This window comes from Cibotium barometz, chromosome 32, assembly GCF_041138505.1.
Source record: "Cibotium barometz isolate CiBa-2024 chromosome 32, ASM4113850v1, whole genome shotgun sequence".
In the NCBI taxonomy this organism is placed as follows: Eukaryota; Viridiplantae; Streptophyta; class Polypodiopsida; order Cyatheales; family Cibotiaceae; genus Cibotium; species Cibotium barometz.
Window position 1 is genome coordinate 46,622,198 of NC_141077.1, and position 72,089 is coordinate 46,694,286.

The following is a 72,089-nucleotide window of genomic DNA, read 5'->3' on the forward strand; positions in this document are numbered from 1 at the left end:
TGCGATTAATAAACATATATGTTGGTAGTCTTTGAACCTTAAGACGTGCCATTTGAAGGTCACTTGACACATTTGGGAAATCGAATTGACACGAAAGCTTCCATGTCACTAACATGGCTCCTCTCTACCTTAGACACCCCAACTACAACTTGGATATAAATTTCACAAAAATTCTAGAATTTTAGTTTTTTTTTGGTATTTAAAAAAATTAGACAAAACTTTTCTTGTGAGAAATATTACAAAATCATCTTAAGCATAACGAGGAGTTGGGGTTAAAGTAAACTCAAAGTCATAAGTAGGGTGCTCACTTGGGTGATGTGTATGCTTCATTTAAGGAGCTTCAATAATGACTTATACACAATGGATAAGAGTGTTTTAGGTGTATGTGGTATATAAGGGTGTGTATTTGAGAGTTATTTGAGAGTTTTCCCATAAAAGAGCATATACAAACTCTAAACTTGATGTATATACCATGTTATTTTTCATGAGGCCATAAATGCAAGTGGTGTCCCATAAAATGTTATAAGTCAGGTGGGGACTAATGGCTTCTCTCCAAAAACAGGGAAAGGAGATGCCACTTTACTAGGCTTGTAGGGTAGAGGTGAGGGCACAAGAAGCAGCACTAAATGTGGAAGTTTGGGTGTTTATGCGTCTTATTTGAGCCCCCGATTTTTTTGAGCTAAAAGTTGGAAATTAGCAATGTGTGATGTTGTGGGTGCTTCAAACATGCGGATACATATGTAGTGGAGGCAGAGGCAAAAGGAGACATGCCTTTTGTAGAGGAGGTCACTTAATACAACTAGGTGATCAAATCAGCCGACGTGAAGCCAACATGGCTTCTTACCCTAAACAAATACAAACTTTACAAACGTGTTATGATTCATATGGACTTTACACATTTGCCCAGGAAAAATCAGGGATCATTGTGTCAGTGTAATTATGACTCCTCGTCCATGAGCATGGGCGAGAGAAATTTAGACGTTGAGCGCATAGGCCCTCTACATTTCTGGGTTGACCTACACCAAGCGGTAAAACTGACGTTATGTCGGCTTTCCACCTTTACTTAGGGTCCTCTACACTTCTACATGAACTTCACAACCGACTACCAGAGGTTCCTCAACCCGGCTATTAGGGTGACGTGGGAAAACTATCCAAGGGGTCTTGGTGCCTTGAGGGTATGCTAGCCCGCCTGCGCCAGGAAAGCATACCCTCAAGGCACGAAGACCCCTTGGATAGTTTTCCCACGTCACATTAGGGTTATGGCGGCACCTTAATTTCTTTTTTGGCAGCCGAGGAGCCCGAAATTAAACGAAAATGTTTTTCAATGAGATTTGATAAAATAGGTAAAGCGTAATCATTCCACGCACGACACAGTTGCTTGGGTTAAAACTAAACTCAGGTCAGCATTCAGGTTGATTACTACTTCCCCTTCTCTGCTACGGGCCATGCCTGCGTGCTCTCTGCCGATTTCTTGTCGATGTTGGTGCTTTCTGCAGCGATCTAACGATTTTACTCTTCTTCCGCGGCGTGGCCATGCCAAGTCTACGGGTATGTGGCCCATCTATCTGCCCTTTTGCCTCTGAATTTTGGGCCTTTTTTTTGGCATTTTCTGTACAAGGTTGGACGGTGCCAAGAGTTAGGGTTTTCTTTTTGGCAAGAAGGCAGGCCTTTTGGATTCATCTATGTTTCATGTAGCATTAGCGGTTAGGATTTGAAGGTAGGAGCTTGCCATAGATCAGGGTTTCTGCTTGTGTTTGGCAAAACTTTATGGGAAATCTTGGTTCTGTTTGCGTTTCCTTTCATGTACATCATGCAATGGATTAGATATCCTGTAGGGGTTCAAGGAGTAGGTATTTTTCTGATGCCTCGGTAACTCTCAGTCCCTTTTTTTCCCTATTTGTCGCATGGTCCCGCCTGTGTAAAGTTTTTTTTTTTTTTTTTGATTTGGTTTGGTCTGCGATTTGCTGGGTTTCTGTTGTAGGCCTGTTTTCGAAGAATTACTGTTCGCAGCAGCATCCGACCTAGGCATTGAAGCGCACAGAGGAATGGAGGTTGTCCGTACTGTTCATCTTAGCAGTTTATATGTCTGTAATCAACTTTCTCTTTTTCTAACATTGCATAGAAAAACATTTTTTTTCCATGTTTTTCAATCAAGGTGTACCTTTTGTTCAATTTGATACTTGATGTTGTACGTTCAGTCTACTAGATGATGCATGTGGTTCTGAATCATTAAAGAGGAGAAACTTCCTTTGGTGGTGGTCTTTTTTTTCATGTGGCCACAGGCTCAGCAGGAAAGCAAGCCACGAGGTTCAAAAGGTGTCAGCTTATCATCGGCTACACCGGTTCGGAGACGAAGCATTAGGCACCTAGTAGAGCCTCCCCAGAAGCAGTCAGCTATGGTTTTTGATCCATGCGATCCATACTCATCTGCAATGGACAACATACCTTTGAAAGACTTGTTCCCCAACATAAAGGTTCGGAAGCGGTCACAGGGGAGAAAAGTTGAAGCTTCCGACATGCCATCTCCTAGAAACATGGAAAGTGAAGATTCTGTCAGAAGCAAATTAAGAGATTCTTTGGCTGCAGCACTGAAAACAGTTGACAGTGCAGAGTGGGATCAGGATCGGGGACAGGACTTAAAGCCAGAAAACCAGATGGGGGATCAATCTGATGGCATTCCGAGTTCCACAGAAACAGAGGATAAAATGGCAAAAGAGGTAGTGGCAGTGGGTTTGGAGCATGTAGTACCAGAAGGCAATGTAGAGCCTGATTGGAAAGAGAATTTGGACAAGCTTGATTCAATGCAAGATGAAAGCAGCTTTTTAAAAGAAGGAAATTTGGACTCAACAGAAATGGAAGTGGCATCTTTTAAGAGAATGAAGGTAGAGGCAGAGAGGATTGAAAGGGAGGATGCTAACAATCGGAACCAAGCATCTGATTTAGCTGAGAGAGTGGCCATTGACATCGAATCAGAGCTGTATAGGCACTTCGGTGGTGTTAATAGGAAGTATAAGGAGAAGGCTCGCTCTTTGCTTTTTAATTTGAAAGACCGCTCCAACCCAGAGCTTCGGTCTCGAGTTCTTGTCGGGGAGATCACTCCTGAGAATCTATGTAGCATGAATGCAGAACAATTGGCCTCGAAAGAATTATCACAATGGAGAATGGCCAAAGCTGAGGAGTTTGCTCATATGGTCGTCCTTACAGATGCAGATGCAGAGCAGCCAAGGCTGGTAAAGAAGACTCATAAAGGTGAAATCGAAGTCAAAGTTGAAAAAGATGATGTTCTTACTGAAGTGGTTACTGCTGGTTCACAGCAGAGATTTGCGCTAGCAACCAAACAGGAACCAGAGGAGACTGGTGCAAGTGTTGTGCCAGGTCCTTTGAGCATCAATCAGGATCCTGATGATGTTGTGGTTGAAAGGGATTCAGAGGTTCTGGAATTTTCCCCCATCAGAGAATTGAATTCTACAGTTGGGATCTTGGTTGCTGCGGATCAGGTTCATGATAAGTGGATGCAGGACACAGGTGAGGAGTCAGGTGAAGCTGAGATGGAATCTGCTTCACAAGAGGAAGGGGATGCTAGTCTTCCTGCAATCATGTCCCTTGATGAGTTCTTAGGCTCCAAGAAAGGAAAAGAGCCAAAATTAGCTATGAAAGCTGATGAGCTAGAACTAAAATTGGGCCGAAATGAGATCAAGACTGAATCAATTCTCTCTCAAATCAACACCGTGAATAGCCCCTCTCTGATGAGCTTAAAGGACAGGGTGCCTCAGAAAGCTGTTGAGAGTCTGAATCGCAAGACTGCAGTGTCTGGGAGCACCAAAAACGGAAGTATGTCTCAGAAGGAAAGAAAGAAGGAACATAGGGTTAATGAAAAGCTTTGGGAAGGCAGTTTTCAACTGTCAGGGTGTCAAATTTCACCAGTGCTTGCTCTTTACAAAAGGTTATTTTTTAACAATCCCTTGCTCTTAGAATCTAGGAAGGCAGCCCAAACTTTTTGAGTCTAGGCATACTTTAAGCAACTCATTTCTTGGTGCTTTCCCTGTTTGAGAGCATGTTTGTCTTTTATTTCTGTCTGTATGTGCTGAATCTTTTTGACATCTTTGTTTAAGTTGTATACAGATGGATGATTTTACGTTTCGGGGGGTGAACGATGGAATTATGTATTCTTACTTCTCCTTTAGCTGAATGAGTGCACCTTTGCTATGGTTGGGCTGACCCCTTGCCTGGCTATCCATGAATTGCATGCATGTTGCATCAATCAATAATTAGGAAATCATTTGCACCTTTTGTATTTTCAGGTGGTCCAAAGGGGACTGAAGTACCCTTTTCAACTCATGGCACGGTTAATGTAGGAAACTGTCATCTTGCAAGTAGTAAACTACTGCACAGGGTTAAAGACATCTTACAATGTAATTGATGACCTAATTAACACATAACAACTATCAAGCATTCTTATAATAAATCAATTTTCATGTTCTAGGCTTGTTTAGTGAACCACTAAAAATTCATGAAACACGAACTCATTCGAATAAACAATTTACTGGATGGATTTTAGTATAATGCAACAGCATATAGTTCAAGAAGAGTGATTTTACAGTAAAACAACCCCAATTACACATGAGACGTGTGTGTATCATTCAGCACCAGGGAAGAACATCCAGGAAAGTAAAGATCAATTTTCAGAAGAAACCCATTGAAACTGATGATACCAAAAAGAGTGCACCCATTTTTATTGCTTGCATTTAAACACATACAATTCTTAAACACAGCAAGTTATACTATTAGGGCGGACCAGTCAATTTTAGTAGTCAAGAGAAATGGGAAAAGGCTAAGAGGACTAGCAGTTGTCAAGGACAGATGTTTTGTTGAGTTGAAGAATTTTGACCCTTATTGTTGGAATGTCCTAGTTAACGACTCGAGTTGGTGTAAGATGTAACACGCGGAAGCTCTAGGAGTCTTCTTTCAGCCCTAAACACACTTGAGAACCATCTGATGCAAAAACGCAGGTATAGAGAGAGTAGAGAGAGAGAGGTGTGCTGGAAAATTCAGTATATTCTATGGTACAAAAAGGTACCTAAATCTGCAGCCATGGGCTGCCTTACATAAAAGGTGGTAACACCCCAAAATCTGTCCCCTATGGGACCCCTAATGATCCAAACCCCGAGAGGGAGAGAATGAATAAAACAATGAGCACTTGGGCTATTTATAGCCCCTTGAAATCCATGGGGAACTGGCCGACTGCTGGTCGGCCAGTATTAAATGCATAAATGCTATTTAACTCAGCCCCAACTGGATTTACTCTTGGATCTTGATGCGCCTGCTGCCCTTGTCCTCTGGTTCAGCCAACCTCTTCAGTGTGCAGCCGACAGGTCTTTGGCACTGCTGATGTCAGCCGGCAGTCCTTTCTGGCAGCCAGCCGACAGCTTCTTCCATGCCTTGGTCCAAGTCCTGCTGCAGTTTACATTGCCATCAGTGCTCTGTGCTCTATCATCCTGGTTCTACTCTTTATTTGGTTGCCCCTTCTGGATCTAGCCCTGAGAATGTCCATGGCATCTATGATGCACATGACATCCCCCTTTGCTAAACTTGATGATGGGATTCCAACCTGCTCTTGGATGACTGTCATCATCCCAATCCTGTCCCGAAGTCCCTCTGTCATCATCCATCCCTGGCAAACCTTTTTCTCTGAACACCCGGCCTGTTCTCCAAACCACTTTGTCTCTGACGAAGATCTATGCATCGGTTTTCCTCTAGTCCACAATCCATTCTTGCCCTGACTTGGAACACCGTCCTGGTCTTCATTCTTGAGAGATGAGTTTGGCACCCTCACATCACCCTTGGAGGATCAACCTCCCTTGGGGCCGTTACCTGAGAACCTATCTGGCTCACGGAACTGCCATCCCCTCTGGCACTGTGGAACACCACCAACAAACCTCCTGGGAGTTCTTCCCGATTTGTGTTCCTTGCCTTGGGCTTTGAATCCGTGTACTTTCCTGTACTTGGACCTGTACACCATCATCTGGGACTGGTCAGTGTTTAGCTTTGCTGAGCCTGATGCTCTGATACCAATGTAACACGCGGAAGCGTTGGGAGTCTTCTTTCAGCCCTAAACACTCTTGAGAATCATCTGATGCAAAAACGCAGGTATAGATAGAGAGAGAGTAGAGAGGGAGAGGTGCTGGAAAATTCAGTATATTCTATGGTACAAAAAGGTACCTAAATCTGTAGCCATGGGCTGCCTTACATAAAAGGTGTAACACCCCAAAATCAGTCCCCTATGATCCAAACCCCTAGAGGGAGAGAATGAATAAAACAATGAGCACTTGGGCTATTTATAGCCCCTTGAAATCCATGGGGAACTAGCCGACTACTGGTCGGCCAGTATCAAATGCATAAATGCTATTTAACTCAGCCCCGACTAGATTTACTCCTGGATCTTGATGCGCCTGCTGCTGCCCTTGTCCTCTGGTTCAGCCAACCTCTTCAGTGTGCAGCCGACAGGTCTTTGGCACTGCTGATGTGTGCCGACAGTCCTTTCTGGCAGCCAGCCGACAGCTTCTTCCATGCCTTGGTCCAAGTCCTGCTCCAGTTTACACTGCCATCAGTGCTTTGTGCTTTATCATCCTGGTTCTACTCTTTATCTGGTTGCCTCTTCTGGATCTAGCCCTGAGAATGTCCATGGCATCTATGATGCACATGACATAAGAGCATTTTTACAGTTGGTTTGATGCACCATGCCTTTTTGTTCTGTGTCGGAGGAAGGCGTCTTTGGCATGGTCATTCTTTTCGTGGAGACTCTTAGGTGGGGGTATGAACAGTCAAAGCCTTCTTGTTATTTTAAAAATGTAAAGTTTTAAGATTCGTGGGCTGCTCATTGCATGCACAAAATGAAGTGCAGAAGCATATATCAAGCCTATGGTGAAACTGTAACCTATATTGAGCCTTTGGGCCACAGGTTTATTGGCTGAAGAATTGATTAGATGCTGGGGGCAGTCTGAATGCACAGAACTGAGGACATTGCTCTAGGTTAGTTAAGTGAGGCGCCTTGCTGAAGAATTGATTAGATGTTGAAGGCAGAATGACAAAAGGGATGTACATGTAGAACCGAGACAGGATGCTGGAGGGCAATGCTCGCTGTAGGATACTTTAGAGGTGGCAGTAGAAAGCTGGCTGAGCAGAGGGATGCTAGCTTGGTGAAATTCTAACTGCTGGTTGGAGCTGCTGAGCAGTCTTCTTTGTGTCAGCCAGCCTCCTTATTGTCAGCCCCTTTGCCAGTTGGCTGTCTCCTGGCCCTTCTCTTCTCTCTGCCTTTGCCTTTTCCTGCCATGCCATACCACTGCTCCTGCCCCCTTTTTTGGCTCTTTTTCGTGTTTGCATGATCAAGGCTATGGTGTATCCATAGTGTGTGTAGAGAGAGAGAGAGAGAGAGAGAAAGAAAGAAAGAACGTTATATTAACGTCTACGGAAGACCCCAAGGGCCCGTGGGACCAAAAGTAATACAATGGTACCATGGATAGATATACCGAGCCATGGAAAACTAAAAGAAAAAGTAAAATGAAAACATCTGACAGCACATGTGATCAACAGATGATTCTTTGTAGAGTGAGATATGCTGTGATCAGCTAATGACGATACCCGCCTGGGCCAGAACTGATTTGATGGTGGAGTGAATGCATAGTCACAGGGGACGGAGGGGACGGCAGCTTGGAACGCGGGGACGCCGATTCGGGATGGACCAGCAACGGGGACGGACGGGGACGGACGGACGTCCCCCATGGCACGTTTCTCACAAGGGACGGCGACGGGGACGGCACAGGGACGGGGGACGCCGGTGAGGGACGGACCTGTGAGGGGACGGCAGAGAGATGTCTGCCATTTTTGGCCGTTGCGCTTCCCATTTCTAGCCTTTTTTAGCTGTTGGCTCTTTGAGGCTTGTTTGGCCCTCTCTCTCTCTCTTGCCCTTGAGGCTTAAGTTTGAGCCTTGGGCCTTGGGCCTTGGCCCTTGAGGCTTGGCCCTTGCCTCTCTCTCTCTCTCACTTGCCCTTCCCTCTCTCTTGCCTATCTAATATCTATATATAGAACAAGGCTACAAGGCTACAAACATGGAGTTTAGCGTAAACGGCCCTTCGGGCCGGGGGGGCGTGACTCCCCCCCGGACCCCCTGCAGAGAGGGGCTCACGCCCCCCTCCGCACCTTCCCCCAAGTAGGCTGGTGTGAAACTGCGCGCCGCAACGGACTCAAAATTTACAGCCCATATGCAGTAGGTGTATAATAACTCACCGCATATGCATGTAGCCTGGTTGGCAGTGTGCCAACCTTCTCTAGAATCGTCTCATGCTATCTGGCCACAATCGGCCACCATCCGGTGTTTAAACCGGGACTTATCAGGTGACCCGTGCTACTCATAAATGCCTTCTCCTCATATAGGGGGGACTCACAAAGTAGAGTTGGCCGGTGCCTGCGTAGTTACCTGAGGGTGGAAAAACTTAAAAAAAAAAGTATTTTTTGAGTGCCGTTCCCTCCCCCGTCCCCGTTCCCTACTTATGGCCGTCCCCCGTCCCGTCCCCGTCCCCGTCCCCCGTTAACCGTCCCCCGTTCCTTGTGACTATGAGTGAATGCCAGGCCTCTGTGATGGGAGCGTGTAATGTCGGTAGAGAAACTTACGAATCTGTCTCTGTGCGGTGGAGGTACTTGATGCTCTTGGTCGGATACGTCTGGCTCTTAGAATGGATCGAGCTCTCGTGCTAAGAACTTCTCTGGGGCGTGGAGCTAGAGCATAGGTACAGATGGTGGGCTCTGATACAAATAGAACAGCTCAGAAGGCCCAATCATAATCTTCCTCGTTGAGAGAAATATTATCTGTTGTTGTGAATGTTTTGTCTTCTTTTGTTGTGCAAGCTTTTGGTCATCTTCATCTTCTTCTTCTTGGACAAGGTTGGCATGTGTCTTCTTGTTTTTTGGCCATTCTTTTGAAGCATCAATCCTCTGTGTGTTAAGAGTTTGATTGTTTTTCCTTTGCCTTTCCTCTTTGTGAACATGGCATTCTCTAGCTGGAATTTTTCTTGTTCTGTGAGGTGGCGGTCTTTATCTATAAGGATGGCTTACCATTTCATCATATGACATTCTTGAGCCACCCTCGGTACAGTGAGGGTTTTGAAGTATTTTGAAACCCCTTCTATGCTATATAAAAGCACTGCTTTCATATCATCTTCATCAACGTTTGCCTTTAGATTGCATAGTTGTTTAAGGATTGAGCCTAAATTGCTCAAGTGTTTTCCCAGGGTAGTGCTTTCATTCATTTTCAAATTGATTAAAAAAAAAAACACCTTAGAGTTATTAGTTTTGTTACCAAAAAGGTTATCAAGTTTATCCCATACCTCCTTGGCTGATTCGTCAAAGTCCACGTGGTGGATGAGATTGTTTGCAAGATCAAGACCAATGAGGGCGAGAGCTTTGTTATTTTTTTCATGCCAAGCTCAAACTTGTCATCAGCACCTTGATTTTCTGTAGGTTCCTGGAGTGGTAATTGGCCCCTTGTTGTTGGGGTAAAGGCACTATGCCCACCCTTATAGTGTGTACAAGCCCATAAGTTATAGTACATAGTACACTTAGTACTTTTAATGTACTAAGTGCACTATGTGTACTAGTGCAATATACATGTGTGATAGGGGAGTCACACACACACACTTGGTGAGTTGACTTATCCCCACAACTCTCTCTCTCTCTCTCTCTCCCTTGTTTCTCTGTGTATGTCTCCCACATGAACTCTAACCCTAATGAACTCTCCCATTCAACTGGTATCAGAGCTTAGGTAGCTGCCTTGATCCTCTCCCTCTTGGTGCTGATTTTTCTCTACTGGTTTAAAAGCCATTCTGCTGGTCGTACCCTGATTTCTCTGCTGGTCGCCATCCAGACACACGGCAGCAGTGCTGCGTGTGTAGAACTGTTGCTGGCGTTAGACGAGTTGAGTCCTACGAGGCGAAGCGCAAATACACGAACGTGGCGCAGGCTGGCGAGCGCGAACACACAAGGCGTGAGCAAAGCAAAGCGCTACTAGGCGGAGGCGGCGAAGGCAACAACGCGTGTAGCGCAAGCCACTAGGCGGAGGCGGCGAAGGCAGCAACGCGTGTAGCGCAAGCCACTAGGTGGAGGTGGCAACATTGAGTCGGCGGCAGCTGGTAGGCAGGCGAGCGAAGAATAACACCAGAGCACGCTGCCCAACCAAGCAGCGCAGAGGGCTGCCCAGCCATTCGTACCTGCTAGCGCATCTTTGCCTGGCGGTAAAGTAACAGATCAGGTTGCAGGAGAAAGGGTTGTCGGTAGGACTGGCTGAAATCCCTCTTTCGCCCTGTCTCTCACTGTGGGATTGGTGATGGGCAAATGCAGCATTTTGCTGAAAAGCATGCCAAACTAGAAGGATTCAGGTCTTCTTTCCTCTTTCAACACAAAGAAATTCAGCTTGCAAATCTGAGAAAAATCAAAAAATTACCTGAGGTATTTGCTTCAATTTTTTGGAATTTGCATGTCCAATTTGCAATTGAGCAAGTACAATCATCAATTGAGCAGGTCAGGTGCCGAATTGCTCAATTTTTGAGCAAAATTGGCAAAATTGGGTGACATTGGTCACAATCAGGATCAATTTGCAGGAAATTGGATGTCAGAATTTGGGGCTTTTGATGTAATTGTGCAATTAAGCATTCATACATGCTGTATGATGTGAGAAATCGCACATTTGGGCAAAATTGCAGAAAATTGTAGTGCAAATCAAGGGGATTTTGTGCAAATCAAGGGGCTTTGTGCCGATTGGATTGATTTGCATGCAGGCAATCGCATTTGATGCTTTGGGCAATGTGTTGATGCCTGACAAGCACTCAATGTGCCTGTAAATCAAGGGGCTTTCATGTATTGGATGTATATGTGGCCAGGGGGAAGCATTGCGAAGACTTTGGATGCCTCCATGTGCGTCAATGTACCATGTATGATCAGAAATTGATCTTAAAGCAAGGGGCTTTTCAAGGTTTTATGCTTGTTGAGCTTGGCAAAGCAGCAGGCAAGACTTTTATGCCTTGAATCCTCAGAAATCAGCTTGCAGTCAAGGGGCTTTTGCCCAATTTCTGTTCGGGACTGTAAAAGTCTGATTTTCACTCATTTGGACAGCCAGGAGAGCATTTATTGCTATTGTACTTGCTGGTACAGATTTGGTACAGCTTTGTACAAGTTTTGGCATGGCTGCACATTGATTTGAGTGAGCAAAAATCTCAATTTCAGTTGCTGTACTTGGGTACATCATTGGTGAGCACTTGGTATTGTTGTACAGTACTTTGGAAGGGCAACAGAGCACATTTAAGGTGCTGTCCTAAATCTGCAACAACCGGATTTTGGTGATTTCATCACATACAATGGGAGTAGAGTTGCATTTGTGCTTCCGCAGTGGGAGATAAAGCTTGGGAGAATAACTGTGAGCACTTTGTGTGCTTTTGGTGCAGTGTTTGCACATTTTGCAGGGAGTCAGGCATTGACAGGTTGCATATTGCTATGGCAACCACAGGTGAGAGCTCTTCATTGCTTCACATCAAGAAGCTTGAAGGCTCACATAACTATGATATTTGGCAAACCCAGTGCTATAATGTGTTGCTCCAGAAGAAGCAGCATAAGCCTATCAAAGAAAGGGGTGTAATGCCCGCTTCTCTTACTGTTGAAGAGAGTGGGAAGATATGGATGAGCTGGCAAGATCTACTATCATGTTGTTTGTGTCAGACTCTTTTACTTTTCAGCATTCGTGAAGAGAAGACAGCTTGGGGAATGTGGCGGACTTGTATGCCCAGCAAAGTGTCTCAAGCAAAGTGTATTGGTTGAAGAAACTCATAGGTCTTCAGATGAAGGAAGGGGCGTCTGTGACAGCCCATCTAAATGAGTTTAATGGTATTGTCAGCCAGGTCATTAATCAAAAGCTGGCAATGGACGATGAGTTCAAAGCCACTTTTCTCTTATGCACTTTGCCAGAGAGTTGGGACACATTCAGGACAGCCACTAGCAATTCGAATGCTATGCTGTCATATGCAGATGTTGAGGGTGCTCTTCTTCAAGAAGAGATGAACAGGAAAAACAACTCTGTTGGAAAGTCCAATGCAATGAAAGCACGTGGGAGATCCCAGCAAAGGGGTAAAAACCAAGAAAGGGGAAGGAGCAAGTCCCGCTCTAAAAAGGACTTGGAATGCCATTATTGTGGCAAGAAGTGACACATCAAAAAGCAATGCTACAAATGGAAAAATGATCAAAAGGAAAAGGGTCCAGGGAAAAGGCAAAGACAAAGACAAAGATGAAGCCAAAGGGCAAAAGTGGAGTCAAGATTGAAGAAATCAATGTGTCACATGCAGGTGACAGTGAGGATGAGGTTCTATTCACGTCTTCACTTGATGCCCATTCACTTCTTACAGGAGATGGTCATGGTATGCACTCATGGATCATTGATTCATGTCACAGGTTGCAGAGACTTGTTTGCCAGGTATACTGCTGGCAATGAAGGAGTAGTTTATTTGGGTGATAACCATGCATGCAAGATTCTTGGCAGAGGTGATGTGAGGCTCGTGTTTTCAGATGGCTCACAGCTTATGCTCCATGATGTCAGGCATGTGCCTGAGATCAAGAAGAACCTGCTTTCTACTGGACAGCTTGATGATGCTGATTATGTTACCACATTTGGTCGTGGAAAGTGGAAGATTAGTAAGGGCTCACTGGTTGTTGCCAGAGGCTCTAAGGTGGACACTCTTTACTTCATGCATGCAGGTATTTGTCACCATGCTAATGTAAATGCAACCGAGCTGCCGGAAATTTCTATGTGGCATAGCCGGTTGGGACACATGAGTGTCAAGGGAATGGAGCAATTGTCTCGTTTGGGTTACTTGCCTTCTCTAAAGTTTTCAAGTTTTTAGTTTTGTGAGCATTGTATATATGGCAGGCAACTCTAGTGCCCCCACAAGAAAGCTCTTGGACAGAAAGATGCTCAGTTAGAGCTTGTGCATACAGATGTATGTGAGATGCCTCAGCTTTCTTTGGGAGGGGCAAAATATTTTGTGTCTTTTATTGATGATGCCACACGCAAGGTGTGGGTCTATCCTCTTCGTTTGAAGAGTGATACATTCTCAGTGTTTGAGAAGTTTGTTGCTCTTGTTGAGAATCAAACTGGCAAAACACTGAAGGCTTTGCGTTCCGACAATGGTGGAGAATATATGTCCAAACAGTTTCAGGACTTTTGTGATGCTAAAGGCATCAAGAGGGAGCTCTCTACTCCTTATGATCCTCCACCAAACGGGACAGCAGAGAGGATGAACAGGACCATTCAGGAGAAGGTCCGTTCTATGTTGTCACATGCTGCATTACCTCATGGTTTTTGGGCTGAAGCTGTTATGACAGCCGTTCATCTTATAAACAGGTCACCTAACACGAGGCTTGGTGGGAAAGTGCCAGAAGAAGTATGGACAGGGAAGCCTCCGTCATACAAGCACTTGAGAGTGTTTGGTTGCGTTGCGTACGTGCACATACGCAGGGAAATGCGCACCAAACTTGATCCTAAGTCTCACAAATGCATATTCCTAGGATATGGTGACAGAGGTGAAATGGGGTATAGACTTTGGGATCCCGTGAATAGAAAGATTATACGCAGCAATGATGTCATTTTTGATGAAATTGCAGAGGTTCAATATGGACGGGGGGAAGAAGACTAGTACTCCTTTGCCTCCATATGTGAAACTCAGTGCTATGGACAGCCCACAGTCAGATAGTGGCAAGGCTGATATGGCCAAGATTCCGTATGCTTCAGCTTGTGGCAGTCTCATGTATGCCATGGTTGCTACTAGGCCGGACATTGCATTTGCAGTGGGAGTGGTTTCTAGATACATGGCCAACCCTGGCAAGAAGCATTGGGAAGCAGTGAAAGGTGTCATGAGATACCTGAAGGGCACACATGATATGTGCATTTGCTTTGGCAAACAGGATGCATTAGTGCATGGTTACACAGATTCGGATTATGCCGGTCATCCAGATAACCGGAAGTCTACTACCGGTTATGTGTTTACATTCACAGGAGGTGCTGTGTCATGGATATCCAGGATGCAGAAGTGCATAGCCTTATCTACTACTACAGAGGCCGAGTATATTGCAGCCACAGAGGCTTGCAAGGAGGCATTATGGCTATCTCGGTTAGTGGTTGATTTGGGTTATACAGGGGATATTCCATTGTTGCATTGTGACAGTCAGAGTGCCATCCAGTTGGCAAAGAACCCTGTCTTTCATGCAAAGACGAAGCATGTGGATGTGAAGTATCACTTCATCAGAGAGGTGATAGAGAACAAGCAAATTCAGCTTGTTAAGATTCATACGGATGACAACCCGGCTGATCTGTTGACAAAGAGTTTGCCTCCGGAGCGGTTTGCTCATTGCAGACACTTGATGGGCATTGGATGAGGCCAGTTTCAGCCTTGATATGGCCTTGTATATTATCATGTACATGCTGATTTTTCTTTTCCTTCATTTAAGGGCACTTTGCCTTTAAGTGGGAGGTTGTTGGGGTAAAGGCACTATGCCCACCCTTATAGTGTGTACAAGCCCATAAGTTATAGTACATAGTACACTTAGTACTTTTAATGTACTAAGTGCACTATGTGTACTAGTGCAATATACATGTGTGATAGGGGAGTCACACACACACACTTGGTGAGTTGACTTATCCCCACAACTCTCTCTCTCTCTCTCTCCCCCTTGTTTCTCTGTGTATGTCTCCCATATGAACTCTAACCCTAATGAACTCTCCCATTCACTTGTGACCCCTAGTTCGGGACGAGTCAGCCAAGCTTCCACTCCACTGTTCGAGGTCAGGTGTACAAGTCCTGTTCATGGTCATGGTCAAGTGTGCATGTCCCGCACATGGAGCAGTGCTAGTCCGTACTATGAGTCACCCTCCAGAATAATGTAGAGGTGTATTGGCTCTGCCTGGGACACTAGTGTTAGGTTTAGAAGTCTTGTTGCATACATACTCTTGTATGTGGGCAAATAGGCAAAGGGGTAGCCCTATGGGCCACCCCATAAGGCCTTAAGGGCCTTGCCTACAAGGTGGGCAATCCTTATAGGCGAGTTTGAGGCTTATTTTATTGTTGGTAGGAAGTCAAATATAGAAAAGGTGGTGTTAGCCAGCCCTTACATAGAAGGGGAAGCCATCTCTTGGTGGATACATTGGGCCAAGGCAAATTCCAACTTTAGGGTTGTTGCCTACGAATGGGACCAGTTTGCCACGGACCTCAAGAACGGTTTCTACTGCCTCACTATCTTGAGCGGCTCGAGGATGAGCACCAGAGATTATGTGAGAACGCGTAGCGAGTTCTCCAATTTGCCAATAGACTCACACACTTGGCTTTTTAATTTCAAAAATTAGACGAGGATTATGCGAGAACGCGTAGCCAGTTCTCCAATTTGCCAATAGACTCACACACTTGGCTTTACAATTGCAAAAATTAGACGAGGACAAGAGAGGTCAATTCTTGTATGGTTTAGATACGCAAATCCAATGGAATGTGCGGCTGAAGGCATCCGATTAGATCTCACAAAGGTGGTCGAAATCCTAAATCGAGAGATTCCGGAAACTGCTTATGATATTCGTTGCTTGTGGGCATTTGCTAGGCATATTCCACCCACATCGACAAGTTTTCTGACGTCTCAGCAGCTTTCACTGATCTGCTAAGAGGTGTCAAGATTCAGAGGCAATGTATTCACACGACCCCTCGTGGATTACAGTCGATAGAAGATAGATCCCCTTCATGCGTGGCCGACAGCCACATGGTTCTCTCCACAAGCCTCCCCTGTCCATACAAGCAGCACAAGCTCTTGAGTCTGGTCCAAAACTGGTTCTTTTATCCTTGCCCTTCAAGGATTAGCCCTAGGCATGAGCATGCACATGTACATCCCCCTTTGCTAAACTTGATGACAGGATGCCAACTTCTGTTTTTGGATGACCGTCATCATTCCTTTGTCTTTTCCTTGGACTCCCAAACCTGTCATCCTTCCCTTCTTGGCAACCTTATCACTAAAAACCTTGACCGGTCTCCAAATCCACTCCAAATCTGATGAAGACCTTGCATTTGTTCCAACTTGTCCCTTAGCCCTTCATGCCCTGCCTTGAACACGTTCTGTGGTCTTTTGTTCCCACGTATTGAGTATGGCACTCTCACTCCACCCCTAGGAGGATCATCCTCCTTTGCGTAGTTCATGCATTGGCCCACAAGCCCCATAGCATTGTTGGCTTGCCTCTAGAAGCCATGACCCACTGTCGGTCAGCCTCTAGGAGGCATGGGCGTGCTGTCGGCCAGGCCTGCAATGCCTGGGCAGGAAGGCGACCAGCCAAAGGAGGGCTGTAGCTCAGTCGGCCAGCCAAAGGAGGGCTGTAGCTCAGTCGGCCAGCCCTTAAGAGGGCCTTCACAGCAGTTGGCCAGCCCTTGTGGAGCCACACCACAGGCGGCCAGCACTTGGGTGGAGCATTATGAAAAGGCACCTCCTTTTGGTGCATATGAAACAGGTTGTGGAGCATTATCTGCTGGCAGATTCCCTTGTAGCAAACCGGCCAGCATATATTGGTGCCTCTATAAGCGTGGGTTTGACTAGGGATTATACCATCTCATAATTCACATGTGCTGAAGTACTTCAAGGGCCAAGACAGCCAAGGGAAGTCTAAGCAAGGTGAACTTGGAGGTCAAGAGTCAGGTCACTACAGGCTGCAGATTTACAGCCAAGGTGGACCTATAGAACAATCGTTCGTTTTCGTCATTCAATAAAGCAAATACACCAATCCTTGGTGGGGGACCCTTTAGAGAGTATTTGGGACCCAATCGGGTGTACTTTGTCTTTGTTGTTGTTCTTTTCTCTCTCTCTCTCTCTCTCTCTCTCTCCCCCCCCTCTCCCTTCTCTCTTGCACTCTTATTTCTGCTACATTGTGCAATCGTCAAGAACCAAGGTGCTGAATATTCATTATCAAAGTATAATCCTGTCTGTAAAGCTTTCACATGTCACACCTGGTTTTGAACTTAGGAGGCTTTTTTGGCTCTTTTGCTTGTTGAAGTATGTGTTCAAATTCCGTGGGATCCTGCTCTTTAGGCTTTTTTGCCTCTTTTGCTTGTTTAAGTTATAGCTTTAAGAGTCTGTTTTGTTCCATCAGCTCTTGGATGAAATCTTGTTGCTTTGCGGAAGCATTGTTTCTTCTTTGATGGTGTCTTCTTTGCTGCTTTCTTCTTTTGTGGTGTCTTCTTGAAGCTTTCTTCTTCTTCTCTTGACATGGTGGACAGTTGGGTGGTTTTTTCTGACCTTAGTTTTACCATCCACGAGTGGCTCTCACTTTAGATAGCCAAGCTAGGTCTCAATCAAAAACTCTGATACCAATGTGGCATGCATAAGGTATGATCGTGTAACACACAACAAGGCCTTCTTTATACCTCTTATGTTTGAGTGAGTTTAAGCAATCCACTTTAATTCTGGAACATAGCGATAGAGCTGGAGATATAGAAGATGGAGAGTCGACACCAGATGGGGTCCAAACTACCCACTTAGGGCCCCTCCTGCATGCAGGAGTATTTGTGTTTATTACTTTGGAGAACTTCTTTACAATGCAGATGTTATATACCTGGAGCTAATCGTTAGATTAGTGGGTCTAATCCAACAAGGTTAGGGAACCTTGGGAGGGCCCTTGTGGGCAGGCACTGGTGGTATGGGATGCCAGTGCTGACAAGCATGTATCTGTGGAGTGGAACCTTAGCCCGTCGCTTGGGGGTGGTTCGAAGTATTGATCCTATGGTTGGGTGGTGAGCTTGCTTGCACTTGTTTTATTTGGTTTTCTCTAGTCTTGTTTGGAATGTGTTTAGGAGGTCTTGGTTAGACAAGCTTGGGAGGACTCTTACACTTGCTATCAGAGCAACCTAAACGTGGAATTTACAAAGGTTTGCGCGTCTTTCATGGTTTATTTCACGTCGAGATCCCCAAGTTTTCTCCCTGAAGGGCTGCAATTTTTACTCAGCTATCTACCCTTGACATGTACCACCTACGTGTAGGCAAGGGGATGAATTTGATGGCCTGAAACTGTGGCAGAGAGCTGTACAGCCTGTGCACAGTAGTTAGCTTGTTGTGTGGGCAGCAGACGGGTATCATGTGGAAAAAAGCATGACACGCCAGCTTCCTACAGGGTAGCAACAGGGCGAGGATGTGCGGTAGGGAGCCAGGAAGAGTGGGACCAAGGTGACCAGCACAGAGAGCAGTCAGAGCAGCATCTGATGTGCGCAAGTGCATGTGGGTATGAACTGTGCAGGCTGCCAGAACGGGAGAGAAAAGCGAGTTGCTATTTTTGAAGTTTTTTCTAAAAAAGAACTAAAACAGAAAGCATGTGTGCTGTTTTTTTTTTAAAAGAAACTTTCTAAATAAGTCAACTTTAGCCATTTATGGGGTTGCTAGTAGGGGGTGCCTATTTTTTAAATGGAAAAAGCAGTATGTGTTTTTTCTTGAGAAAAGCACTGTGTAGCCTATATAATAAGGCACATCTTAGGAATTAAACCATCAAACAACGCTCTTTTTAACGTTCAGCATAGGGCAAAACAGCAGGGAGCAGATTTCACACGCCACTTCTTGCACACGGAGCTCAAGGAAGGCTTTGGTAAGTGGTTTACGTGATGGTCTCAGATTTTACCTACAGTTTTATGTAGTTTTTTTCCGTCACTTTTCTGAAAATTCAGAATCGACACATATCAATCTTTCTTTCTTTTTCTAGTAACGCTCGCTTTTCTTCTTTCTTCCATCTCTCATATCCATGGCCAACTGGAGCATGGAGCCCCTAAATTTTTTGATTATGAATCTAGATAGGGTTGATGCTATTCCAGGAAAGGAATGGTTTTGCAACCATGATGTTCATGTCAATTGGAAGGGTCATACTTTGTCCTTTTTTATGGAGGGTCTTTCGATTTGTCTCAAGGGTGATTTTGCGGTTCCACCCTCTGCTCTTGTAAATTTAGCAGTACTTCATAATATAATTGGAAATTCAGATTATGAGGTGTTTCAGTGTGTTCTTGATCCCCTGTCATCTAATGTTAATTGTAATTTGAATACTGTTACAGACTTTAGAGGGCGGATTTTGCCGATGTCTTTCTTGTTGAATTGCCTTATGGTTTGCCGCCCAATAGGTGGGTGGATCATCAGATTGATTAGCTTCCAGGGTCTTAGCCTGTGAGTATAGCGGGTTACAAGATGAGCCATCTGGAAGAGGACGAGATTACCTGACAGTTGTCGAAATATCTTAGGATGGGACAGATACATAGGAGTAAATCTCCTTCGGGAGCTCCATTGCTTTTGAAGCACAAGAATGATGGTACTTTTGGCGGATGTGCGTAAATTATAAAAAATTGAATAAAGTTACTATAAAGAATAGATATCCTCTTCCCAGAGCAAATGATTTGATAGATAGGTTGCAAGGAGTTGCTTATTTTACAAAGATTGACCTTCGTATTGGTTATCACCAGATAAGTATATCTGAGATATCCTCTTCCCAGAGCAAATGATTTGATAGATAGGTTTTCGTACACGATTTGGCAATTACGACTTTCTCATGTTACCTTTTGGGCTCACGAATGCTCTTGCTACTTTTCAACAGATGATATGATCTATTTCGAGATTATTTGGGGAAGTTCGTTGTGATATTCTTAGATGATATTTTAGTTTATAGTCGTATCCTAGAGGAACATGTTGAGCATCTTAGGGTAGTCTTGGGTATACTAAGACGTGGTATATATATATATATATATATATATATATATATATATATATATATATATATATATATATATATATATATATACACTAAGACGTGAATGATTGGATTCATCTAGGTATATATATATATATATACTATGACGTGAACGACTGTATGCTAAATGTGAGTAGTTCACATACCTAGAGTACGTAAGTTTGGCACAACTTCATGGACTCATAAGGTAGTATCCATGTGGAATCAATGGATAGCACTTCCATGAAGTCAGAGGAATTTGAGTATGATTGGCTTGGACCTTATTCTCCACTGGTAGATATGTTGGAAGGTGATACAAAAGTGTTGTTGAGGGTCCCATAAGATCACAAGTTAGGAGCACGCTATCCAATCTCGTGTAAGGGTGGATGATGTAAAAACCCAAGTTGATGGGTGCTCCAAGCTTTTACTAGCATATGACCACACGGTTATCCAGTGGTGTCAAGAGGCTATTGCTACGTGGGATTCATGTCGGAATCCACACACTTCTTGGTGGGTTCAAGAGTGGCTTAATAATTATGACTTCACAGACCCTAAGTCGTGATACTTGTATTAGTCGTGATACTTGTATTTTGGGTACTTCTGTACAACTACTAATAAAATTTAAAATTTTAAAGGTCTTGCCGAACTATGATGGAATTTATTGTCTTGCATGTTTCTATGTTAGTAGACATGGATTTTTTAAAGTATGTTGGAAGGATACCAAGATTTACCAGGAGCTGCAAGCTATGGAGGTTGATAAACAAACATAGCTGAAGCTAAAGCATAGACAATGAAAGCTTAAAGAGAGAGTGTGTTAGAATACACTCTAGAGAGAGAGACTTGCATGAGTCAATGATGGGATAGTTGTGTGCAAGACCTTTATAGGCCCAAAGGTTTTTCTCCTGACATCATTGGTTGTCACATCACACACAAATCTCTAGATATTACTTTGACCCCTCTAAGAGGTGGTTTACACAAACACAAACACACACATAAGTGACCCCTTTAAGAGGTGGTTCACATGCACAAGTAAGACCTTGATTCTCGACAAACCAGCCTTGGGTTGCACCAAGAGTGGGGTTTTCCAATGGAAACCCTTGATGGGGCCTTTAAGATGCCTAGCAGGCTTCCTTTGAAGTTAGGGAAGGCAACAAAATAGGCTAAAAATGCAAAAACGGGCTGCAGCTTGAGCGGCTAGCTGAAGAGAAGAAAGAGAAACCCTTGGTGATGAAAGCTTGCTCTGGTTACCAAATGTTGGAATGAAGGTTGCAGCCAAGCACACCCACCCACCCACCCACGCACCCAAAGCAATCGTGAGAGTACAAGGAAAGGCAGAAACTGCTATGTATTGGATGAAGTGCTGAAATACAATATAAGTAAAATAAGGGCAGGTTCACATGCATAAGAGCTCGGGGAAAAAAACCCCTCTTATGGAGGGTAAAAAGTGTGCCTTGGCTAGTCCTATTGGTGTACACCCATCACTACCCATGCATCTGGCAACAACCATGATATGCTATGAATCTGGGAAGGTCTTAATACCAATGCCATGTCTAATCCCTTACAAATAATACCTTGAAACAATTAGGGTTTCTAGAAATTAGGATTTCCAAACAAGGGGGTTTTGATCAATGATTAGCAACACTTCAATGCTTGCTAGATTTGCACCCTCAATTTTAAAAAAATGATAAAGTAACGAGGGTTAATCACACTGATTAAGCAAGGTTTACAAAAAATGGAAAAAGGCCCAAATTGATTTTTTAAAGACTTTCCTGATTGATTTCTTTTGACGATTTGAGTTGTGCAGCTGATGTTGAGTTGCTGAGGAAATGAGTGCAGACACTCCACCTTGTTGCTGGTTGCGTGTGCTGTGGACTACTGCTTTATTAAAGGTCTGCAGAAGAGAGCAGCTCTTATGCAGGACTTCTCTGAGTGTACAGTAGCCCAGTAGCATTGGTGCATATACATACTTGGGTAGCCAAATCGTCATAATCATTTGCATTTTCTCAGCGCTAGTCTCCAGCAGAGCGTTTCTATACTCACAGGCTAGCCAGGAGGTGTTAAGCAGGTCATTGGGGCTGCATGTCCCCGTTTTTACTCTCAGCCCCTCTTGTATAGAGAACTGAGTTGTAATCGTCATTTTCTTGTACATAATACAGATGCGATGCTAGTTTTAGGATGCTTGTGTGTGCTGTGTGATTCCGCTGCCCTCTTCTGTATTTCTCTTGCACATACACATGTGTTCTACACTCCAGAACTAAGGCCAAGCAGTAGCTGGGACTTTAATTGGGAGGCTAGGGAGAGTCTTAAAAAAGCGTAAGGATCTCACTCGAGTTAAGTTCTACTTGGGCAATAGGAAGCTAAAGCAAAGGAGAAGCATAGGCACTTCCTGTTAGAAGTCATCTTCTGTCTATACATATACACCAGGGCCTTTGTTGTGGGTGTGCCCGCCCTTATTAGGTGTTTTCTCATTTTTCCCCTCTCTACGTATTTTTCCCCCATTTTTCCTGTTTTTTCTATGGCTTGGGTGGCTTCCTTGTGTTGGCAGGAGGGCCTTTGTGCTGGCCGACTGTACCTTCAAGAACCTGACCTCATATTTGTTTAGGCTTACTCAGGATAGCTGGCCGACTGAGTGTATTTGCTGGTCAGGCCAGTCGGTTGCCTTTAGCACAGGCCGATTGGGTATTTGGGGCCATATAAAATGGCCCCCATTCCATTTTGTATTATTCTCGGAATCTTCTTGTGTATATAGAGCAGAGTTACACGCCTCTATCTCTCTCTCTCTTGTGCTGTGATTTTTTGCACTGCGTTTTGCTCGTGTTCCCAGATCTGGTCAACATCTTCGCTGCGTATTCTGACATGGTATCAGAGCCTAGGCTCTAGATAGTTCTTGGGATTTGTGTGAGCAAGAGGGGGACTGTTGTGTTGCTGATTGGTGGACTGTTCGGGACTGTTCGGGAAGAGGAGAAGCAAGAGGACGGCGGGCTGATTTGCTGGACAGCCACTTGCAGGTGTTAGTTTTTCTTTGTTCCCACCCACCCACCCACCCTTCTCAGCTTTCGGAGGCAGAATTGCGTTTCCTGTGGTTTCTGCGGCATGCAAAGGATCATGGACTCTTTTACACAAGAGGGGGATTGATTGATGGAGTCCGACTCCACGGTTGGACTGACTCAGTTTGGGGAGGAGATTCGGACACGAGAAGATCTACTTCAGGCCCAGGAGCAATTTTATGTAGCAGTAAGAGGCAGTCATCTTTTGCCTTGTCGAGGAGAGAGGCAAAGTACCGAGCTGCTTGTGATGCTGCTTGTGAGGTGGTGAGGATGCAGAGGTTGCATTGCAAGTTTGGGCTTCCATTGGAGGAACCCATGGTCATCCAAAGGCACTTTGTTCGTGAACAGATCGTTGCTGATGACATCTTGCTAGAGTTCTGTTCGACGGAGGACAGTACGATGGACCTCTTCACGAAGTCGCTATCTCAGGATTTGCTCAGGCGGCACCCCAGCTCCCTGTGGTTGGTTTCACAGCCAGGAGCTGAGAGGGGGTGTTAGAAGTCATCTCCTGTCTATACATATACACCAGGGCCTTTGTTGTGGGTGTGCCCGCCCTTATTAGGTGTTCTCTCATTTTTCCCCACTCTCCGTATTTTTCCCCCATTTTTCCTATTTTTTCTATGGCTTGGGTGGCTTCCCTGTGTTGGCAGGAGGGCCTTTGTGCTGGCCGACTGTACCTTCAAGAACCCGACCTCATATCTGTTCAGGCCGACTCAGGACAGCTGGCCGACTGAGTGTATTTGATGGTCGTGGAGGTTCAGGGCCAGTTGGCTGCCTTTAGCACAGGTCGACTGGGTATTTGGGGCCATATAAAATGGCCCCATGGCCCCATTTCCATTTTGTATTATTCTCAGGATCTTCTTGTGTATATAGAGCAGAGTTACACGCCTCTATCTCTCTCTCTTGTGCTGTGATTTTCTGCACTGCGTTTTGCTCTTGTGTTCCCAGATCTGGTCAACATCTCCGCTGCATATTCTGACACTTCCTTGGATATGAAGCTATAGTAGAGCAAAGCACAGACACAGATTTAGGTAGTAGTTCAGGCACCAAAAGAAAAGCCAATAAAGCGTGAAGCCTAGTGCTAGTGAAAGCATTGTGGAATCGTCCAAGCTCAAACTGAAGCCAGCAAAGGTAAGTTGATTGGACGGCATGGCTACACACTCTCTTTCTAATCATTAATATTGCCTCACACGTCCTTCTAGACTATGTGACACTGAATGTTTCTCCACCATACGGAGGATGAATGTGAAGAGAATTGTACATATGCTTTCTAAGAAGGGAGTGTGAGATCCTCTCCATGAACCAAAATAGAAATTGATTTTTTTGGTTGACTTGACTTGGGAGTTGGAATTATTGCAGTTTTTGCTCAAAGCCTGGCCAGCCCCTTGACCAGAAGATTGGGAAGCAATAAGAGAAGATTGAAAAGGATTTGCAAGGCAAAGGGGTGTGCATGGCGGGAGAAATAGGTGGGGTGTGCAAAGTGGCAAATGAGGGGTGATAAAAACAAAAGGTTTTTTTTTTTGAATTAATTTGCTGAATGAACTTATCTTCTGGGCTCTCATTCAGGCGACCATTCTGCTGGCAGCCTGTATTAGAGAGTATGTGGGCAGCCCACGAATTGAATTTACAGCCCATGGGTATGCACATGTTAGGCAGGCCACACCTTGGGCAGCCTTTCTAAAAATGCCCACCTGTATCACAGCATATGCTAGCCTTACCACAATGGACTTGTCAAAAACTTTGTCCTGCATAATATGTAAGATAACCCATTTTTTATATATATGCATATTCTACCTCAAATATGCATCAGCCAATCCCTCTGTTATGCTCTTCTCTTCAAAAACCTTTGATAAAAAAATAAGCAAACTAAGATATCCCTTTCCAACAGGACTTTTTTTCTGTTGAAAATTTTTAATCAGCAATAAGATTATTTTTTGAAATATTTCTGAAATTGACATTGTCTTAGCATGATTTAGTGGCTCTGATACCACGTGAAGCAAACTCATAAGTGATCATGGTTTTTTTAAACTTGTACCCAAGATGGATTAACGAGCATTAACCTTGAGAAGGCAAATTATAAACTAGTTCAATGGACCTTCTTGGAGGATCTATCTAGCTCTCCACCCATCCATAGGAGCAACCCTGAGCTTGAGGCTAGATCAACACCATGCTTGACTCCTCTCCCAAGCCTTGGCGTCCCATGCCACCAGAGCCCTCAATCCAGGTGTTATGGTCAAGGCAGACCAAGCCCTGGTGAGTGTCCTGATAAGGTCTCCTTTCTATTAGGAATGCCATTACCCAGCCTAATTCTCACTGACAAAGATCTCCATTCTATTAGGAATGCCATTAACGAGTGTAAGGGTCCTGAACTTCAAGGTCTATTTACATAGCCCATTAACAAGTACCTTGAGAACTACTCAATTAGTACGAAGTGTCCCATAATCGAGCAAGTAAACTCATCAGGATTGCTATAATCTAGCTGTCTTTTGAAGACAACATATCTTTTCAAACGAATTTTGGTGAGAAATACATGCACACATCTGATCTCTCGGTGTCAGCTTGACAGGGGATTGTGATAAGAATTCGGGTTAGAGCCTGCAGAAAATGGGCGAGATGTAACATTGGGTACACTTGTCTATCTACTTGCAGCATAATGAGAGAGTGCTGAGCTTTCTTGTGTCATGTACCCGTTGCTGTATTTTGCTTGTCTATCTACTTGCAGCATAATGAGAGAAAGTGCTGAGCTTTCTTGTGCCATACACCTGGTGCTATATGATGATTTTAGTTTTAGAATTTATTGTGATTGATTGCTCTTGGGAAGCAATAATAGACGTCTTGGCATGCTGATTTAGTATGGTGTGAGAACTTGAGTGGACTTCACATGTGGCACTGATGACATGAATAGGAATGTTACGTTGAGGCTTTTTTTTGTTCTATCTTAACATTTGTCATACTCGGCCATTTTTGAGGACTCCTTGTAAGGTGTTTTTTTAAAATATAATGAACTATGTTGTGGCTGTTTTCTTAAACAGTGGAGATGGGGTGGAATTGCAAAGCTGGCCAAAGCTAATTGAGATCAAGGGAAGAGTAAGACTGGATGCTCTTGAAAAGTTCCTTCAAGAACTCCGCCTATCTCGGACTCGTGCAGTTATGGTACGTTGATGTGCTCTGTGGTCTACCAATAGGATATATTTTGTTGAAGGTTTGGCTTTCCATATTTATTGGTGCTTTTGGCAAATTCATAAGCATGCAAAGGTTTGATTAAGCGCTATCTTTAAATTGATAGCAATATAGTTTTTATTACAGAAGTGCAGCATTATTATGTTGTATGTGAATTAAATCCTGTGTTATGAGATCCCCGAATGCTTGAATTTCATGTGAAAGAAATCGGTCCCTTGGGAGGAGAGCATACAGAGCATGTTGCTTACGTAGGTGTAGCTGCATGAGAAGTCTGGTTCTGGCTGCTGAAAGCAATTGTTTGGGGCTTTCAGATCATTGCATGCCGTGTGGACGAAGGACAAACAGATCATGGAGCTTCAGTGAATGCTTTGAAAGAGGTAAGAGAGAGTATGAAGTGTGGCAGTAGCTGTATCATTTGGATGTCGGATTTGACTTTTTATAATCAGAAACTTGTTTTTGGACTACAGGCTTCCAATCAGTACCAGAGAGGTGAGAGAGTAGGCTATGCTGAGCCTGTTCCAGGCTATGAGCTTTACCTCTTTCCAGGGGGTGGCACCTCTTTGAAACTGCTAGTTGAGCATGGGTATCTCAGTATGGATCAAATTTTGGCAGAAGAAGAAGGCATATTAGTAGGTTGTGTGGTGTGCCGCCGGAGCCTAATACCCACAAATGCATCACACAAATCATCCAGTCACTACTTCAATGCAAATAGACATGCTTTGTCAGCACAATTGGATTCACCCACTCGCCCTAATGAAATACAATGGACTGGAAACGTGGTTGCTACATCTAAGACACCTTCTCTCCCTTTGCCTCCTCCTTCCAAAGAGTTTGAAAATCATAGTGATTCAGTGTCTTCTGTAAACTTGCAAAGAGGTGCTTCTGTTTCAAATAATAATGTTGAAGGTGGTGTACTTGCTGCTGCAAATAAGACCATTCCAAATAGCTTGCAACAAACGGCACACAATCCCCCTGAACCTGATTCTATCTTTTCACGGTCCATTCAACCACCCCACGACCCTAGATCAGGCAAGGTCAAGCCTGACTGGTTACAGAAGGATCGGATGGATGAGGATATTGGGGACGACTTGCCCCCTGGATTCGGGCCAAAAGCAATGACTATGGTCAAACATGGTAATGAAGAGGATGATGATGATGACCTTCCTGAATATGATTTTTCTGCTCAGAATTTGTCGCGCAACTTCAATAATGTCAAACCTCCAGAAGTTCACATAGGAGCTCCACCTCCTCAGCCTCAACCCTTTGGCACACAGGTCTCGTTTCCACAGGGCTCAACATTTCCCCCATTGCCACAAGCCCCTCAAGGGTCTGTTGGTGGGCTCTCTTCTCAACTTGAAATGTCTATTCCTTTCGACCAGTTCAATCCTTCTAGGCAGCACACTTCTCAGTTCCCAAGACCGATTATTTCTCATGTACGGGGACCCTTGGAGCAAGTTAGACCTCCTTTACTGTTATCCCCTCAAGTCTCCCAACCAATTCGCTTTCATGCAGTAGGGCCCCGTCCACCTCCAGGCCCGCCTCCGGGCCCACCCCCTTTTAATGTCTTTCCTCCAAGACCCCATCTGTCTGCAGATGGAGCTTTCGCTGCAAGGGTGCCTAGTGCTGCACAAACGCCCATTCCAAATGTGTTGCATGCAGAACAGAAGGATGCATTTGGTGCAAATCTTAATCAACCTTCACAAAATCAGCCCATTTTACCTCGCCTACATTATGGAGATCCTGCGAGACCTGAGAACGTCAGTGGTGTCCAAGATCAAAGAACCAGGGCTGGTATCCCGGTAATGCAAAGCCATCCTCTGCCTGTTTCACATACACTTACGGGTCCCGGGAACAGGAGAGGAACAAACCAAGCAAGCCGTCTGTGGGATGATGATGACATGCCGGAGTGGTGTCCACCAACACTTCCACAGCCAGAAAATCGACAGATTCCTCCTCGTCTCCCTGTGCTACCTATTGTTGAACCTGGTCCAGGTGCACCAGCAAGGGGTATGATTCCTCCACCCATGGGTGGGGGCTGGCAAGGGATGCCACCGCCGCCAATGGTACCACTGCAAGGAGAAGGACGAGGGATTCTACAAGCTCCTCCATCTACAATGCGATATCCGGGTCCATCTAGTGGAGGCATCTTTCCTATAGCAAGACCAGAGCAGTTTCCAGCAAACAGGAGTTGAAGCATTAGGCCAAATGAACCACAGGGTTTTAGGAGTGGCAAATAGAAAAAAGCTTCACTTGAGTTTGTGGAGTTTTATCATCTTGGATTGGATCCTCCAGGGTCTCAGCATGCATCAGACTTGCATTGCTGATTTGTATCTCACCTTTGTTTGTGGCAGCGATTGAAAACAAAGTGTCAAGTAAAGGGCAAGCTCTTGTAATATATTGGCATTAGAAAAGTTAAAAGACAGTTTATCAAGGGAAGGCTTTGAAGCCTGGGAAATTTGTACTGAGTCCCAGGTTGACTTTTGATTTAAGTGGTCTGAGATGCTCAAAATTGTATCAAAACCTTTTGATTTGTGACTTTCTTTTTCTTGAAGCATGTAGGTGAAAATCAGGTATAAGGCCTGCATAGGAGGGAGGGAGGAAGATGCCTTTGCAAGGTCTTTCACAAGAAAACAAGAAGTTAACAGTACTTGAAATGCTGTTGTATTGCTGTCTAAATTATAGTTTTACAGACGGCATTGAATTATAAGTCTCTGTCATTTATTCTCAGTGTTCAAAAGGAACCTAAGTAAAGGATATGGTTAAAGATAGGCCTAAATTGGTGGGCATGTGTGGAAGGTAGCATGCTTGTATGTATCTTATATGGTTAAAGATAGGCTTAAATTGGTGGGCATGTGTGCGTCCCTGCACAACAGGATTGCGCTTCCAGTATTCTAGGAGGGTGCACTCCCATGATTTGATGCCGACTTTTCGCATGTTTCTAGGAGAAGATGCTCCCATTGACATTAGGTGGGGGCCTCATAAGAATGAATCTATCTTGATAGTGGAAAACAAATTTTCACTACTTTTCCAAACATTTCAAGATTTAAAAAATAACGTTTTGATTCTAGTATCAGCCACGCTGCTCGATCAAGCTCGCTTCCAAAAATTTCTAATTTGTTTCAATGTCTTCACTAATCTAGAACAAATTTATCAAGTTATAATTTTTTTAATGTATTAGTTAACCTAGGACAAAATTGAATGTCAATTTTGCAAATCTAATGTGGGCTGACATCACCTTCAATTTAATGTTTTGAGTACATAGGCTGAGGTTACACGAGCTTTTTATTGGAAAGAGTACTCTGCTCAAAACTAATGTACTTAGACAGCTTTTAAGCAGTAATAAGAAGTGTATGGGTACATGTCACTTGTTTTTCTCCTCTTTTTTTTTTGGATAAACATGTATTTGTTTTGGGTATCATATTTCTTGAGAGGAAAGTCCACGTGCCCACATAGGCAGACTGAACATTGCAGATCCTTAAAATGAGAAGAGTGAGAAAAAGCCATGCTCTTGCCAGGTATATATATTACAAAACACAAAATGCTTTGTTTGGGAGTCCTCTAATCATTTAGAGATGTATGCTTGTAAATGCAAGCTTGTTTTGATTGTAGTGTCCATGTGCATTCGGAGACAGGTTGCAAACTTTCTAAGAAGACTTAGTTAAGCTTCCAATAATGTCTACCACGCCAAGAAATAGAAAAGCAAATGGTACAATAGTTCAGATTAGTACACCTTGAGGTTTCTTTAATTCAAGCAAAAGTGGACTTGTGTAAGTTTGAGAACTTATTGTGAATTAGAGTTTGAGCTAGATATCATAATAGAAACACGGTGGTGTAGATATTTCTTGGTAGCACCTCTGTAAAGTAAGCACAGTGTGTATTGTAGTGAGGACTATAAACTATATGCATGCATTTCCTAACAAACAATTGGAGGAATGAGGATACCATGTTTGTGTTTTAATGACAAATAGTGTTATAAACATCTGCATCTGATCATAACCATGTGGAAGGAAAGAATCTATCAATAGCAAAGATATCTACAGAAATCCACTAACCATGAAGTTCTAATTGGGTAGAGAAAAAGAATCAGTTCCATAATACACTAGCAGTATACAAAAGTTAGGGAAATCAATACGGTTTCTCACCACTATTTTGAGCATGCAAAAATAGGTGTCACAAGTGATGAGCCTCCTCAATCTCGCAAGAGTTTTTTTTTCCCATTAACATAAGTGGGGTCTTGCCCCAACCCCTTTTCCTAGTCATGCACAGGAATTTCACCTGGCTACACACCCCCACACACAATCTCGGACTAGAGTTTGAGTCAACTAGTGCTCCTTTTGAGCTTAACACGGCCTTGATTAAAGATTGATTTGTTGTCTACAATTGCCATCTACGAGAGCTCTTTGAGTATGGGTTCTCTTGTCATTTTTCCATTTAGTTTTGCAATTTTACTCCCATTTTGTAATCATGTGTCAAATTACTTCCAAATTTCTTTTCTTATTATAGACAAAGGGCATGTTTGTTCCAATCAAATGATTCCCTCATGCACTAATTATATATCACATGCAAATGTGTTTTTTCTCATCAATTTGCCAGCTAACGATACATGCTCATAATGTAACCATGCCTTAAACTTGTTGTTTGTCTTTTAGAACTGCATCTTTGTACATTGACATGCTCTAGTAGCTCTAATGTTTGTATTCATAACATATTTTTTATGGCCTATACCTTCTGTGTTCTCTTATTTTGATGAATGGGTGTAGCCTAATAAGCTTAACTTATTTAAAATTATTTTACCTTTTTATGATTGGTTTGAACCAAAAATGATGAGCTCAGGTAGCAACTCTTCTTAGGATTTGTAAGCTAAGTAATAATTTTAGGATCTTTATTTTAGTGGTGTCATTTATATAAAGACACCACTGGATTATTAAGACCATTTGAACTGATATATAAGTCTTTGTCATTTATATAAAGACCACTGGATTATCATTTGAGCTGATATAAAAGTCCGTCTTTTATGAAATCTAATTGTAATCCTGCACTCAAGAATTTACTGCACTTTTATAAAATCTAACAGTAATCCTGCACTTTGTCTTTTTATGGGCTTCTTTGAGAAAATCTAACTGTAATCCTACACTCAAGAATTTACTGCACTTCATCAATATGTATAAATTTTCGTGAGCAAACTAGTGGGTCCTTTTTATTCAACTGATTAATTAGCTAGCAAAGGAGATTAATCTCCAAGGTCCACCTTTCCATCTTACAAAGGGACCCCTCTCATCCATTTGCCACTAACTATTGATTTGAACCAAAAAATGATGAGCTTCATACTTCTTCTTTTGATTTGTAAGCTAAGAAATAATTTTAGTATCCTCATTTCAGTGGCGCCATTTTTATAAAGACCATTGCATTATCATTTGAACCGATATAAAAGCCTTTGCCTTTTAAGGTCTTCTTTTATAAAAATATAATTGTAATTGTGCACTTAGAATTTACTTCATGTATCAATTTTCATGCGTAAAGTAATGGATCTTTTTATTCAACCAATTAATATGCAAGGAAAAAAGATTAATCTCTAAGGGTGATGTACCTTAGTCCATCTTTTCATGTTACTTTGACTGGTTGCATGTTGTCATCATGAGCTATACCACTAAGCCTAAGCTACACAACCATACTGTTTACTTTGCATTTTATAAATAAACAAATAAGATATTTTTGCTTCCTATCTTAAATAGCACATGTTCCTTTTTTTTGGGCCCAAAACACAAACAAAGGAAAAGCAAAGTGGGGTTTGTTTGCTATAATGTGTTGCTTTTTCATTCATTAAATTTTTAGCACAGAAAACTTTGTATTACTAAGGTTAATTTTGTAACTTTCTTCTCCTCTAATAAATGAAATAAACCATTAGTGTCTTTCTATAACACATGATGCTTTACTTTTCTCATTTATCTTACGCATGGGGTTTGTATTTGTATAGGTATAGTGCATTTGAACACACATAGACACATGCACGCACACACATGCACGCGCATGCACATGCACATGCACACAAAGTTTTGAATGTTATATCCAATGGGTCACCCTTAATATATTTTGGTTATGGCTCATTTCATTTTTTATCTTACTAGTACTCAACCTGAACATTGCTGCGGTATGTAACAGACATTAAGAAGCGAAACGCAAGAATGGAAGCCGAAATACTAAGGGTCAATCGAAGGGATTGGAAGCCGGAATACAAAGGGTCAATAGAAGGGATTTTTTCCTCTTATTTTTTAGAAATCTAGGATTTCTCTTTTCTCTCCTCTCCTTGTGTTGTCCATGGTTAATATGTGATAGATTATATGATCATTTTCTTTAAGGTGGGTTCATTTATTAGACCTAAAATGTTACATTACTTCAATTCTTAGGTCACCTCATGATTAATTTAAGGCTTGTCTTTGTCCCTTGTCCGCCCTAATAATAAACCTATCTTTAGCACACATATGTGTGGTATGGGATGCCCAGCTAATTGATCAGTAAATCTTAGTTTGTAGTCATGGCAAGGTCTACACGGTGCACCCTCTTAATCTAACATGAAAATATAAAATTTCCATACATACTAAACAATTCATGCTCTTGCATTAATTGACAAGATTAATTACTTAGTTATTATTTAGATGGTGGCCTCACGAGGAGGTTCTCTATAATGTACAACAATCATAAACTATCCATGCACTACTTATACTTAACATCAATTTTCTAATCATAGCTATGGTATTTAATGGCACCTGAATGACGAGCCGCTACTCTATGAGAAATTATAACTCCATCGGTATGAACTGTTTAGACTAGTTTTTGTAAGGCCCTATTTAGCCTTGCTTGAGCAAACCTAACACTCAAAAAGATATGAACTAGACATTAGTGTCTAAATGGTTTGAGATGGATTGGATATGTTAGGTACACTCCTAAATGGTTTGAGATGGATTGGATATGTTAGGTACACTCCTAAATATGCTTCATGCAAGTATAAGTGGATATTCTCATATTTAACTTCACAAAAGGTTAATAGATATCTTTTCTTGACACTATATCCTTGGGTGTTCAAGTGAAGAGCTTACCTTATAAGGCCTTGCTAATTCGTGTGTCATTGGGTCTTGCCTTTGAGTTGCAATGCAACTCCCCGATGTGGGAAAGCTACCGCGTCGATTGCATCGTCACTCTCTTGTCACACCAAAATGCTCCATGCTAAGGTAATGAAGGAAGAGCTCTCTATGCCTAGGTGGAGGTAAGTAGAGATTGCACTTTGTGGTGGTTCTCTCACATAAAAGGTAGGGGAAAAAGAAGCTAATGAGAAGGAGTAACCTACAAGCAATCCTATTTCAGCAAGTAATCATCTAACATGGAAGAATCTAATAGCATACATGCAAGAAAGAATAGAGAAGAGAAGAGCTCACAAGTATTCTATTATAAGGGAATGACTGTGTATTGTTTAGTGTCGAAATTGACTTATATACAATGACTCATTTTCACACTAGGCCAGCCAAACTTAAAAATGACTCAGGCCAATATTACTTAAGTCTATCCTACTATGTATCTAGGGATGATCTCCTCTATAGACCCATGAACCCCTTGTCCTTCCTAATTTTGTTGATTAAGTGCATGGAGAGGAGTCTCTTACTTGGGCATGATCTGCTTTACATATATGCCTACATTCACGTATCTTAAATCCACCAATCTCTCTCCTTGCCACCCTCACATGTAACTCTCCTAATATTCAGTTATGCTTGTTTTCTAGCCATTATATAATATCAATGTTTCTTTCTTGGAATGTAAAAAATACATAATTTAATGATAAATCCATATTTCTGGGATAAACATGCTAGTGGGATCATGTGCTTTTTCTAAAAAAAGCTACTAATTTCTCCTCTTTTGTGATACCTTAGCTCGGGAGCTCGTGGGTTTTAGCTCAGACAATGGTAGGACCCCATGTCACCTAATCAGTGATGTCCTGGTGAAGGTTCTGCTAGGGTGGAGAGGTCTAGTGCCATGAAGTTGGTGTGCACGAGATTAAGTGGTATGGTTCAGGACCAACCCGTAGCTGTATATAGGGCATATTGGTGATTGCTTTAGGTGGCCCTGCTAGCAGCTTGTCGAGGGTGGCATGGAAGGTAGATGCAAAAAGTAGAAGTTTTTCATGTGAGACCTATTGTGAAAATGGCTTAAGCCCTTCAAATTCAAGTAGTTGGTAGAAACACCCCGCACCTTTGATGGGTGGAATGAGCGCCAAGACCACCAATGAATAATTGGCATGAGCTCGGCATGAGTAGATGGTGGCCTAGACCTATTTGGCATGACAATATATTCTGCTCAAATAATATTGTGATGTTTAGAGAGTGGTCATCTTCATGGTAACTACATTGACTTGAGCAAGGTAGCTGGGAGTGTGAAATTGAAATCAAAGCAGAGGTTTCTTGCATTGAAGCTCCTAGAGGTACCTCCTGTAAGGCAGATGGTTCTCGAGGTGATGGATCGTATCATGGGCCAGGCTTGTGCTCGCCATGTGTTGAGATATCAAGCTTAGATATAGATGACACAGTAGGATATGACGGCTCCGCACTTAGCATGGGTTGATATGCCACCAATGGTTTTACAGGCTATGTGACAACCACATTGATTCATTATAATTATGGTATAGTTATAGCACCAACTCATGTAGTCGAGTTCACGCTATGGACCTCCCTTGTATGTTTTAGTAAGAGAGTACTTTCCCTAATAGTATGTACTCTTATTGTGTTATGGTGGTTGTAGAGAAGATAAGAGAATAGAAGAAAATTCATCCATCACTCTTGTGTGCTTGCCTACTCTTTTGTGTATGTGTTTTTTTTGCAAGGAGCTCAAGCTCACCCTCTCCCTCGCATTCTTCTCATGGTATTAGGGTGCCGGTTCATGAAGTGATCTCTAGAGGCAAGAAAAGGAAGCGGTATATAGGTAAAGGTAACTCCATCTCTTTTCCTTTGATTTGGAAGAAAATCTTTGCAGCCAGGTAGCTTTTAGTCAAGAGAGGAGAAGGCAATGGGCATAATAGTAAGGTGCATTACCACATCTTGAGTCACCCTTCTAGCGGTGCAGTAGAGGGGCTTTATATTGTGTAGGAGAGGTCCATAGAGGTGGAACATAGTGTTCTCAAATTTTTGGATTTGAGGCCCTCTTGGGGCTTGTTTTGGCACTACAAGTTTTTCACATAGGCATTTTGTGGAAGTTTCTATTTTAACTATATATACTTAATTTTTAGTTGGTGCATAATTATAACATACATTTGGTTACACAAAATTCTGAGCAAAGAATCTCACATTTGCTGGTTGTTGGTGCGGATGCATGTTTATGTGATTGGTCATATACAGTTATAGTTTAACAGGTCACATGTTGAAGATCGCAAGCTTGTTGTAAGTGTAGAAGTATTTACAGGTACTATTTTCTCATAAGTTATCTCGCAAGTAATCATGTCTCTATTGCTGACAGTCTATCCTAGATTGTGAGTGAGAAGATGGACAAGAATAACTTCCAAGCATCGAAGTCTAGGACGATGAGAAACTTTCTCATGAGAAAAAGATATCGGAAGTTTGTTCTGTGAGGAGGAGAAGCCGGATCTTCTGGAAGAAAATGTCACTCCTCAGGCGTATGCCTTTAAGGCATGACATGAGAAAGCCAATAAAGTGAGGTACTAGCTATCTATTCGCTTGTTAGATGCTATGATTAGTCATATGTAGGATGCAATAACACCTAAGGATGCATGGGATACCTTTAGCGCAAGGCAACTGCCCCCCTCAAACCTTGTGATGGTTCCTTGGCAACCCAACTGCCCTCGAGCCTTGGGTGGTTTCTTGGTAATTGCCCTCGAGCCTTATGATCCCATTTAGGGGGATTGTATGAATAAGTCCTCACAAGTTAAGGCTTATCAAAGTGGTTGCTGCTCTTCTTCCACTGGGCTTATTGGGATAATCCTTAAAAGCCTGTTGAAATCCACACTTATAACATGTGTCTCCGTATATGGAATGCCATCAGGGTTGGGCACTGGATTTGGGAATGGAAATAGGGTACTCCGGTGCGACGGACCTATGAGGGCACGATGTTTGCAGGACCTTTTTATAATGGAAACATTAAGAGGTGGCATGCATGACATGTTATTGAAGTCTCTTACCCTTTCTTACACTATAGCTTCGAACAAGGAGACATAGCATGACATGGTATTGAAGTCTCTTGCCCTTTGTTGCACCATAGATTTAAACAAAGAGGCATAGTTGATAGATGGGGACTATTCTAGATATCCATATGAATTGTATTTGTCATATGACTCTGCTCATATGACGCATAATTGTTGAAATGTGCAATGTAAACTAAAGCTTGGGTTATTTGGTTAAGTGTGTGAAGGCACCCTATAGGTGCAAGATATTGTGGAAAGATAAGAATGCCACATAAGATATTGTGTGAATGGTGAGAGCCTGCGGGGTTCACTCATAGTAAAGGAGACATGTCACCTTTGTGTATAGACTTCTAGAAAACCCCCTATTTACAAACCTTATGAGACTAATATGACCCCCCTATTTAAGCTTATACGATGTACATGTAAGAATTATTTTATATCCCCTTTATTAAATATACAGTCTAGGGTTGAGGTTGCCACTAAAGTCAAAATGGCGAATGTTCTGAATTGTTCAAAAAATTTAGCGACATATTGACAAGAGAAGAAGCATTCAAAAATTTTTGGGATGATCTTAAGCTATCCAATTTATCAAAATGAGCTCACTATAAGGTAGCTTGAGTATTAGCACTAGAGAACTATAAGGTAGCTTGAGTATTAGCACTAGAGAACTATCAATCAAATGTAAATTTGAAACTATAATAAATTTGATCACTACAACTAATCATGTGATGAAAATTTTATTTAAAACTTAGCATATTGTTATCTTTGAGTAATGTGCGGACTACGAAATCTCTAATCGGATGACCAACCTTAGAATTTTCTTTCGCATAAGCTAGGAAATATAATAAAGGGATTTTAATAGTTGAATCTTCAACGTTTTTTTATTTAAGAGTGTCCTAGTCAGAACATATTTCTGGCCATCTATAAGTTTAACTTTTCTCACCATAAAGTTTTCAAAAAATATGGCAGCATTTCAACAACCAGGTAGGCCATCCACACATTGCAAGAAAACCTGACTCTACCCAATAATACTAAATCAAGCCTCGTCGTCTCACGTGATAGACATGCTTCAATCACAAATAAATCAATGAGATAGTAAACCCTCAATCAAACAAAGTTTAACATCTTAAGTTACATATAGTATCTTTCTCATGAACTTGCACATGTCTTGTCAACAAATAAATAAAATAAAATCAAGTAGTCTTAAGTGTTAACAATCCAAAAATGGGATTGATCATGGTGATAAACACAAGATTAAGCATAGATTAAGGTGGATTAAACCACACTAAAAACTTCATGAGAGAGAGGGAAGATTGCACACTCAACATTCAATTCTATTGCATTCACAAAATGAACCATACAATGATATAGGCTCTCTAGCCTTATCCCACTTTACTCTAGCCTTATCCCACTTTACATGTCATCATCCATGTGGCACTCCCTTTTCCACATTTTTGGTCAACACTCACACACCATACAATATTACATGTGGCATTCCTATCTTGCCACAATATCTTGCACCTCTAGGACACAACACCACGATTACATCTCTCAACACCTCCTCTTAATCGAGGTGTTCCACAACTCACCCATCACCCATCTCAATGTGGCATTGCACATAGAGGTCCACTACCATTTTGTCAGAGAGAAGGTTTTGGTAGGAGACGTTGACCTTGTTTATGTCAGCACCACACAGGATCAGGTCGCTGATATCTTCACCAAAGCATTTGGTACAGAGAAGCTCCGCAGATTCAGGGCTTCGCTTGGTGTACATGAGATGGAGTTGAGCTCGAGGGGGAGTGTTGAGATATCAAGCTCATTTAGTGAGGTGGTGGACACTGATGACCCACCTGGGGAATAGACCCCACACTTACACCACTGGCATGGTTGGTGAGATCATGGTGATAGACATAAGATTAAGCATAGATTAAGGTGGATTAAACAACACTAAAAACTCCATGAGAGAGAGAGGAAGATTGCATACTCAACACTCAATTCTATTGCATTCACAATGAACCATACAATGATATAGGCTCTCTAGCCTTATACCACTTTACATGTCATCCTCCATGTGGCACTCCCTTTTCCACATTTTTGGTCAACACTCATACACCATACAATATTACATGTGGCATTCCTATCTTGCCATAATATCTTGCACCTCTAGGGTGCTTTCCCACATACACAACACCACAATTTTTGGTCAACACTCACACACCATACAATATTACATGTGGCATTCCTATCTTGCCATAATATCTTACACCTCTAGGGTGCTTTCCCACATACACAACACCACAATTTTTGGTCAACACTCACACACCATACAATATTACATGTGGCATTCCTATCTTGCCATAATATCTTACACCTCTAGGGTGCTTTCCCACATACACAACACCACGATTACATCTCTCAACACCCCCTCTTAATCGAGGTGTTCCATAACTCACCCACCACCCATCTCAATGTAGCATTGCACAACCACAATCGCTACCTCTCAACACTCCCCCTCAATGATAAATTGGAGTGTCCATCAACCAAACATGTGTGCGCGTGTCTACCATCTTAGACACCAAGTCCTTTTTGAGCCGACTCGCTCTCACAGCAGAACCACTGAGTCCAAAAGTTTGGGTAAACCAACCCGTGCGCATGCACCTCACACGTGCATCGCTCATGCACACATCACGACAACCATTTTGAGCTTCTCGGTGAGCTCGGGTATGGTTACCCTCATACCATGGGTGATTACAAAATATTCTCGTTTTGAGCACACAAGCTCGGGTACGGTTAACCATTAGCACTTAGGTGAGTAAAAAAATTTACAACACATGTCAATTGCACCCACGTACAAAACCCATCTTAAAAGACAATCCATGGCTCTCTTTTTGGTAAAGCCAATAAGTTCGATACATGCCCGCTATTTCAAGGTGCTGACAGCAGACTTTGTGTGTGAGAAAGTGCCCTTATCTTGATTAAGGTTTTGATCAATCTTTTAATCCAATAATGAAGTTCTTTCCTGCATAATTTCTTTCTTTGCAAAATTGCAATGTGGGAAGCAACCCTTAAAGTTATTAAGAGTCATTTGTTACTTTTTTTTAAAAAGAAGAAAATAAATCAAATCTTTCTCTGCTGTGTGACAGACGTGCATTATTCTACACCGCGCATCCTCCTTGCACGCAGTGCCATACACTATATACCATAACGTGTATACTGCCAGCTTTTTTTTTCAATGCTAAATGTGCTACTGGAGGGTCCCACCGCAGTTACGAGCTCTTCTTCATCATCGTACATGCTGCACCTGTAAGGTTTCTATCTCAAGCTACCATGGCGATTCTGCGTTCTTTGAGATTTCCACTGCTAAATCAAACTTTGTAATCTATTGTACTAATTATCTTAGCTATGTAGCCATACAGGTAATGCTTTGGATGACTCCTCTTAGCACGTCAACTTCTCCGACCATGATCTCACTGCCCTACACTCCTCATTCTGTCTCTGTAACCTCACCAGTGGCATGTCCATTCTTTGATTTTAAATAAGGTATCCTTTGATTCATGGGCCTGTTTCTCTTTCGCAGTTTGTAGATTGATGATGCCACTACTCTCTTATACCTTGATGATCTGTTGCTTTCAGCCCTCAAGGGGACTCCCGTTGACCTTCATAATAAGTAGCTACACTATCTTTGCCTCCTTAACCTCTTCTGTGAGGTTTATAGTGACCACCATTATAGCCACGATGAGCTTGCTGAATTAAGCTCCAAACTTGCATGCTACTTCCTTACACACAAACTTCAAGGGTGCTTTGTCAAGTTTCTCACATTGAGAAACCATAGGTGCATACGCATATTGAAAGTTCTCACAACTTCCACCACTTTGCTCATCTCCTTGAGCAACATCCACAAGTACATCACCTTCTTGATGCACACACATGTGAACTCCATTGAGTCCACCATCTCACTTGCCATCATCTTGACAAGCATACAACTCCACACATGCTCTTTGCCCAAATGCAAAGAACCATGGGATTCACAAATCCCATCACTAAGAAACCCTTCATTGAACATTGAGCATCCTCCCATGCTCAACACCAAAATTACGAGGTAAAATTTCATAAAACCAACTTTCTTGAGGCATAATCAGCAGCATATCTTCTCTTGGCAGCTTCTCGTTGATGATGATGAAGACTCCATAGCCTTCATAATGCTGAAATCTCCATTTTTAGCTTCCATGATGATGAGCAGGCTTTCCATGTTGCAAAAATCCCATTTGCAACTCTCTTGGGTAGCTTCTATGCAACCTCCTTGTTTGCAAATCTCCTCTCAAATCCTCACAAATGCAAATCCAAATGATAATATGAGTGCATAATTTTTTTTCATAATAACTGAAAATAATGCTTAATCAAAGAACTCATAACCAAGAAAAACTATACATAAATATTCACCATGACCAAGAGCTCACCCAAGCTCTGATACCATGTTAACAATCCAAAAATGGGATTGATCATGGGGTGATAGACACAAGATTAAGTAGAGATTAAGGTGGATTAAACCACACTAAAAACTCCATGAGAGAGAGAGGGAGATTGCACACTCAACACTCAATTCTATTGCATTCACAACAATGAACCATATAATGATATAGGCTCTCTAACCTTATCCCACTTTACATGTCATCATCCATGTGGCACTCCCTTTTCCACATTTTTGGTCAACACTCACACACCATACAATATTACATGTGGCATTCCTATCTTGCCACAATATCTCCCACATATACAACACCACGATTACATCTCTCAACATTAAGAACTTACAAAAAAACACACAAAGATGATGACCTAAACAAGCATTTGATACATTAACATGAAATCATAATAATAATCACATTATTAAGAGAATTTGAAGATCACAAGATTCTTATCCATAGTATGAGTCTCAAATGACACACCATAAATTGCAATAAATTGCAACAAGTGCTAAGAAGTATACAAAAGTACCAAAAGATTCCATATGCTAAGAATGTTTTTAATTCCAACATTGTCTTTCTAAATGCCACATAACAATAACATAAGAAAAATGAATATGTTATAATCAATATCTCCAAGAATAAAAGACCCAAAATGGTCAAAATGTTTATGACCCCAATTCTAGAATTTCATAACAAACTAGATGATCACAAAAGTTCTTTGGCATTCCTTAGTAGCCTAGATCTATGGTGACTTGTAACCTGCAAAGAAAAACATGATTATTATTAATACATAGGAATACTTAAAGACACACATCACAAGTTTTCTACCTATATTCATCTAACATATTTCTATTTTATGCTTGATTTAACACATGAATATCTCATGTAATGAATAGAACAAAATTCACAATCCATTTGTAAAGTTTTAAGCAATACAAATCACAATATTACTCTATGTGAATCAAGTTACATTCTGTGTCCCTTACATAGTCATTGAAAGATTTTGTAGTCATGGGCATCAAGATGATATTTCTTTGATACCAAATCATAGCTCAAATTTGCTAAGGTAATTATAGCTTCCAAGGGCTCCAATTTATTATCAACAAGATTATATGTGTAGCATCTAGTTCCCTTGGTTATTTAATACCATGCTGGATGAATCTCCACATTTGAAGGACGATCTTATCCTTAGATGTAGTATTTTTAAAGAGAACGGCACAATCAAACCCTATTCCAAGGCATGTACTAGTTTGAAGATTTGTCTTTTTCTCAAATGAGAAATATACTCCACTTTTCACCCTTGTTAGTCTATCCTTTGATAATCTTGGATTTCCATTCAATTGACTCACAAGCGTGCTCTTACACAAAGTCTTCCCATATGGACTCTCCATTTTTCCCCTTAAGGGCTTTCTCTCTTATTCCATGAATAAAGGAAAAGTGGTGGAAAAATGTTATAATATTGCCATTCTCCCTCCTCTTTTAGAATCAAGGAGATCTCTTTATATTGTTTTTATAAGAGATTCACCTATTATTTTACTGTAATATTGGCCCGTGTCCAAAGTTAGGACCACATGTCCTCAAAATTCTTATATTTGAAATAATAATATTCTATTTGATTTAAAAATGTGAAGCATCTAAGATGTGACACTCTTAAATACCCACATGGCTTTTCAACTTTTAAATCGTTTAAAATAGATTACATTTATGTTTTTCAAATCGGGAGAAGTTAAAAAATGGAATAACTTAATGTAGATATCACATTTTTAAATTTCTTTTTACCCACGCCTACCTCTATGCTCTTAGAGTGTAGTTTCGCCATTTTTCATTAAGTATACAGGGGTTTATGAAATTTTTCTTCATTTAGAGATTGATCTAGATTTTTAGAATAGGGTTTTCAGTATAGGGCGATTTTAGTATGCTTTGATGAGATATGGCTTTGGTTTTTTCACTTTCCCTCCTTTGTACAGAGAAAATTCAAATCTATGTTTGTTTTCTTTAGTAGCTATGCTCAAAAGCTTTCTTTCCCTCCTAAACCACATTAATGACTTTAGATCTTCTTAATCATGGGGTTTCTTCTCTTCTATAATAACAGAGAAATTGAAGGGCATGTTGATTATTTGGTGCCATTTAGTTGGAACCACATATTCATCTTTCCCTTCAATAATCTTTCTGTTCATTAATCTCTGAAAAGAATCAAAGAAACAAGAGAGCAATGGAGGTATGCCCATCTTGTTATCTGTTATGTTGTTTTGTTATAGTTTAATTTTGTCCGAGTTATTATGTTTTCTTTTCTATTTTGACCATCTTATTGTTCTGAATGTGATTTAGTCATGTGTGAAATTGAAGATAACAGTTGAGTTTAATGATGTTATTTTTGTGTTATTTAGATTGTTTATTATTAGTGATTTTTTGAGTGTGTTATTTCTCATTTAAGCTATGTTATTTGTTAATTTTGAGTTATACAAATGTATAAATGCTAATTTGGGGTTAATAGTTGTGTTTAATGATGTTTTCTTTCCTATTCTGACCATCTTATTATTCTAAATGTCATTTAGTCGTGTGAAATTGAAGTCAATAGTTGAGTTTCATGATCTTATTTCTATGTTATTTGGTTGAAATAAGTGTGTTATTTTGATTAAAAGTTATGATTTAGTTCTATGTTATATTGAAGTTATATCTAGTTATCGTTGTGTTCAATAATGTTATTTCTAGTTAAAGTTGTGTTATTTATTAAATTTTTGAGTTGTACAAATGTATAAAAGCTATTTTTTTGTGCGCAGCTATGTTTTGTCCAAAGCTAATTTTTGATAACTGTGCTTTGTCCAAATGCTAATTTCAAGATGTAGCCTAAAACAAAAAGAGAGACATTCACTTCCAATTGGGGCCCGAGTATGCACCACTATATAAGAGAACAAGTGAAAAGCAACCAGAGCTAATGCAACAAGAGAGAAATGCAGGGGAAAAACATGTCGATCTTTGGGTTGAGGGCTATATTTATCCACTTGATCTAATTACCCAAAGTCCTCCTTAATTTAGTGGGCTTACATCTTTCATTAAGTATGTGTGTGAAGGCGATGCAGGGTTATTAGGATACACTAGGAGGCTAGCAATGCAAGCTCATAGTGTTTACACATCTGTTCAGTGCACCATGATGGGTATGGATGCAAGGATCAAGGAGCTTGCAAAATCACTAAGTGAAAAGGAGAGAGGAAATCAGAGTCTCAAAGATGCGATGCATGTTATGGAAAATGTGGTGCATGTTGTCCAGGTAGATAATGAAGAATTGCATTGCAAAATGTAGGGTTTGGAGAAAGAACAAAAAGATAGCAGCAATGCTTGCAAAGGCTGTTGTTGTTGCTGGACCCTCAATGAAAACCAAAGAAGCACGTGAGCGTGTAAGGTTGCTCAAACCACTTCATCAGCAGTTGACCAAAGGGAGTGGGAAATATAATCGACGACTCTATGCACAATGTGCAAACATGAAGAATATGTTTTCCAACCCAAGTGAAGACGTTGATGATGCAATTGCAAAGGTCCTGAGCAAAGGTATGGTAAATTTTGCATTGGAAAACCCCAAATTCAAAACCATTGGTGATAATGCTGCAAGAGTATGGTTGAAGGAAGTAAACAATACCTTCAAAGCTATAGATGCTCAAGGCATATGTGACGATGATGGCACGGAAGCGGTAAAGCTGTTTACGCCTTTATAGAATGCCACACTTCCACACACGCATGCAAACACACCAGAACACTAGACCAAAGAGCATGAACAAGACTTATATTTCAGATCTGGCTGTCACAACTTGTACCCAAACAAACAAAGAAACAAAAAGAACTCTCTGGCATCACCAAACACCAGCCACAGCTAATCAAGAGAATTTACAACTCTGGCCTGAGTCTCCAAAAGAGGATAATTTACCAGAGAAACCACTCTCTCCTTTTCCCTGTAGCCTTCTCTTCGTTGCTCCAATCACCAGCCCATGTACTTGTAGAATTGGCGTCTCCCAGCCACCTCTTCACTCCTGCTCTCCTCGATTATTCAAGAGCTCCCACTCTCTGTGCCTGCAGACCACCAGCCCATGTGCCTTCGCTGCTACTGTCACCCCTTTTCAAGGGCGGCTCCCTCTGTATCTTCACCTACAGCTGCTCCAGCCCCACTGCTTCAGTTGGCCGTTGCCAATCCTCTCTTTGGCGGGTCCTCTGTATTGTGTCCACGGCTGCCCACCACACGAGAAGTCCCCAGTCTCTCACCAGCCCTGTTTCTCCACAAAAAAAAAAAAAAAAACTGGCCATTGTCTTGGTTGCTAACCACCGGTGACCCCCAAAACAACCTGATGGACACACACCCAGAGGTGTCTCTCTGCAGAACCTCAGCTAGCCTTCACTCCTACGAGGCGATCACTCTCTTAAAAGGCCTCCACTCTGCCTGTCCCTGTAGCATCTCCTCTGCTGTGCCTCTGCACGTTGTACACACGACGGTAATCTTGCCTTCACGCTCTCCTCTACAGCACCTGCGACTCTCCCTCCAGGCACACCTCGTCTCGCCTCTTTGCAGCCACGCTATCCACCAGCTACCAAGGTCCCTCACAAGGCGGCTCCTTAGCCCACACAACCTGTTGTCGGCTCATCTGCGCTCCACCAAGAGACTTCTCTTCGCACGAGGCGGCCCACTTTAACCCAAGGCCTACCAGTGACCTCTGTAGCGCCTGGTTTTTCTCGCCTCTCTGCAGCTCTCTTACGCCTGCCTTCCCTTTCACCTCAGCAAGGCCGTCGCCCTTCTACACTCTCCGCCTTATCACCAGCCGCCGTCGACGACCTCCATGCACCTCGACGTCCAGCCACAAGGTGATCTCCAGCACCACAAGGCGATCTCCAGCACCACAAGGCCTCCACTTCTTCTGCTTCGCTTGTCTGTAGCTGCCTCCCCAGTCGCCTCAGCAAGCTCGTCTTAGATCACCTACATGGCGGCTACCTGCAACCTGTTCCATGCTCCTCTCCAAGCACCTGTAGCAAGGCGATTTACAGCTCGTCTTAGATCACCTACACGGCGGCTACCTGTAACCTATTCCACGCTCCTCTCCAAGCACCTGTAGCAAGGCGATTTACAGCTTCTGGACCCGGCTCCCCAGCAAGGCGGTCCCTCACTCTCCTCGCCTTCGTCTGCACAAGCGCCTCTGCAAGGACGACCCCCCCACTCTACTTGGCGGTCTCTACCTCTTTTTGCAGCTCGCGCATCACCCGCCACCTCTCCATGCTTCACGTATCTTCTCTTCACGTGCTGGCCAGCTACGCTTGTAGTAGCTCTAGCTTCCACGTGTCTTTGCTTTTTGGGCCACGTAATTATCATTTATTCTTTCATTTGTTTAAAACCTAATGGATGGCCACCATCACTCTTATCCTTTTCACACCAAAGCAAAGGCAACTTTGGCCCCTTATCTATTAACTGCCCATGCACCTCATGCCTCTTCAAATAGCAATTTTCCAATGCTCACTTATCCTTGGGGACGCGTACACATATCCAGACATCCGAGCAGCTGATATCATCTCCAGCCGACCACGCTCCTCCGGACAAGCTGTGCTTCCAGAATTTCATCATTTTTTCTTGCACATACACTTCCATTAAAACCAAAAGCCTAATTGCCGCATCCATGATGCCCACGCTGAGTCAATGGGTGCTCCCATGACTTTATCACAACACAAACATCACTCATGTACACATGTACAAGTTGAGTTTGAGGTTCCCAAAAAACTACACACATATTTAGCAACCCCCTTTTTTCTGCTGAGACATTTATGTCCAGCTGCTGCACAAATAGAAACCATTTATCCCCCTGGATCAAACAGAAATCTCGGTGCATCTACCTTCCAATTTTTCAAGCATTTTCCTCTGTCAAATATCCATTGATACACCCTGTCATGGTCTTCTACTTTCAGCAACCCCCTAGGCTCTTTATATATGGCCTCATCACCATATTCTACTACATTTCCTCCTCCATACCAGCTCACATAACCTTGTGATGGAGACAACCACTCCTCACCTCTACTCCCCCTTGACACATCTGACTCGCACTCATAATCATATACTGAAATAACAGACATCTCATCATCAACTCCCACCTCACGATCATCTAATTTGCAACCCATATCATTGGCTTCCAACTCTCCCTCTGGACAAACTGCCAGACCAAGACTATAGCCAAACCAGTCATCCATATGCTGAGCATCAACATGTGGTGTGTCCACCATAAACCCATTTCCCTTCAGCCCATCAACACCAAACACCGCAACTTCATGCACTGTAGACTCATCATGGTCACTTCCCTGTAGTTTCTCCAGCTTCAAGACCATTGGCGATCCTTCAAGATTCTCCACATCTTGCACAGGCATCCCTACCAAGTCTAAGCTCCCCAAACTCCCAAGCAAAGCATCTTGGTCCCCCTGACCAGCAACAATAGCCTCACATGCATCCTCACCACCACTGACAACCACCGACTCATTCTCTTGGGCATGACAAGGAACACACACCTTATGATCAGCAACCGCACATGCGAAATCCATCACACCATCATCCAAAGTAGCATCCAACTCATTATCAATCACACCATCACTCCCTTCCTGCACAACTGGTATGCAAGCATTTGTTACCTTCTCCAAGGAAACCAATTCCAACAAATCATCCAATGCATTATCAAGAACACTATCCAGCTCATCATCCACACTCTCACAAGTTGCAATATCCAACTCATCACCCAAATCATCCATACATACCCCATCCATAGTACCTTCATTAGTAACACCTTGATCATCACTCTCTACCTTGACTGGTTGAAGTACTAGCACCTGCAAGTCATTACTCTTTTCTGAATCAAAAAGATCATCCAAGTCATATCCATACTCAAACACATCAGACTCCTTAGTACTAGCATCGCTGTCACAATCCACAGCATCATCAATACTTCCATCCTCCTCCTCCTCATCTTCTGAAAGCTCTTCAGGGCTGATTCCAGAAACCTCATCCTTCTTCATTTCCAACAAGCTAATCTGTCCCATATCCTGCTCTGCAAATGTGACCTTATGGGCTTCACAAACATTGGGCTGAATTGTTTCCTTCACGTGCATATTAGGGCCCATCACCTTATCACTCATTCCCAAAGACAATTGATATATGCCACCATTAGCTTTGGCTGGTCTCTCACATTGCGGACTGATATGACCCCACTCACCACAATTCCAACATTGCACATCACACGGATACCCTCTCCCTCTTCCAATATCTGTTGAACTTCCTTCAGAACCAGATGATGCAATAGCCTTTCTTCCCATAACACTTATGCCTCTTCCTCTTCCTGCAGACTCTATCCAATTCACGCTTAAAGATTTCATGAGTTCCACTGCTTCATGAACCTCCCTCTTCAAAGAATCCTCCTGTTTAGAAACTACAGCAGCTTTTCTTCCAGGATGCATACTCGCAATCTCTGGCATCTTCACAAACCTCTTCGGCTCTTCTTGCATTCCCATCTGCCTCAGACACTTCACCTTCCACTCTTTCTCTCGAGCAACTCTGACAGCCTCCTCAAAGCTATCTAGGTTCTTCAGCTCCACCTTCAGACGGATGGTTGGCTCCAGACCAGCCACAAACCGCTCCCTCTTTATCATCTGCGGGGGTACTTCAGGAATCAAAGCTTCACACCATAGACTCCACAATCTACCAAACTCTATCAGATACTGATCCACATCCTGACACCGTCCTTCTGCTGAATGTTACACAACTACTTCCACACCTCATTCGGACTCTTCACACGGACAAACTGTGCCAAAAGTGCAGCTCTGACTACACGGTACTCAGGATCCTATTGATAAACATTTCTGTGTGTAGTCACAAACATCTGTAGCCATACTTTTGCATCACCCTGCAAGCAATAAGCCAAAATCTGAGAAAGGATCTCCGGGGTTGCCCTGTCTTTCATCAAAGCTGTAAACTCCATCTTCTCCAGAAACCTGGCTGCATTCTCCTCCTGTGGGAATCCCCAATACTCTAGAAAATCCTGAGCCATGCACCAAAAAGTGATGGCACGAAAGCGGTAAAGCTGTTTACGCCTTTATAGAATGTCACACTTTCACACACGCATGCAAACACACCAGAACACCAGACCAAAGAGCATGAACAAGACTTATATTTCAGATCTGACTGTCACAACTTGTACCCAAACAAACAAAGAAACAAAAAGAACTCTCTGGCATCACCAAACACCAGCCACAGCTAATCAAGAGAATTTACAACTCTGGCCTGAGTCTCCAGAAGAGGATAATTTACCAGAGAAACCACTCTCTCCTTTTCCCCGTAGCCTTCTCTTCGTTGCTCCAATCACTAGCCCATGTACTTGTAGAATTGGCATCTCCCAGCCACCTCTTCACTCCTGCTCTCCTCGATTATTCCAGAGCTCCCACTCTCTGTGCCTGCAGACCACCAGCCCGTGTGCCTTCGTTGCTATCACCCCTTTTCAAGGGCGGCTCCCTCTGTATCGTCACCTACGGCTGCTCCATCCCCACTGCTTCGCTTGGCCGTTGCCAATCCTCTCTTTGGCGGGTCCTCTGTATTGTGTCCACGGCTGCCCACCACACGAGAAGTCCCCGGTCTCTCACCAGCCCTGTTTCTCCACAAAAAAAAAAAACTGGCCACCACTGTCTTGGTCGCTAACCACCGGCGACCCCCAAAACAACCCAATGGACACACACACCCAGAGGTGTCTCTCTGCAGAACCTCAGCCAGCCTTCACTCCTACGAGTCGATCACTCTCTCAAAAGGCCTCCACTCTGCCTGTCCCCGCAGCATCTCCTCTGCTGTGCCTCTGCACGTTGTACACACGATGGCAATCTTGCCTTCACGCTCTCCTCTACAGCACCTGCGACTCTCCCTCCAGGCGCACCTCGTCTCGTCTCTCTGCAGCCATGCTATCCACCAGCTACCAAGGTCCCTCACAAGGTGGCTCCTTAGCCCACACAACCTGCTACCAAGGTCCCTCACAAGGTGGCTCCTTAGCCCACACAACCTGCTGCCGGCTGATCTGCGCTCCACCAAGAGACTTCTCTTCGCACGAGGCAGCCCACTTTAACCCAAGGCCTACCAGTGACCTCTGCAGCGCCTGGTTTTTCTCGCCTCTCTGCAGCTCTCTTGCGCCTGTGCAAGGCCTTCACTTTCACCTCAGCAAGGCCGTCGCCCTTCTACACTCTCTGCCTTATCACCAGCCGACGACCTCCATGCACCTCGACGTCCAGCCACAAGGCGATCTCCAGCACCGCAAGGCCTCCACTTCTTCTACTTTGCCTGTCTGTAGAGTTGCCTCCCCAATCGCCTCAACAAGCCCATCTTAGATCACCTACACGGCGGCTACCTGCAACCTGTTCCACGCTCCTCTCCAAGCACCTGCAGCAAGGCGATTTACAGCTTCTGGACCCGGCTCCCCAGCAAGGCGGTCCCTCACTCTCCTCGCCTTCGTCTACACAAGCGCCTCTGCAAGGACGACCCCCCCACTTTGCTTGGCGGTCTCTACCTCTTTCTACAGCTCGCGCATCACCCGCCACCTCTCCATGCTTCACGTATCTTCTCTTCACGTGCTGGCCAGCTACGCTTGCAGTAGCTCTAGCTTCCACGTGTCTTTGCTTTTTGGGCCACGTAATTATCATTTACTCTTTCATTTGTTTAAAACCTAATGGATGGCCACCATCACTCTTATCCTTTTCACACCAAAGCAAAGGCAACTTTGGCCCCTTATCTATTAACTGCCCATGCACCTCATGCCTCTTCAAATAGCAACCTTCCAATGCTCACTTATTCTTGGGGACGCGTACACATATCCAGACATCCGAGCAGCTGATATCATCTCCAGCCGACCACGCTCCGGACAAGCTGTGCTTCCAAAATTTCATCATTTTTTCCTGCACATACACTTCCATCAAAACCAAAAGCCTGATTGCCGCATCCATGACGCCCACGCTGAGTCAATGGGTGCTCCCATGACTTTATCACAACACGAACATCACTCATGTACACATGTACAAGTTGAGTTTGAGGTTCCCAAAAAACTACACACAACGAGGTAGGGATTAGCTTTGAATCCTATGCTCTGATTTATAAGCAACTAGATGTAGGATTTAGGGCTATTATTAACAACAAATGAGTGGTGCCCATGCCTAAACCGTTCCATGTGAAGCAAGCATGGAAAGATCTTAATGAAAAATTATTAAACACAATGGGTGAGCCAGTACATTTGGAACATACATGCTTAAGTCTGGACCAAAGGAAGTGCCCTTCAAATTGCATGTAAACAATAAATTTATATTGGATGTATGTAAACTACAAGAAGAAATGGTGAAGTTCTACAACATGTCTATCGAAGAGTGAAGAGGTAAGCTTTAATTTGTTTTAAAGCTTGATGAGAGTGAAGTCATTAAGGGCCAAAAGCTTGAATATGTTAGCTTGACACTAGTGAATAGGGCGTTGGATCCCAACATCAATTCAAAACATCCAAAATATTTCAGTGTGCAATCGGAGAATGAAATATGGTGGCTTACTGCAATTGAGGTACCAAAGGGGGGCCATGAAGTACTTAAGATTTTTTTTTAAAACTTAAGAGAGACACCAGATATTGTATGACGGTAAAACAATGGTGAAGTTTTACATGTGATGGATTTGATGAATATGAGGTAGAATGGCATCTTGCTGGCGATTTGAAAACATTGAAATGTATGTTTGATCTTTTAAATTCAACATCATCTGAGTTCCCTTGCTTATATTGCATGCAATCTAGAAAGCAAGGTAAGGATGGGAAGCAACAATGCATTGCAAGGATGGGGCAATGTGTGCTCCAACATGTGACTAGTATGTTGAAAGGAATGGAATGTTGGTGCCATTAGATCCTAAGTGTGATCCTATTTTAGAAATACCCTTAACAAAGGTCCACTTTTTCACCTTGCATTGCATAGTAAGGATAATAAAAAAGTTGGTGTTTGAGTACATGTGTTTTGCCTTCAAGATGTAGCCTGCTTCAAATGCTGATACAACATGCAAGAAGGTAGAACAAGTCTTATTTGATGCTGGATTACATTGGAGCCAAGTTTAAATAAAAAAGGATGAGAAAAAGTCAGAAAAGAGTGGAAATTTGCCATGTAAACCAAGTTTTGGGGGAGTGAAGGCTAGGAAATTCTTATCTCCACCACGAGATGAAGGTGGTAAGTTTCTTGTAAAACAATTGGAGAAGTACGAAGCACGAAAAAAACCACACATGGTTGTCCCTGATCGGAGCAATGGGGGACGAACGTGGATAGCAAAGGCAAATGTGTGGATTGCACTTGAATTGGCACCACTTTTATAAAAGATTACATTTAGTTTCGATGATGCCAATGCATTTAAAGAGACAGTTGTAAACTTTCATAACTCAATGATAGAGGCATGGACTTCAAATTGCATTACACACTATATGGTCAGAGTGGTCTCCATTTTTTTTTTATAATTAAAATGTGAATGTAATATTTTGAGTTTAACTGTGGATCATGTGTTTTTGAATGCAGCATATACTTGAGACTCATGGTTCATACTTTGTTGGACAAGGAAGTTTGGTGATATGGTCCACACAAGGCATGGAGCAATCTCATTGGCAAGCTCGATGCGGATTCCAAAAAGCAACGGCACATGGAAGTGGGATCAATTATTCCAATCCTATGAGGCAGTTACTCTAATGGTGGTATAAGAGAATAGAGATAAGGTATGAGGACAAATTATTAAAGTCCAAATTCAATATTACAAAAGCTGTTTGCAGGAGGGCAATATATGAAGTGAGGAAAGCAACATATGAAAATAGCATGGCTAGAGAACATCATACACAGAATGGTTGACAACCCAAGAGAGAGTCGGTAGAAAATGGAAACATCGAACACAAAGTGGTGATGGAAGTGATTTAGAATTGTAATTAAGAAATAACATTTTAAAGTATTGGAGCAATCCAATGCTTTAACAAAATAGGTGTTTTATGTTTATGAGACTACTGAAGCAATCCAATGTTTTAAAGAAGTAGGTGTTTGCTAAAGTCAACATGGATAACTGTTTCAAAATAAGTGTTTGCTAAAGTCAACATGGATAACTTTTTCAAAGTGTTGATATTTTTTAAAAGTAAGTGTCAATAACTTTTTTTTAAAAAGTAAGTCTCCATTCCTTCTAGCTTGTGAGTATGGCGCGTACCAAGCAAAGAGAAAACAAGATGCCTACCAAGAGACCGGTTCATTCATCTGAATCTAGTGAACATACTAACACCGATAATGATGAAGGTCAAGCTGCTCCAGCTAGTAATGTTCCTCCACCAATGCATAAGAAGAGAAGATGAAGACTAGGCACCGCCACTCTTTGTGAAATTAGTAGGTTCCAGAAGAGTCCTGAGTTGATTATACCCAAGGTACCTTTCTCGAGGATGGTGCGAGAAATATTGCAAGATCTACAAAGGGGAAATCACTACAGGTACTTTTCAAAGCAATCAAGCACGTAATGTGGAGTGATGGTTAGCCCAAGCATTGCTTGCTCTTCAAGAGGCAGCAGTTGAAAGTTACTTGGTGGACCTCATGCATGATGGTCAGCTATTAGCCATCCATGCTTGGCGCATCACACTCAAGCCCTCGGATCTCTATCTTGTTCGTAGGATTCGTAAATATTTATGCATTCAACCTTAACCATGACATGGTTTAAAGAGATATGTAAGTGCTCATGCATCGTTTTGTGTTTTCATGTTTTCGTTTAGTTCTACTCAACTAGTTGTACTTGATGTGATGTACCGGATTCGAATATTTTAAGTTTTATGTATTTTCAATATTGTGTCCTTGATGTGATATATCGGATTTGCCCATTGATTTGGATATATTAAGTTTTCTTCATTCTCAATGTCAGTGTATATTCTTATATTCTAATGGGAAAAAATTGCATGTGCATGTGCAGGTGTATATTCATAAAATTTTTAAGAAAAAATCGATGCATGGTGTGCAGTGATCATAATGGGTTGAAATTTGTTCTATGCATAAATCATGTAACTTACATCATGAGTATGCATGTGCATGTACAAGCAAGTCCATGTGCATGTGCAAGTGCTATTTTATACAATAATATTATTTTTTCAAGAAAAAATTGATGCATAGTGTGTAATGATCAAAATGGGTTGAAATTTGTTATGTGCATAGATCATATGGTTTACATAGCCTAGATTAAATATCAGACCCATCAGAGGCGTGTAGGGCCCCTGTCCCTGAAGGCTCATGTGTGGAGGCCTTCTTTTTTTTTAAAAGTAGGTCTGTACACATGAGCCTTCGGACAAAGGCCCTACAGGTCTCTAATGGGGTTGATATTTTATCTAGGAGGTGGTCTATGATACTTCTATGTACACATAAAATTGAGTTCATTCTGATAAGGAAAAGTATTTTTTAAAATTAAAAACTATCAAATTTATGTATTAGGAAAAAAAAATTAAAAATAAACTTTAATCTATAAGTATGGAAGTGACCCTCATTTCACCTCATTTCTCATCTTTCATTTCTCTCCCTCACCCTCAAAGAGCATGGCTCACACCAAGCAAACTGCAAAGAGAGTCTAGCCCCCCAAGGTGGGACATGGAGGACTCTCGTCCAACCACCGTCGCCCCACAGAGCAACATTGCAAGTGTAGGTGGAGCTTGGCATTGTGGCTCTCCGTGAGATTAGGCAATACCAAAAGATAGTCTAGCTGCTCTTGTCGAAGTTGTCCTTCCAATGTGTGGTGTGAGAGATCATGCAGGATTTGTAACTCTGTCATGACATGAGGTTCTAGGTTTGCACAACGTCAAGCCCACTATTTACGTGGTGGACAGCTCAAGCCTTGGAGGCACTCCAGGAGGCTACGGAGGCATACGTAGTGGATTTTTTTGGTGACACAATGTTTACAGCTGTCCATCTGAAGAGGGTCACCATTATTGGGAAGGACATGCGGTTGGTGCGATGCGTGCGATGTTGGAGAGATCCTCGAGGCGATCTTTAATTATATTTATATATATCTCGCATCAATGAAATTCTCAAAAACTATGTAAAGCTTAATGAAATATACAAAGTTTTTTCTCTTATCTTGTGGTGCAAATAAGTCTCTTTTAATTTGAGTTTATATCATTTGTTGATTTATTTGTGTCTTCAAATGGCTATAATTTTCATTTTTAAGTTACGTGTGTAATTGGAATTTATTTTCTTGAGTTGACTAATAAAATACATTACAAGACGTATTAAACAAAAAACTCTGCAACCCAAATTTCCATTCATAGCATAAAAAATTACAGTCACCAAAACATAGTTATCAAACGTTACATAGTCATCATGGCTATATCCTAGGCTTCTTACTACTAGGCTCTCTAGACTTTGAAGTTGCCTTGATGGTTGGAATCAAAACATTGAACCCTTCAAGCTCTTCCCTAATGACGGTGGGTCTGCAACAATGCCACGGGCCACCACAGAATGTAAGGGGCCACACCTTTGAGTCGAGAACAAATAAAGCAACTTTGAGCGTCGAAGTAGAACAACTTTTTCCAAACTTGAATTAGTTGGAATAAGTTTGAATGAAGCACCCTTTGTGAGTGCTTTAAGCTTCAAAAAGTTCTCTACATACCTTGGAGAGCAGCTCTTATGGAAGATCACATCATTGGCAAGTTTACCAATGTACTCCTTTAGCGCAGAGCCCTAAACCCTTCCTTGGCCACTAGACCTTCCACTTTGCCTCGATGCAAATTCATTAAGATACACAATTTCCTGCTCATCACACCGATAAAAATTAATGTCAGCATCGATCATGCAATGCATGGGAGAGGAAGATTTTTTTTTAACATAATGGCCCCAAATTTGATATATGGGGCCTCTATGGCATGCAGACCCCACACATATCATGCCATGCCCATTAGAGGCCTGTAAGGGCTCTGTCCGAAGGCTCGTGTGAAAAGGCCTGGTGCAGAACCACGCCTTCTCACGTGAGCCTTTGGACAGAGCCCTTACAGGCCTTTGATGGGCATTGCATCATATGTGTGGGGTCTACATGCCATAGAGGACCCATATTTATTAAATTTGGGGAGCATCTAGTAAAAAGAAGTTACCTTCTCTGCTTTGTCGAGCTCCTTCTACAAGGGTGCCTCAAATCTTCTCTTTGAATGGGTCTGTCATTGTCTGCTGACTCAACGATAGGTGTCACATTCTGTGGTCGAGGTCCAAAAGTCCCTCTTGCCAACAAGTGCTTGAACTCTTCATTTGAAATCTCATATTGAGGAAAGCTGCATCCTCAATCTGCTTCTAGACATGGCAATGATAGTAGCAAAGATGTCATCTACACTACTATCATCATATCGTCCTACCTCATTAACTTGTGGTAGGGCTTCTTGGAGATAAAATTCTACAAACTCATCAGTGGCATCTCGCTATACTGTAGAGTTCCTCCTCCCTCAACTCCAAGAGCTCCAACACATCCTGCATGAGGAGGTACTTCACCCCTTCGATGGTGATGGCACTCCATCCATGAAGCTAGTAGCGGGTCATGACTTTGAGTTTTGTGAGGCTAGATAGATGTAAGCACCATGTGAGAACTCTATGGAGCCTCAACGAAAAGGTCTAGAGAAGTGTCCTCTCTGGCTCTCTGTCTACGTATTCCACCAGTGGGAGAATAGGGATGTGATCATCCTCAGGCTCTTGAACATTAGAGTTCACTACAAGGGATTGGGCTCATACCCACGCTGTTAGCCGCAGAAAATGACCTGTGAAAAAAAAGTAGTAGGCACGTGTATCAGCGCGTGCATAATCGCGACCATAGACATGCATGTAAAAGCGCATGTATGATGCCCGCCGTCAGATGCATTGATACATGGGCTTATACATGCATTTTACCAGTTTTGCTGCGCCGATACACGCGTGTTCAACAGATTTTTCGTGCATATAAACCTGACTTTAACAGACTTTATGCGCAGATACACGCGAACAGAGAGCAAAAATAAAAAATCCAGAGTGGTATTTGGTGCCTGAAATCTATTCCAGCATTCTAGCACCCAATAGCACTCTCTAGATTTTTTTTTTGGTGCATTGCACCATCCATGAAGAACATTTTATGCATTGTCAATACACGATTCAAGAATGACATTATGAATACACGATTCAAGAAAGACATTATCAATACACGATTCAAGAAAGACATGAATACAATACTATCAAAATTTTATGTGTGCTGAAATAAGCCCATGGCTTTCATTATGTAAAAACATATATACAAGGGAGTCCATATGTCAAAGTAGCCCATGGCTTCAATATAAACAAATATATACAAAATCAAATTGGTTTGTCTAAAAAATCCCATGGCTTTATTTTACAAAAATATATATATAACCACATAAGGATGTGATACTATAAGTCTGAGTACTACTCAAACTCAGATGATGATGAGCTGCTCCCTCTAGGATCAGATGAGCTCACATACATGTCCGAAGAGTAGTGCTCACCCTGTCGTTCATGTCCAGCAGGAGCAAGAGCAGGAGCAGCGCGGCGGCAGGTGGATCATCAGCGACATGAGCATTAGCAGGTACAGTAGCAGCTTGTGTCTATTCAAGTAATATATCATATATAAGTATATGTATATGTAATTTAAAATTTAATAAACCAAAATCATTCGTTTAGAGTTTTCAAGTACCTGTCGACCGTGCGATCTCATGGGGCCATCTCAAACTGCGCGTCCGTAATACGTCCCTCAGTTCTCTGAAGAAGGCCCATGTGTCACGTCTGCTATGCCAGCAAGCATACGCAGTGTCATGGACTGTGGGCTTCCTCCCCATAACCCGCCGCTGTAACATAATCAACACAATTTGTAAGATTAAAACAATCAGTGCATCAATGAATTAAGTAAAAAATCAAATAAGGTGGCAAGATACTTATGAACTCTGCCTCCCACAACTCGACGCCTCCAGATCCGAAATGCGAAGATCCAATGGTCTCCATCTGGATCCGTCGTGCCTCCACATGCTACCTACTCTTCATGCCACCCTCTGCTCGTTTCTTTGCCTCCTTCCACTCGTGTTTGTGGGCAGTGGTGGCAGGTTTCTCAGCAGGATAGCCACCCGCAGCTTGATTTACCCGATCATCATACGCGAGTTTCTTAAGGTGAGATCTTTTATTACTTAAGATCTCCCTTATTCGCGTCCCTCCCCATATATCCGAGAATGTCGCATGTGGGGGATTTAGGGTACCGACTATGTACAACATCTATCAACTCCCCAACTAATCAGCTATTTTGATCTTTAAATTTAATAAAACAATTTCTATACAAGTTTGATACTACCCCACGCATGTATTCCAGTACATCTTTCCCCCTCGCATCCATCACTATCCCGCCCCTATCCGTCACATCATAGTATATCTCTCCCTCTACCTCTCTCATCACCACCTCCTCATCCTTACTGTCTCCTCCAACTCTTGTCCCTCTATCTCCTCTCTCATGGCGTGCCCTACTACCTCCCCCACCAAAGCATCTGCCGCATCCTCCCCATCCTCCACTTCCACTCTCCCTACTATGACGTCTGCTCTTCCTACTGCAGCGTCTGCTCTCCTCTGTATTGTGGGTGGAGTCATGATTGGGGGATTGTGTACATGACTATGGACATGACACTGAGCGTGACGGTGGTTGTGAGGGAGTACGTGATGGTGGCTGTGAGTCCTGACGTGACGGTGCCTGCTGGGAGGGGGTGCATGAGTGTGTATGGGAAGGGGTATGTCTCCTTGCCGGACTCGCAGGCACAGAAGGTTGTGGAGTGACATGGGCACTTGGGAGCGGGGTGACTATACCAGGGAATCTAGGAGGATGGGCATACATATACTTTGTAAGCTCAACTGGGCTAGGGTGGCGCCCAAAATGATTTAGCATCTCCATCATCCAAGTGCCGTACGCAAATGGATCGAATGAAGAACCTGGATCCATGAAGAATCTGTAAAAAGAATCCATTTGTATGCATCACTCATGAAGTGTATCATGCATCATGAAGGCGCGTGTAAATGAGCGTGTAAAATCCTATCCAGGATCGCATGTATCTCCGCGTGAAAAAACTATCTAGTAGAGTACACGCAGGCGTACACGTGACTCTGCAAAAAAAAGTGCCGAAAAAAGGTTGCCTACTGACCAACGTCACTTTCGCATAAAGAAAAGGACACTTTCTAAAGAAAAGGGACACTTGCACAAAAGAGAAGAAAGGACAGAGACACTTGCATAAAGAAAAGGGACATTTCCATAAAGAAAAGTAAGGGAAGAGACAGGACCAACTGACTCACCTCTTGACAAGTGAGTCTCCTTTTTGGCTTTCGTGTGCACCCGTGTGTATGCTCCTTCCACCCGCCTGCAAGCTCCTTGCACTTGTGATGCTTTGGTGGCGACAAAGAAGATGAAATTGAAGAAAGCGATAGGGTTTTGGAGTAGGCGGCGACTTTTGTTTTAAGTATGACATTGACCGCTGCATGTATGATCGCAAGTATGGTAACATTGCAGCACAAATACACGCGTTTTGACATTGGGTAAACGCATAGATACATGTAGTTATACACGCGATACAGAGACTTTTTATACTTTGATTAAAAACTGATTATGATTATGTATTTCCTCTTTTGTACACAGAATGTCATCAACCTCCTCAGGCAGTTCTGGTGAAGATGAGACAATGCGTCACTGTAATCGCGATGTGTGGTTGGGACAAAGGATCAAGTGTATGTGTAATCGATGTCAAGGATGCATTGTACAAGCGCGTCGAATCACCTTGAATCACATCTCCATGTATGGAGAATGGAATCAAACATGTTTAGAGGTGAGTAGATGTAAATTGATAGTATCCAAATGATAAATGGTGTCCAAATTAATGGAGTTGTTAATATATATACTCTAATTAGAGCAGGATACAGTACCACACCCTAACATGGTGCCCTACGCTCGGCGAGAGCATGCAAAGCGTCAACGAGATGATGCTAGAGCTTCGGGATCTATTGTCAGAGATGAGTGGGAAAGGGATGACTGTAGCCTTGCACCCCACGAAGTTGTGGAAGAGGAAGTGTTTGATGATATGGTGCGACATCTTTTTAGGGATGATCCCAAAGGTATGGACGACGATGAAACTGATCAAGAGCATCTTTACAAGGCTTCATTAACACTGGTATTTGAAGGGTGCACATTCTCTATTTTACGTGCTTCACTTGAATCACTCAATCTACAAACAGTTTATGGATGGAGCAATGCAAGTCTTGACGCATTATTGAAGTAAGCATTCTAACTTGTAAATTTGAATTAGTGATTAAGGGTTTCGCAATGAATAAAGCTCAATATGTTTTAATCGTTAATTGATGATATTGGATGCAGGCTATTATCAAACATGCTTCCAAAGGGGAATAGACTACCCACCTCAAGAGACATAGTGAGGCGCTATGTGACATCTCTTGGAGGATTGGATTATGATTGCATACATGCATGCATCAATGATTGCATTCTCTTTCGTGGGACGCATAAGGAGGCTCGACATTGTCCCACTTGTGGGGGTGAAGCAAGGTATAGAACAGATGTGAAGAGTTTTGATGTACCTTGTAAAGTCTTGCGACACTTTCCTATGATTCCTCACATCAAACACATGTTCAAGTGCAAATCCATAGCAGAGCTCATGTCATGGCATTCCTCACATCGACCGAATGATGGCATGTGGAGAATTCCCGCAAACACTCCTGCTTGGAAGCATATTGAAGATGAGTGGCCTAGCTTCAAAACAGAGCCCAAAAACTTGAGACTTGGCCTAGGTATGGATGGAGTGAATCCATTTGGTTTCAAAAGCATCGCATACAGTGTGTGGCCAGTTGTGTTGGTGAATTACAACCTTCCACCATCAATGGCGATCAAGAAGGGACATCTTATGTTATCCCTTCTAATTCCAGGGAAACATAAAGTAAAGCACATGGATGTTTATCTCAAACCGTTGATTGATGACTTGGCCTAGGTATGGATGGAGTGAATCCATTTGGTTTCAAAAGCATCGCATATACAGCATGTGGCCAGTTGTGTTGGTGAATTACAACCTTCCACCAATGGCGATCAAGAAGGGACATCTTATGTTATCCTTTCTGATTCCAAGGAAACATAAAGTAAAGCACATGGATGGTTATCTCGAACCGTTGATTGATGACTTGGAGGAACTATGGAGAGGTGTTGCGGTGGTAGACGTTAGTAGGCCTCCCTCCTCTCGACACTTTGACTTGAAAGTAGTGTTAATGTGGGCAATGCATGGCTTTCCAAGATACAGTGATTGCTCTGGTAAGAATTCAAATAACTCCCTACTCTAATACTATTGGTTATTAATTACAACTATTGACTTTATTATTCTAACTTATTATTTATATTTTAATAAGTTTGAAAACATCGGGTAAACATGCATGTCCTGTTTGTGGCCCTTTATTAGTAGATGAGTATGCTGATGGTTTGTGTAAGACCATATTCGATAATCATCACATCGATTTCTTCCGTCAGATCATCCTAAATATGTTGCTAGTAAGAGTAACATTCCTCCACAAACACTTCATGCAAAAGATTGGAAGTGCATTTGGGAGTCTACAAATGTTCTTCCTCTAGATGGCATGAACACATACAGTAATGTTTTTCAATCTTCTTTTGTGTAGTCTCTAATTGGATTAAAGATCACATAGAGAAATCATGTCATGGCATCTCTTGTGTAGGTACTCCATTTTTTTCGGCTACCATATTGGACCCATCTCAAGATCAACTATCTTCTTGATCCCATACACATCTTCAAGAATGTGGCATCTGGTACTTGGGAACATGTTATTGGTAAACGAGACAATGTCAGTGTATGGGAAGACTTGCGGGTCGTCGCAGGAGGATGGATGCGTCAAGCTTGGCCCCACGAGAGGAGGGTGGGCATGTTTGTCTTCCGCATGCACCATGGATTATATCAAAGCAGGAGGAGAAGCAGGTAAAGCAGGCCATCACTACTTTGCGTACTTGGATGCATGAGATCATTGAAGGGAGCCTTTACAACCACTAAGAAAAGAGGTGTTGAGCAACTAGACGGGTTGAAGTCTCACGATTGGCACAAGATGCTCCAAGTAAGTGTTTTCCAAGTCTTGTACGTTGAAATTAAATTTTGTAATGCCTCAAACCATATATACATGTGCTCTTAAGTGCGTAGTTCATACTACCTACTAGCATCGACCACCATTATGTAAACAAGAGTTTGAAAAAATGTATTTATAAGATGGGCGAGCTTGTGAGGTATGTAAAACCCATGTCAGATCACCTTTCATTATACCTTGCACTTTGATTTGATAGTTTTTCAAAATGAACGTGCATGAGGGCAAGTATGACGTACTATTCATTTGTTTTTCAGATATGTTAGTTCCAAAGCAATTGATCCAGCCATGTTGGATGATGCATGCGTTATGGTAGTGGAGGTGGTTTGTTTGGTAGAGGAAACTTTTCTGCGAACCATTCTCACAAGCCAACTACATCTCATTGTGCATTTGGTGGACGAAATTGCTTTATGCGGCACTGTGCATGCACGTTGGATGTTCTTCCTAGAGCACTTCATGTGAAGAACTTAAAAGACTTTGTGAGGCAAAGTGCAAGGCCGGAAGGAAGCATGGCTGAGGGTTGGTTGATACAAGAGTCTCTTGTATATATTTCAAAATTTCTTAGTCAAGTGGACAGCTCTTTGCCGCTGTGACTATGGAACAATGAAGAGGACTTGAGGATGACCTCTATTGTGCCTCAAGGAAAATGATAGAGTAAGTAATTGACAGAGCATTGATTGATGATCTTAATAGTGATGTGATGAGCAGATGGGTTACAAGATATGAGGATGCAACGACAAGAAGGCAAGCAGAAAGAGCTCTCTTTCAAAGGCAACATGGCTCTCGTAAGGCGACGTAGCCTAAGCATCTAGCAACACTTCCGAATGATATCCATGTTGATTGGTTACATGAGGAAATAGAGAGAGCAGAGAGAGACGAGGGGCTACATATCACGGTGGAAGAATGGGAGTATGCACAAGGATGCATGTTAAAGGTACATAGAACTAATGTTTTGCATTAGTTGTAAGTGATTTGCTTTTAATATTTATTCACATTGCTTACACAAATATTGCTTCTATTTTGGTCCAGTGCACTATGTTCAATGCTATATGGTGTGAAGGAAAGCATTTTCGAACACAAAGAATTGATGATAAGAGGAATACACAAGATTGCGGTGTCATTAGTAGCTTTGAGGGAGCCAATGGAAAAATGAATGATTATTGTGGCACAATCCAAGACATATTTAGGCTTGACTTTCGTCGCTTCTTTGTGTATGTTTTGGATGTCAAATGGTAAATGAATGTGGTGGAAAAAGGGCCTAATGCAACGATAAAACGCCATGCAAGTGGCTATGTAACTATTGACTCTATAAAGTTTTGGTAAACAAAGAAAGATAGGCTCGTATTGCCACAACAATGTGAGCAGGTATGCGTTTTTTTACTAATGTGTTTCATGTACATATATATCTAAGCTCACGTATCCCTTGACTTTTAATATGCTAATTAATTGCAGTATGTGTATTTGAGTAGGTTATCTATCTGCCAATGGTGCATGACACTAAATGGTGGTACGTCGTCCCTGTTGCACCACGTTCCAAAGTGATGTACAATACATTCACTAATATGGAGCATATGGAGGATGTAGCAGGCCGTAATGAAGATGATGTCAAACATGCCAACAATGAAGATATTGTGATCGATGATCAAGAAATAAGAGATGATCATGATAATGAGGATGGGCGTGCCATTTCTCATGATCATGAGGATGACCCTACCATTGATGATGATGGTGACGTTGATAAGGATGATCAGGGCATCGGTACCATTATCAATGGAGAGAATATCGATAGTGGAATAAATTTAATCATAGCCTTACAAATTGATCAAATGGATATTGATGTTGATCGTTTGGCAAGGATGGATCTTATTGAAGATGAGATCGAATCCTAACCAATCCATCATTGTATCGTTCTAAATTTGATGATAATTCTATTGTATATGTTATCTTTTAATTATCATCTCATGATTTGTTTTTAAATATATATTGTTGTAAATGCATGTAGTGGGATTGTGTAATGATATATATTGTAACGTACTATGAGATGGTTTAAAGAAGATGGTTTTTATTTTTTAAAGGTATGGAGTTTTTCTTAAATAATATTTGCTCTCTGCTATGGAGTTTTTCTCTGCTATCGCGTGTAATAAAGCGTGTATAAAACACAGTGTTTACGCGTATATACACGCTCTGTTACACACGTTTATGAACTCAATATACACACGAATTTAAATGCCCATATACACGCTCGATTTTACTCATATATGTGTGACCATACACACGCCCGTAACTTATCGCATGTATCGAACACGTGTATGGAAGCATTGTCTTGTAGTGGTTCAAGATGTAGATCGCAAAAGAAATATCCCGCTCAATGAGATTGAGTGGGATGTGCTCTTCATAGGAGGTCAGGATAGCGGTAGTGCGGAGATGTTTGAGCTTTGTTCATCACCTTTTTGTGGTTGGATCCACTCTTCATGCCAAAGAGGAACGCCAAAGGAATCCAACTCAAGGTGGAGTTTGGGATACAGTATGTAAGATCCATGTTCCCACCGAGCAACAGATTCGGGATACTAGCAGCGGAAGTAGCACTTCTCGCACGGGATAGGGGTCCCACATTCGGGGCCTCACCCACGGATATCCAGATAAGAGACTAACCGTCGGTTGTTCTAAAACCGAACCCGGAAAAACTTCCTTTACCGGAAAGCACGGGCGATTCCACCAGGATAACTTTTTACTCTAACGTAGTCAAGATCATTTCTGATCGAGCTGATCCAATTACATCTATAAGATACTTGGTCAGATCAAGGGAGAAACTTGCACTTGGATCATTGGGATCAACGCTTTTTTCCCCATTCAAGAGGCACAGCCTTGATTCCTATCCATAGAACAATTACTGTCCGGGATTTATTTTATCTATCATAAAAACAAAAGTTTGAGTCTCGATTTACGGATCCATCAGTCCAGCCTAACCCCATCCAGTCCCATGGGTTAGCCAACCGCCCAACCACTGTAGTGATGGGATCCAATTAAGAATTTGGTTAGGTTTTGTCCCGGGTACCAAGGAAAAGAGTTCCAAGGCCCCCTAGCCGGGTGTTCATGCAAAATAAAACTAGTCACACCACTCACACACCCAATATGAAATTGCCTTTTTCCCAGATTCAACCAGTTTAAAACAATCCTTTAATAAAACCATAGTATCACTGATCACAATCTTCCAATTTATCCAATTGATTCTTAATTTCCCATCATTCCTTCATCAGAGTATCTATGGCATCATTGGCAATTAGAACGCTCAGGGGCCGTTTCGATAGTTCCTAGCCCTTCATCCTCGGTAATATAATCACTTATCAAGATGGACTCTCGTTGAAGATCAGCAAGATCAACCAACAGATCCATATAAAGAGCCATGGACTCATCCATTGAAGACCAGCAAGGTCAATCAACCAGATCCATGCCCGATTTCAGAAAACAACTCCAACTCTGTTCCAATATCTTCCTCGACGCACGCGTGGGTATCCTAGGCGACCCAGAGCCCGAGCACCGTATGGTCAGGACCCTCTAGGATCCTTCGCAGGTGACCTAGCCCTTCACTCATAGGCCGCTTCCTTGGCCCCTCATCCACCGTACCGAAAGCTCACCATTTTAATCGCACTGAGGCTGGTCAAGACCTCGGCCGACCTTGCTACGCAAGACGTCCTTCATTGACTCCCCGTCAGCAGTTGCAACTTTACGATCATGACCTTAATCACAAGACGGTCAAAATGCTCCGCCCAGTATTCTTGACATAAAACAATCATTTACAAACAGCATTTACAAACAGTTTACAATACAATTTCTATTTTAACTTTCATTTTTCCACATTATCCCTCATCAATCTACATTACTTATTCCATATTCCATTTATATGTATACTCATCCCATCACATCATTTCCATCTCATCACTTCAGATTCCCTCACATCACATATCGTATATTCACATCCATACATCCACATCTATATGCGTACATTCACATCTACATGCATACATCTACATCTCTATGCATACATCCACATCCACATTCACATTCACCTCCATACATCTACATCTATATGCATACATCCACCTCCACATTCACATCCACATCTATACATCTACATCTACATGCATACATCCACCTCTACATCCACATCTACATCTATACACCTACATCTACATGCATACATCCACATCTCCATTCACATCTACATCTATACATCTACATCTACATGCATCCATCCACCTCCACATCCACATCTACATCTATACATCTACATGTACATGCATACATCCATATCTCCATTCCCATCTACATCTATACATCTACATCTACATGCATCCATCCACCTCCACATCCACATCTACATCTATACATCTACATCTACATGTATACATCCACATCTCCATTCACATCTACATCTACATGCATACATCTATATCTCCATTCCCATCTACATCTACATGCATCCATCCATCTCCACATCCACATCTACATCTATACATCTACATCTACATGTATACATCCACATCTCCATTCACATCTACATCTACATGCATCCATCCACATCTCCATTTACATCCTCATTTACACATCTATTTCTACATGCATACATCCACATCTCCATGCATACATCCACCTCCACATTCACACTCACATCCATACCTCTACATCTACATGCAAACATCCATATCTCCATGCATAATAATATTCTTTTAATTAATCTAGGATGATAGTTCCTAGAATATGCTAGGAAGTCCTCTTTTTATGCTTTGAATGAAATTATTTTATGCGTAATTTCTATAAAAATTTTGCCATAGCTCCGCTACTATGACTGATAAGTCTCAATTTTTTCTAAGGGATAAGGTTTATCATTAAGGAAATAATTAGAATGGTCTCTAATTGGATCATCAATCCATAATGGATTGAATCATCGATAAACATAAACTAAAAGTATAGAAAAAAGCCATTAATTTGGCCTCAAGCATAGCTTAATCTTGGATTAAGGAAAAGCCTTTTGAAAAGCCTCATTTGGATTGAAAAAGGTCATGAGTATGACCATTTCTTAAGTGAGAGAGAGAAAAACCATTAGAATTAAATATAAATAGAATCTTATGTAATTCTTTACTATCATTAATTAATTAACTTCAATAGCATTTCAAAAACCATATCAATTAAGCTTCTCAAGCTTGAGAGGGGTTGAGAAGAGAGAATCATTGAGAAATTATAGAAAAGATCAAAATTCACTATACTTATCTTATAATTTGCTTGATTCTTTGATCACGGTAGAGGCCCCCAACCAATCAATTGGTTTAGTATGCTAATGGAGCCACCAATGGGGATTGAAGAAAGAGAGAAGTATCAAAAACTAGTGAATTATTAAAGAATTCACAGTTCTTGGCTTAGGTAGAGTAGAGTAACAATGCATAAGACACTATATCCTTTTCAACAAGGGAATGCTTCTATTTATAGGAAAAATTGAGCTCCTAACCAAACAAAGTGATTCTAGAATTTTCCAAGTCAGTTTGGTTGAATTTGGACTAGATTTGGACCTAGTTTGGTTACTTTTTGATTCGATTTGGTCCCATTTTGATTTGGTTTGATTCAAGAGATATGAGAGATAAAAATATCACATTATTTTTGAGTTTAAAACTCATTCAAGCATGTGAAATATGCACCTCCTTTAAAGAACTCCCCTTCCTTACATATGTGTCAAAATTCTATTGCTCATGGTTTTTTTTACTAATAAACCTTGTACATTTTCAACTCTTCATCTTATGTGAAATATGCACCTTCTTTAAAGAACTCCCCTTCCTTACATATGTGTCAAAATTTTGTTGCTCATGGTTTTTTACTAATAAACCTTGTACATTTTCAACTCTTCATCTTATGTGAAATATGCACCTTCTTTAAAGAACTCTCCTTCCGTACATATGTGTCAAAATTTTATTGCTCATAGTTTTTTACTAATAAACCTTGTACATTTTCAACTCTTCATCTTATGTGAGCATTTACTCATTTTTGGATACCCAAAATATCTCATATTTTTAATATTGCTCATAGTTTTTTACTGATAAACCTTGTACATTTTCAACTCTTCATCTTATGTGAGCATTTACTCATTTTTGGGTATCTTCTTTTACAATTTGGATTTATCTCCTCTGTACACATGGATTGATGCTATTGGCCCATAGGAACCTTAATTGGACCATAATCCAAAAATTACTGAAAATCTAGACCCTTAGACTAAGGTTCTTTATACCTATTTCCAATTAATTCCAATTGCACATTGGAAAATTCTTTTTGAATTTCTGTTTCAGGGGAACTTATTTTAATAAGATGAGTTATTTTTCTATCTAAAAATATTCATAATCTGAATATTCTCTCTCTAGAATAATTTTCTCTCTCTAGGCTAAAACAGTTAGAAGCAAGGTCTTTATATTTCTGAAGAGGGATTGATTACAGGGGAAGATACTAGACATCAAAAAGGGCTTGGGGGAGGAATCTTACATTCTACCCCACTTAAAAAGTGCGAGATGTCCTCATCTCGCAAGGTAGAGGACAGCTCTTTTTCTTAAGATCCAATTTTATTCTGGGGTTCCTTATATTCTGGTCAACCCAACAGAACACTGGGATAAATATCTCTTGTATAGAACTCATCATTAAATAACAATTCATTCAGATCATGTCATTCATATCTTTAACATGATAATGGTCCATTAGACCGAAAAGTTTCCTTCGGAACATTCCTCCACGGAAATTTCAGTCAAGCAAGTTCTCAATTTGACATCCCTTAACTTGATCTACCGGTCAAGTATTAACAGTAGCAATCTAACAGCACAACCCACTAACCTCATAGTGATTTGCTGAATTCATTATCATCATTCTAGTTATGAATATCATCACAGGGACTCGTCCCATTCCCCCTCATTGAGGTTTCATTATATTTCAACTAATTTTTAGAAATCAACATTTTCCAATCAGCATTTTCAATTAGAATCCAAATCAATTCATCAATTCTCAAACAGAATTAAAATCATATCAATCACATTCGAAATCATTATCTAGATAGCATTAACGCTTATAATTTCAAGTCTTAGATTTACTCGTATATACTGTCAGTAAAGAACTGCAGTATACTCTCGGTATATACGGGTAGTCACGGCCCTTGGAATTTTAAGGTAAATACTATCATGTCTAGGCCTCAAGCAAGTCAGGGATTCTATATAGTTGCGGTACTTCCATCTGAAGACCCAATTACCAATTTACGAATTTCAGTTTGAATATCAAATTGTATGAATTATCTCACACAATTATAACCTTTTTGTGTTTCTTGATAAAATTTTGACATATTTGTCTTCTCAGTTGATCTTTATTAACCAAAGGCTCTGATACCAACTGTAAGATCCCTGTTCCCACCGAGCAACAGATTCGGGATACTAGCAGCGGAAGTAGCACTTCTCGTGCGGGACAGAGGTCCCACATTCGGGGCCTCACCCACGGATATCTGGATAAGAGACTAATCCGTCGGTTGTTCTAAAACCGAACCCGGAAAAACTTCCTTTACCGGAAAGCACGGGCGATTCCACCAGGATAACTTTTTACTCTAACGTAGTCAAGATCATTTCTGATCGAGCTGATCCAATTACATCTATAAGATACTTGGTCAGATCAAGGGAGAAACTTGCACTTGGATCATTGGGATCAACGCTTTTTTCCCCATTCAAGAGGCACAGCCTTGATTCCTATCCATAGAACAGTAACTGTCCGGGATCTATTTTATCTATCGTAAAAACAAAAGTTTGAGTCTCGATTTACGGATCCATCAGTCCAGCCTAACCCCATCCAGTCCCATGGGTTAGCCAACCGCCCAACCACTGTAGTGATGGGATCCAATTAAGAATTTGGTTAGGTTTTGTCCCGGGTACCAAGGAAAAGAGTTCCAAGGCCCCCTAGCCGGGTGTTCATGCAAAATAAAACTAGTCACACCACTCACACACCCAATATGAAATTGCCTTTTTCTCAGATTCAACCAGTTTAAAACAATCCTTTAATAAAACCATAGTATCACTGATCACAATCTTCCAATTTATCCAATTGATTCTTAATTTCCCATCATTCCTTTATCAGAGTATCTATGGCATCATTGGCAATTAGAACGCTCAGGGGCCGTTTCGATAGTTCCTAGCCCTTAATACTCGGCAATATAATCACTTATCAAGATGGACTCTCATTGAAGATCAGCAAGATCAACCAACAGATCCATATAAAGAGCCATGGACTCATCCATTGAAGACCAGCAAGGTCAATCAACCAGATCCATGCCCGATTTCAGAAAACAACTCCAACTCTGTTCCAATATCTTCCTCAACACACGCGTGGCTATCCTAGGTGACCCAGAGCCCGAGCACCGCATGGTCAGCACCCTCTAGGATCCTTTGCAGGTGACCTAGCACTTCACTCATAGGCCGCTTCCTTGGCCCCTCATCCACTGTACCGGAAGCTCACCATTTTAATCGCACCGAGGCTAGTCAAGACCTCGGCCGATCTTGCTACGCGAGACGTCCTTCATTGACTTCCCGTCAGCAGTTGCAACTTTACCATCACGACCTTAATCACAAGACGGTCAAAATGCTCCCCCGAGCATTCTTGACATAAAACAATCATTTACAAACAGCATTTACAAACAGTTTACAATACAATTTCTATTTTAACTTTCATTTTTCCACATTATCCCTCATCAATCTACATTACTTATTCCATATTCCATTTATATGTATACTCATCCCATCACATCATTTCCATCTCATCACTTCAGATTCCCTCACATCACATATCGTATATTCACATCCATACATCCACATCTATATGCATACATTCACATCTACATGCATACATCTACATCTCTATGCATACATCCACATCCACATTCACATTCACCTCCATATATCTACATCTATATGCATACATCCACCTCCACATTCACATCCACATCTATACATCTACATCTACATGCATACATCCACCTCTACATCCACATCTACATCTATACACCTACATCTACATGCATACATCCACATCTCCATTCACATCTACATCTATACATCTACATCTACATGCATCCATCCACCTCCACATCCACATCTACATCTATACATCTACATGTACATACATACATCCATATCTCCATTCCCATCTACATCTATACATCTACATCTACATGCATCCATCCACCTCCACATCCACATCTACATCTATACATCTACATCTACATGTATACATCCACATCTCCATTCACATCTACATCTATACATCTACATCTATATGCATACATCTATATCTCCATTCCCATCTACATCTATACATCTACATCTACATGCATCCATCCACCTCCACATCCACATCTACATCTATACATCTACATCTACATGTATACATCCACATCTCCATTCACATCTACATCTATACATCTACATCTACATGCATCCATCCACATCTCCATTTACATCCTCATTTACACATCTATTTCTACATGCATACATCCACATCTCCATGCATACATCCACCTCCACATTCACACTCACATCCATACCTCTACATCTACATGGAAACATCCATATCTCCATGCATAATAATATTCTTTTAATTAATCTAGGATGATAGTTCCTAGAATATGGTAGGAAGTCCTCTTTTTATGCTTTGAATGAAATTATTTTATGCGTAATTTCTATAAAAATTTTGCCATAGCTCCGCTACTATGACTGATAAGTCTCAATTTTTTCTAAGGGATAAGGTTTATCATTAAGGAAATAATTAGAATGGTCTCTAATTGGATCATCAATCCATAATGGATTGAATCATCGATAAACATAAACTAAAAGTATAGAAGAAAGCCATTAATTTGGCCTCAAGCATAGCTTAATCTTGGATTAAGGAAAAGCCTTATGAAAAGCTTCATTTGGATTGAAAAGGATCATGAGTATGACCATTTCTTAAGTGAGAGAGAGAAAAACCATTAGAATTAAATATAAATAGAATCTTATGTAATTCTTTACTATCATTAATTAATTAACTTCAATAGCATTTCAAAAACCATATCAATTAAGCTTCTCAAGCTTGAGAGGGGTTGAGAAGAGAGAATCATTGAGAAATTATAGAAAAGATCAAAATTCACTATACTTATCTTATAATTTGCTTGATTCTTTGATCACGGT

General features: G+C 41.9%; 1 protein-coding gene across 3 annotated transcripts; it reads left to right on the forward strand.

Annotated features, from left to right (window-relative positions):
* Positions 1-1,154: 1,154 nt before the first annotated feature.
* On the forward strand, positions 1,155-28,741 carry LOC147620259 (uncharacterized). Of its 3 annotated transcripts, none has more exons than XM_086772438.1 (6): positions 1,155-1,548; positions 1,982-2,084; positions 2,283-3,943; positions 25,887-26,007; positions 26,346-26,411; positions 26,502-28,741. In XM_086772438.1, the coding sequence occupies exons 2-6, from the start codon at positions 2,046-2,048 to the stop codon at positions 28,224-28,226; spliced, it is 3,612 nt and encodes a 1,203-aa protein (XP_086628564.1). In that variant the 5' UTR covers positions 1,155-1,548; positions 1,982-2,045; the 3' UTR covers positions 28,227-28,741. The 3 variants fall into 3 exon arrangements, with proteins under 3 accessions (XP_086628564.1, XP_086628567.1, XP_086628566.1); XM_086772441.1 differs by having other exon boundaries at positions 1,301-1,548; positions 1,982-2,051; XM_086772440.1 differs by lacking the exon at positions 1,982-2,084 and having other exon boundaries at positions 1,301-1,548.
* The last annotated feature ends 43,348 nt before the right edge of the window (positions 28,742-72,089 follow it).

What these genes read in the sequence shown, in the direction of transcription:
- LOC147620259 (XM_086772438.1), top strand. Translation starts at nt 2,046, where the DNA reads ATGGAGGTTGTCCGTACTGTTCATCTTAGCAGTTTATAT. An exon ending in GTGCTTGCTCTTTACAAAAG is followed by an intron (nt 3,944 to 25,886) that starts GTTATTTTTTAA and finishes TTTCTTAAACAG; the next exon opens with TGGAGATGGGGTGGAATTGC. An exon ending in CAGTGAATGCTTTGAAAGAG is followed by an intron (nt 26,412 to 26,501) that starts GTAAGAGAGAGT and finishes TTTGGACTACAG; the next exon opens with GCTTCCAATCAGTACCAGAG.